We start from the raw sequence: 72,089 nt of genomic DNA, 5'->3' as shown, positions 1-72,089 counted from the left end.
CAGGGCTCTGGCTGCGCCATTCAAGAACAGTCACAGAGTTGTTGTGAAGCCACTCCTTCATTATTTTAGCTGTGTGCTTAGGGTCATTGTCTTGTTGGAAGGTAAACCTTCGGCCCAGTCTGAGGTCCTTAGCATTCTGGAGAAGGTTTTTGCCCAGGATATCCCTGTACTTGGCCGCATTCATCTTTCCCTCGATTGTAACCAGTCGCCCTGTCCCTGCAGCTGAAAAACACCCCCACAGCATGATGCTGCCACCGCCATGCTTCACTGTGGGGACTGTATTGGACAAGTGATGAGCAGTGCTCTGTCTATATATATATATATATATATATATATATATATATATATATATATATATATATATATATATATATATATATATATATATATATATATATATATATATATATATATAGTGAGCATGGGTCACACTGAATGCAGTTATTTGGTAAATAACAAAGTAAGTGAAGTGTTGGAAAAAACGATTCTGATTGCTTTCTGTCATTAACTCAGTGTGTGACCCTGTGCAATATAAAAGGAAACAAAAAATGATTTGTAACTTTCTTTAGATGAACATGTCCTCTATGTAAATTAGCGTAAATCTGTAGGAGAGCACATTTTCTTCTAAATAAATTGCAAAAATATTTCTTTTCAGTTCAGCCATGATGCTTGACAAGCTGACTCAACAATTTGGTCGCCCCACGTTATCATTGACTGGCTGGGTGATCAAAAAATATCTAGAAAGAAAGAACAAGATTCTAGAGGAGAATGCAGTAAATCTTGCATGGATTCAGTCTAATGGTGTTGTCCTGGAATTGGGCTTTGGACCCGGTTTAGGGCTCCAAGAAGCTGTTCATCATCTAACAGACTCAAAGGGCAAGCTGTACGGGCTTGACTAGTCTGAATACATGCACAAGGTGGCCACAAGGCGGGTCCATGAGCAGATTACCTCTGGAAAAGCACAGCTTCTACTAGGCAGTGTGGAGAAGATCCCACTACCAGACTCCAGTGTGGACAGAGTGTTTCATTGCAATTGTTATTACTATTGGCCAGACCTCAAGAAGTGTTCTGCAGAACTGCACAGAGTGATGAAATCAGGTAAGTTATCTTTACTTTTGTTAGCTATGATCAAGAGTCTCTCTGTCACACAGGTGCTTTTATAATTCATTCAATTTTTTGAGGCCTACTTATTCCAGTTGCATGTTGGAATGAGAGGGAGCTTAACATATTGGATATGCTTGGTTTCCGTTTGGTATTGGGACTCTGGTACTGATGTCTACATCAGCGTTTCTCAACCTTTAAGTATTTGCAACCCAAGTTTTCATAACAGTTTTAATGCCCCCCCCCCTCTGGCATTTTTTTGAAAGGAGCCCACTAATACCAATTTGTTCTTTTTTAATAAATGATATATCATAGATGCATATTTTATTATACCTACTTAACTTTTATCAACATTTATCTAACTCTATACTGTATTTATTTTTCTAGTATCAGAATGTAGCTTAAGTTCATTTGTTTTGGTTTCAACAGCTGTTTTTTTCATATTTTTGATTCTTGTTTTCTTTTTTTCACGCCCCCCTTTTTTTACTACTGCCCCTAGGGCCCCCCACAGGTTGAGAACCACTGACCTACCAGGTTTGCTCTGCTCGGGTGTATGTGTTTTTTCAATAGGAAAACCTCAAGCAATTTCAAATCATATGGATCCAAGGTTAATGAGAATATAAACAGGCTACAGTGCCTATAAAAAATATTCACCATATTGACCATTTTCACATTTTGCTGTTATACAGAATTGAATAACAGGGGATTTAATTTGGCTTTTTTTTGCACTGACCAATAGAAAAAGACACTTTCAGTTCCCGGCTTGATCGTTGTCTATTGAGTTTAGATGTTGTGTTCCAGTGGGCGGCACAGTGGTAACACTGCTGCCTCGCAGTAAGGAGACCTGGGTTCGCTTCCCTCCTGCATGGAAATTGTATGTTCTCCCCGTGTCTGCGTGGGTTTCCTCCTGGTGCTCTGGTTTCATCCCACAATCCAAAGACATGCAGGTTAGGTGCACTGGCGATCCTAAATGGTCCCTAGTGTGTGGTTGTGTGTGTGCCCTTCGGTGGGCTGGCGCCCTGCCCGGGGTTTGTTCCTGCATTGCACCCTGTGCTGGCAGGGATTGGCTCCAGCAGACCCCCGTGACCCTATGTTAGGATATATCGGGTTGGATAATGACTGACTGACTGTTGTGTTCCAGTTCTCTGAATGATGTGTCTTTCTCCTCACCTCCAAAGGTGTGCATGTTAGGAGGATTAGGCCCCATATAAGTATAACCACTCATTCATAATTGGTTTCTGCTTTGTAAGTGGTCCAGCTGAGATGGGCTTCATGTCATTGTCGCTTTACAGTGGGAACAGTGGATTCACACAATGGACTGATTCATTAAGCTTACATTCACATTTTAGAGTTTTTATTGCTATATTTGACTTTTTTTTCAATTCCTAACAGAAGGACTGATGGTGTGCACCATCAACTTGACTCTTGTCAAAAAGGTGGTCTCCCAAGGACTGCTGCGAGGCAAGATATGGCACTCTGAACACTATATGGATGCCCTTCTGGCCACTGGTTTCAAAGACATACACATGGAGGAAATGGAAAACAGAGACGTGAAATTTAATGCCATTTTTGCTACAGCATCCAAATAAAGCTGAAAGTTTGCCTTTGTCAGAGAGACACCTTTGCATGTTTAACATCAAATGATTCAGGATTTTTGCCCCTGTTTGTCAAATTTAGACTAATGTCATGATACATTTCATTGATTTGATTTGCATAATTTTGTAGCATAAACACATTTTACACTTTTCTTTGTTCACATGAATTGAGAAATGTATTGCAAAAACTGCACAAGTGGAACTGAAAAGATACGAGGGATGTTCAAAAAGTTTCCACACTTCTATATTTTCATTGGAAACGGTGAAGGCGGGAGTAGTAATTGGGCATTAAAAACTTGGTGCGATGCTGGGAAATCTGTATCACAAATGAAGGTGACTATGTACGAGGTGATGTAATTTTTTTTTTGAAATTCTTAATAAATAGAGTTAAAAAACAGTGCAGAAATGTTTTGAATGTCCCTCATAATTACCTGAATTTGTTTGGGGAAAAAAAGAAAATCTATGAAATGCATTGTATAATGAAGGCTCTATCTGTTCATTGTTGAACCTACATAATCCATACAATGGGCATTTGGTGTTTTTTTTTTAATATGCCCACGTGTTTATTCCTTGGCAGTATGGTAGAACAGTGGTTAATGAAGATTCTTACAAATCCTGAAGACTGGTCTTGGTAACTACCTCAGTGTGGGTTCAAAAATGGATGAATTAATGAATGCTTTTTTAAAAAAAATCATGACAATAAAAGAGTAAAAATGAAAACAAACAAAATAAAGTTCCTATATTGTGAGTTTAAAAATTGGGAGCACAGGTAAATCTTGAAAGAAAGACAACAAAGTCAATAATGGCCTTGAGCAAATCATGGGTATACTTTATTTAGTAGGAACCTACATTACAGAAAATATAGGATTTCATAAGTTACTTTGGGGGGAAAAAGGATAAGGGTCAGATTTGCTGCAGATTTTACATTTGGTTTTCTCCTGGGCGGCACGGTGGCACAGTGGGTAGCACTGTTGACTCGCAGTTAGGAGACCTGGGTTCGCTTCCCGGGTCCTCTTTGCGTGGAGTTTGCATGTTCTTCCCGTGTCTGTGTGGGTTTCCTCCCACAGGTTAGGTGCATCTGCGATTCTAAATTGTCCCTAGTGTGTGCTTGGTGTTGGCGTGTGTGCCCTGCCCAGGGTTTGTTCCCACCTTGCAACCTATGTTGGCTGGGATTTGCTCCAGCAGACCCCTGTGACCCTGTAGTTAGCATATAGCACATTGGATGATGGATGGATGGATTTTCTACTGCCTTGAGCTTAGTGCTGTTGGCCCTGCCTCGCCACTCTGACCTTGAACTGAATTAAGTGGGGTTAGTAATAGTGGCCAAATTGATTTATTAAACTCATGTTCTGTGTAATTATAAGACAACAGCAGTGCAAAAGACCTGGAGCCTTATTATAAATATTGCATAGACACAATAAGAGGCTCAAAATGTACAACGCAAATGTTGGGATTTATGTTTTAACCAGTAACGGCGCACTGCACGTTACACTTGACTTGAGCATTCCCAGTTGTCATCCTCTTTCTCAGTACGTTTAGCATTCATTTGCTCAGAGGCTGATGTGTTTGCTCCTTCCTGAGCAGCTCTTCTTTTCTCCACCTAGCAGTCCGCTTCTTCTCTTCTGTCGTCGGCATCTTTTCACGTTAAAACTGATTAAGTCAGTGTTTGTGTTGCAATTACTTAGTACGTTTTCTTTAATTTTTCACTTAAGATGGCCCTTAAGTCCTCAGTCTTTCTCAAGAATGATTTAAGATATGTAGAGGTAGAGGAAGTGATGGCGAAGGTGGTAGGGATGAGAATGGCGCCGTCGTGCTGGCCGCTGCCGAGAGTTGATTCTACAATAAAATAAAATAAAAATAAAAAGAGGAATAACCTTGGAGGTCAATCATCACCAGAAAGTGGATAGTAGACGTCACATAGCATATGTGTACCAAATTTCACGTCAATAGGTCAAACGGTTTGCGAGCTACAGGTGATTTAAAATACTGGACAGACAAATGGACAGCCATGGTAGCATATTATATAAGAAGACCAATGTGCCTATACTTATGGCAATCTTAACGCAGCGCACAGAACTTTTTGGAGAAACTTGGAAATGAGGACACCCTCGATCAAGTAGGGAAATGCAGCCAAACCAGATCAATGGCGATTTGCATGCACAATAAATCATTTTAACAACCCGTCATTATAATTGTGTTTACATGACAAACATATTACACCTCAAAAGTGATGAATATGAAGCACAGACTATATTTTAGATCCTTTTTAAGAGGGCCAATGCTACATATGTACAGCGAATAACTTTTTTTTTCGTTGCCAGCTGTTGTGATATCAGTGATATCTCAGTCAAGGTTCACTCCGTCATGCCTGCTGTACTGAAAACCATTAGCCGACCAGCAAGGCACTACATTCAGTTTCTGTATGGTCTGGTTGTGCATATATAAAACATAACATGTAAAAGGCAATTTGTAGTAGGGTTGATTCTTCTAATTGTAATTGGAGCAATTTACACTACTCATATTGCAATAGGGGAAACTAGCAAAAATGACGCTGCTTTTGTTAAACGTAAGTAGTTACGTTCTGTTAATGCACAAGTCATTTGTAATGCCAAGAGGTGGCTGAGAAACGTTGTGTCTCAGTAACCATGGTCAATCATTTATTTTGAGGCAAAGCAGTAGACAGAAGTGATGCTCTGTGTGATGGATGGCTTCTTGGTAAAGTAACTGCCTGAATCCTCAGTGTTTCACATGGCGTGTACTATAACATTGTAACTTAAAAGCAGCAGGCGATAGCGGCTACTTTACGCCTGTCCCTGATCCCCAAAAAATGGCGTACAATCGTTATAATGACTCGCGTGATTTTGCACTCTCAGTTGTGGAACGCAACTTAATATTGTTGAATGAAGATGGCGGGGTCTCGACATGTCAGAAGAGAGGCTACTCTACCAGACAATTAAATTCTGTGATATCTTCATTGCATATGTATGAGGTTGATTAGCATGCTCCATATATGGATGTCTCAGGGCGGCGTCAGACATGTGTTCCCTTACGCATATTTACCAGGCGATTGTGATTTATAGAGGGTACATTGCATAGAAATGTGCGTATGCCTGTTTTTTTTTTATAAAGGTCTGATCATTTTTATTTTTTTTATGGCATACGCATATTCCTGCTTTTTTCCACATATTTCCACGCACGAATACACACAAAGTTTTATAAATGCGGCCCCTGAAGAGGTGAGAGGTACTGGGGACTGGAATTGAACAATTCTTTCCGTGCTTCTCTCAGTAACTGTAGGTGCTTCACTGTATCTAAATCTTACATTGCTTATCACTAATAATAAAAACGCATTCTCCTTTGTCTATTTATTAATTCTGCCTTTATAAATGTAAAAAATCACATGCTCTCTTGACGTTTATCTCAACAGCCGGATCATCTTTTTACTAATTTGTTTGAATTCACAAATTTTCTACACAAGTGCCAGATAGCAGAATTTAAATCCCTTCATTCTCTGAATCATGTGAGCACTGGCATTGTTGGTGAAACTGCTTAAATACCTTTAATATTAAAAAATGAACATGCTAAATAAGATCAGGGACCTCGTGCATAAAACTTGCATGCTTAGAAACTTGTGTAAGCCAAAGGTCGGGATTTATAAAACACGCACTTGGCGTGAAAACTGGATGATTGAGAATCGACCACCTGTTAAGTAATACTCAGAGGTTTTTGGAAATGGCATTTTAGTAACACCGCAAGACAGGAGAATATAATGAACAGAAAATCGTTTTTCATTGGGCATTTTCGCTGTGGTGCTTGAGACTGTTGGCCTGGATGCGTGGCCGCCACTGAGTTTCGGATTTGATCCCTGAGCTTGAGTCAAGTCACACAGATCCAGATGTAAGTGTGGCATACGGGTTACTTCTGACCCCAAGTGAGCGGAGTGAGGCGGAGCCGGTGGTCTATTGATTCGTACTGCTTTGTCAAATTGCACTGCAATCGCACCAACCGACAGTTAGGTTTATCAATTCCTATTGATCTACATTACTAAACGAAGGTTGTATACATCTATGCAGCGGGATATCAATTTCGGTCAGACTTTCTCACAATTCACCGTCTCATGCTGAGGAGTTGTTATTAGTGACAGGCTGAAGTCCCGAAGTTTAAACGCAACTGGATTTGATTCTTAGCATATTAAATTTAAAAGTTGTATAGCAAAATATGGTAATTATAATGCCTGTAATAACGGTCTTTTATTTAGGCTTAATTAAAAGATTGCAAGAGACATTTTGAAAGCTGCTTCTACAACCCACTTATTTTCACCAAAAACTATGCCACTTCATTCAAACTACAGTAATACATAGTACGTGCTCTGATTGGGTAGCTTCTCAGCCATCCGTCAATAGTGTCCCTTGTATGAAATCAACTGGGCAAACTAACTCAGTTGTTTTCATCTGTACTACCGTCCACATGCACCCCTGAGCCACGTTGACTTTTCATTGTTCTTTTCGGTTCCGGCTGCTTTTCTATATATACAATCGACCAAGTTGCCCGACCATGGGGTATGCACGACAAAGTCCTGACCGCCCAACCTAACCCTCCTCTCGCGTCATGGGGAACGCACGACAGAGCCGCGTCCACCCTCGCGCCCGCCAACTCTAAGACCATGGGATAGGCTTGACAGAGCCCCGCCCACCAACTCTAACCCTCCTCCTGTGTCATGGGATACGCACAACAGAGCCCCACCCACCAACTGTAACCCTCCTCTTGCATTCACCATCGCTCTCGAGGCATGTGCACTGCCTGCTCATGTGTCCGCATGCAACAACTCACCAAACACAGCCTCAGTCGCTTTTGTCTGTGCTACAATCCACATGAGAGAGACACACACACAGGCGCGTGAGAGAGAGACACACACACAGGCGTGTGAGAGAAACACACACAGGCGTGCGAGAGAGAGACACATACACACAGGTGCGCGAGAGAGAGAGAGAGAGACACACACACGTGCATTGTTGCAATGTTACTTTTCTTGGTTGTTTATTAAATTATGGATTTTTCAAATGTTCATTTTTTTCCCTGTGCTTAAAACTCATTAAAAAAAAAGTGTTTCTAGCGAGTGGTTCATATTGCTATAGCGCGAACTCTTGCAGTGTTCGTTTTCTCTGTTGTTCAAGGTTTTCTCAGTGTTATTCAATGTTTTTACATTTACTTTACTTTACGCTGTGCATTCTATGGTATTATTAACTATATTTGTGCTTAAAAACTTAAATATATATACATTTACATACAGTTCGTATGGTCTGGAACGGATTAATTGTATTTACATACAATCCTACGGGGGAAATTACTTCGGTTTACGATCAGAGTTTTGGAATGAATTATGGTCGTGAACCGAGATTCCACTGTATATATAATCGACCAAGTCGCCCGACCATGGGGTACGCACGACAGAGCCCCGCCCACCCACTCAAACCCTCCTCCCACGTCATGGGGAACACACGACAGAGCCCCGCCCGCCAACTCTCACCCTTCCCCCGCATCCACACTTGCTCTCGAGGCACAAACACGTCACCAAACACATCCTCACTCGCTTTGGTCTGTGCTACAGTCCACATGCAGCTGTGAGCCACGTTGACTGTTCACTATGGTAATTATGCGCCGTATGCTGTGCTGCGGGTTGGCTAGTGTTATATAATTCTACTTTGATAATGCATTGTACTTTGCCATTTTATAGTGGATGGATCCCCGGACACTTGCTGTGGAGTAGTAGCAAGTTCAATAGTTCGGTACAAAGTCAAAATGGTACAAATCTCTATGCTTTTGTAAATTTTGCATTGCAGACAATCATATTTAAATGAGTTTTCATTAAATCGTTAAAATAAAATTTGAAAAAACTCACCTTAGAAAAAAGAAACGGACTGCAATAAGACTATAGTGCTAGTGGTGATACTGCGGCATGGAACCTTGACTCTAAAATGCTCAAGTCATGTGACACTATTTTGTCCAATGAAAGCTCAAATAGTAATTCACAATTTTGAGATACTAACTAGAAATTATGAGATTGTAAATCGTAATAATGAGAGCTCTAACTCAAAATTATGAGATAGTGAGTCATAATAATGAGATATGAAATTATGAGATACTAAATCATAATTACAAGATAGAAACTCGTAATAACGAGATATTAAATTGAAATTATGTGATACTAAGCCAAGAGGACAATGGGAAAAGGATCTCTCCCTCAAGATATCAGAAAAGGAGTGGAAGGTAGCAATGCAGAGAATTCACTCGAGCTCCAAATATGCAAAGCATACAATTATACAACTCAAAATTATATATCAATCACATCTGTCTCACTTAAAATTGTCTAAAATGTTTCCAGGGCAAAATACAACCTGCGAATGCTGCAGTCGAGCTTCAGCCTCACTAGGCCACATGTTTTGGGCCTGTGCCAAATTAACATCATTTTGGACCAAGATTTTTAAATGTCTTTCAGACAGCCACGTTGTCACAGTCCCTCCTAATCCACTAACTGTTGTGTTTGGTGTCCTTCCAGATGGGCTAAAAGTGGAGAAGGACAAACAAACTGTAATCGCCTTTACTACACTATTGGCACACGGACTTATTTTGCTCAACTGGAAGAATCCTAACTCTCCTCTTTGAGTCAGTGGGTAACTGCTGTTATATATTATTTGAAATTGGAAAAAATAAAATTCTCACTTAGAGGATCTGTGCAGAAATTTTTCAAAACCTGGCAGGATCTAATCAATAACATTTTAAAACAAGCTTTTAAACCACTGAGGAAGCGGATTCTCTCCCTATTCTCTTTTTTTCTATTTCTTTTCCCCATTTATCTATATTCACTTATTAATTTATCTATTTGCTTATTTTTACTAGATTTAAGTTTTATTCTGCTGCCCATGCTCTCTGTCTTAGGAGTGGGGGTTAATTTGTTTTTAATCCTATTCTTGTAAAATTGATCTATTTGTATGGAATGTTGTGTGATTTCAATAAAATCAATAAAAAAATGAAAAAAGAAACCAAAAAAACAAAAGAGATGCCCCTTTCTGTCTCAGCTTTTAAATTCTGGCTGAAGACTCACTACTTCAGTTTAGCACACCCTGACTAGAGCTGCTGATTAACTGTACAGACTGCATCTCTGTTGTTGGTCATTAGCACTAAAACATAAGTAACATGATAGTTATAATTTGATACTAACCCTCACCTATTCTGTTTCTCTTCTCTGGACTCAAATGTGGCACTCGGTGCCACGGCCCACCTGCCAGGTTGTTTTACCTGTCTAAGGTAAAGTCGTCCCTGATGGAGGATCGCAGGAATATTGGGGTAGAGGGGTCCTTACATCAGATTGGCTGGCCCAGGGCTGTTTCAGTCGTGGAATAGCCAATAGGGAGAGGCAGATTGATGGATGAGGTCTCCAGGACTCTAAACAAATCAAAATCATATTATGCTCTGTATTTGTAAATTTTTTATTTTTATACTGTATTGAGGATTTGTTCTCTTTTGTGTATTGTATTGCATTGACCCCCTTTTATTTGACACCCACTGCACACCCAACCTACCTGGAGCAGGGTCTCTCTTTGAATTGCCTTTCCCAAGGTTTCTTCCATGTATTCCCTACAAGGGTGTTTTTTGGAGTTTTTCTTTTTCTTCTTAGAGAGTCCTAGGCTGGGGGACTGTAAAGAAACAGGGCCTATTAAAGCCCATTGCGGCACTCCTTGTGTGAGTTTGGACTATGCAAAAATAAACTGTATTGTATTGTATTGTATACAGTAAGTCATAATAATGAGATACAAGGTTCAAATTAAGAGATAGTAAGTCATAGGTATGAGATGGTCAGTTGTAATAATGAGATAGTAAGTCATATTTTCAAGACAGTAAGTAGTAATTATGAAATATGAAATCGAAATTATGATATGCTAAGCCTTAACTTTTAGGTAGTAAGTCGTAATAATGAGATAGTAAGTCTTAATTATGATATAAATTATTAAGTCATTATTTTTGCCAGAATCTTCATTTTAGAACGATGGTGTCGATAAGGACTGCCATTAAGTTTGCAGATGACACCACCATTATTGATCTAATTACTAATTGCAACGAAATACATTAGGTGTTAGTTAGTTCACTAGAAATTAATGATTCTGCAGTCAAAATGGTGGAATCTTCGAAATTTTTGGGTACAACTATCACAGATACTATCATCTGGGACCTTAAAACCACCTACATCACTAAAAAGACATGGCAGCAAATTTTCATGAATAGATGGTAACAGACTTGTTAAATAACAATAAGTCATGATTTGAAAAGAACTCTTGCTACATTCACTGAAGCTTCATTGTCTGTATTCTCCCATGATTTTTTAGTAAAGACATCACTCAGGAACATGGCCAAATTTATATGGTGAGTAGGTCATTAATATTCAGAAAGAGTCTTCCTCTTCATCTTTTCCCATTTCTTTGTGCTGTTAATGTGGTTTTGTTTTTTACATCTATACATAGTTACTGGCAGGATGTGACCAGGAAGGGATATACCATATAGTTTTAAGTTGATTTGAAATTTCTAAAGGAGCTTGGTGTGGCACGTGGCATACATACAGTTTTATAAATCCAATTTTGTTGTGTGCGTGTGTGTGTGTTTGCTATTTTTGCCAGTTTTTGCTCAACGGATGGATCACATTTAATGCTGGGAAATTCACTGTACACTCTTAAAAATAAAGGTGCCAAAGTGGTCCTTCAGAGTGATGCCACAGGGGAGTCATTTTTGGTTTTGAATCCGAAAGAACCCTCATTTTAGGAATCATATGGTAATTATCCATGTACAGGTACAGACGGTAAAAGATCTGTGAAATACCAATGAGTCGTTACTTTAAAAGGACTCTTGCTGCATACAATATAATGGACAAAGTTCAGGCATACTAGATCTGTAAGTGTTCTGCTAGGTAGCCTACTATACTTTTTTTTTTTTTTTGCTGTACATATTAATTTGGTACTTTGAAAAACTTCCCAACATGCAAAAGATCCTCAACTGATTTAAAATGAGCTAGACAATTCTTGTTTAAGTGCCCAAAATAATGAAGTAAAATTCTACATTTATGTGAGAACACACTCTTAAAAATAAAGATGCCATATTGGTTCATGAGAGCAATACTGTAGGGAAAAAAAATGTAGTTTCCAAAAGACTGTGCCACATGAAGGTTTCAGAGGTTTTCCCAGGAGTTATTGCCATGAAGACTTATGTTACATTGGCACTTATAATTGTAAGGATTAAAAGGACAGATTAGAAATGGCTTGCTCTCTTTCTCAATTTGCCACCCCACATGAGGCTAGACCACACTTCGCAAACTCTCAGTCCTCTGACATACCTAGAGACAGAGAACGTCCAAAATGAACCCCCCAGCAGTGGCTTATAAGGATTAAAATAGAGATATATTGACAATACAGTTCAAATAGTATAAGCATAAAATTATAATCTTGAAGTGTCTTGAGAAAGTAAACCCAGGGAATGATGTTAAACAGTAGCCCTGGATAAGCATAGTAAGCTCTAATACAATAAACCAAGGGTATAAAATATACTCACATAATTGTAATTTAAGCATAAACAAAAAGTGGCCGAGAAGTAAATAGAATGTATAATTATGGTACCAGTATCATTGCAAGTTAATCAAACAGCCTGTAAGATCTTCTTTGCCATGCCAGCACAGAATGCGACCCACAATTGTATTTCAAAAAAGTGTTGGGATCAGTTTTTTTAGCTCTTTTTCTGCTTCCTCTGTAGAAGTAAAAATGTAGAGCTTGCTTTTAATGTCCCACTTTCAGTTTGGCAGGATACAAGAGGCTGTATCTGATCTCGGCTTTCTGTAAGCGCTCTTTAATGTTGTAAAATGCGCAATGTTAAGCAATTGTTGAGGGTGAGAAATTAGGGAAAATACAAATGGGGTTATTTTCAAATATAATCTCATGTTTCTGTCTGAGAAGTAACATAATATGTAATTTAAATTGTGATTTTTTAAAACGCACGATGATAGTCCTAGGTTTAGAGGTTTTTGATCCCTGTATGCGGTAAGCTGCTGCTATCTCGGTGTCTGATTTGAAGTACTCTCCAGTTATTTGAGAAAATAGTTCAGCTATGAATTTCACTGGGTTTGGACTTTCACAATTCTAAGGGAGACTTTCGATTCTAATTTTATTCCTTCTGCATCCCTCTTCCAGTGCAGCTGCTTTTCTGTCATCGGTAGATTCCAGTTGTTCAGCTTTTTCAATATGAGTCGTGAACATTTGCTTAACATCTTCCAACTGAGCGCCAAGTGCTCTAAGTTTATTCTCAAACTTAGATGCATTTTCCTGTATTTATGTCCTTTTTTTCTTTCTTTATATCATTTATTTCTTTCTTTAAATCATTCTTAAGCTCCTTTATGTCTTGAGTGGTGGCCTTTGCGGCCATAATTACCTTCAGCTCAGACAGATTGTTTTTGTCTTCTCTGTGCTCCGTGGATGAAGTGGCAAGCCCAGTTGCAGTCAATGTTTCCGGCTTGCGAGGAGTAGTTGACAACGTGGAAGATAAGGCCATTTACAGTTTCAATTAATCTTCTGGAATCGACAAGCTGTCCTGTTCTGATTTGCTTGTACAATTGTTACTACTTTCACTCTTGACTGGAGACGATGCAGCAGCGTCAGGTCCCAGGAAATCTGTGCTTTTGCCTATCTGTTCCAGGTCAGCCTCTGAAAGGCTGTACCTTGAGCTTGGTCTTGATGCCTGTCGAGAATTCAGTTTCAAGCTTGATTATTGTCAGTTTCAGCTCTCCTGGTGTCGTATCTTCCTCACTCATCAGAAAGATATGCACATTAGGCCCTTGTACGAGGTGTGGTGTACCCTAGCATCTCATTTTGGGTCAGCTGCTGCCTTGCACCTAGTCCAGTCAAGATCCATGTAATTGACAACTTATACTAGGAGTAGTGGGCTCACAATATGGAAAACTAACAAATTTTCTGTCTTCCATTTATTAACAGAAGGACTGATGGTAACTACTATCAGAATGAACATTACCAAAAAGGCAGTTTCCATTGGGCTCCCCCGAGGTAAGATATGGCAGCCTGAGATCTACATGGATGTTCTGCAGGCCAATGGATTCAAAGATTTACAAATGAAGGAAATGGAAGACCGGGGCCTCAAGCTTAATGCAATTTTCGCCACAGCATCCAAATAAGATTCCAACATGAATATGACCGCCAAGTCTCACCTGAAGTTTAACATATCTACTTTTTTGCTTAATTAAAGTAGTTTGCTTCTTTGCTTTTTGCAAGTAAGCAAGCTTTATAAAAGTGGCCCTGGGGAGACTGAGTTTGAGTCTTGTCTTAGTCACTTTCACTGAGTGGATTCAGCATTGGATGGTTTAAAATGAAAACTGGGAGCTGAGGTGAAACTTATAATAACTTAAGAACTAATTTATCATATATAAGACTGAGCAGACCAGGTGTAGAATAACTTTTGGGAAAACTTTATTACATCAGATATTATATATTTCACATCTTTTCCTGGAGAAATGGTTAAGGGTCATATTTGGAATCTGGATCTCTCTGACAAATCAGTTCAAGCCTTCTAAAATCTTAAACTTGTTTAATTGGGTTAGCTCATAAGTGTCCAGATGGATTTATTAGTGGATAAGTTCAATATAACAGGTGTTTTTTGGGAAATGTATTTACTTAAATCAAACTGATGAAATGAACTTGATGAATAGCTGGGCAATTAGACCTGGAAAGTTCGACACTGATGTGAAATTTAAACTTTTACTGTTCTTTTTGATTATGACAAGCCATAGTTATATTGTTTATGTAGTCAATTATAATAAAATATATATTCTTATTTGTCTGTGTCAGCCAAATGCTGCTCTGAAAAGCAATGCACTTTCATCTTTGCCTGACCTTTATCCTGATAGCTGGGTCATCTTTTATTAATTTGTTTGAAATTGTTAATTTTCTAAACAAGTTATAGATGTAAGAATTTCTGCCTGTGTATCTTCCGATTCTGTCTGCAAAACATTCTAATCTCCTAACAAACAAAAATACTCCATAACAGGATTCAGTGCTTTTTACATTTATTTGTTAAGCATAAATGTTTTCAGATTTAGGTGTCCATGGTGGCTTCCTTCCATCATTCCCTATTGCCTTTTTTATCCATCTGGCATTTCTTGATACTGGATGTCTCATGTTTGCTTGTTCATATCTAAGTTAAAGGACATGCTCCCTGGAGGTCATGGGAGAGAATTCAAACAAAACTCAGTGCCATTATGAACAATGCTGAACTCTCTCTCTGACACACCAACACTGGGGACTTTCAGCGAATTACGTAGCAGAAGTCTGTCAAGATGCACTACCGGGGCTCCTTTATACCAACAGCAATACGTTTGCATAATGCCTCACTGTGACTGTGACAGACAGGTCAAAGATTTCTTTCTTTTTAATTTTTTTGCTCTATCAGTTTTTAAAAGCATGAAGAACCAACTTCACAGAATGAAATGATGCTTTGTAAAGCAAAGGTTCTGGGTGGAATGACACAACCCAAGAAATAACCATAAAATACTATTAAGTGCTGTTATCATTTTTAAGAGTGGATTATGCAATTCATGTTGTGAATCCTGTTATTCATCCAAGTATTTTTTTTAACCTGCTTATCCAGGATTGGGTTGTGGGTCAATAAACGTTGTGCATATAGTTTCCAAACCATCTATATATATATTGTGACACCTGGCCCCGGCACAGACAGACGGACAGCATATTTTGCTCCACACACTGTTTATTGACACTATTTACAAGTTCTCACGTGCACTCACAACCCCAGCGCCCTTGGCACTGATTCCCCCAAAGTCCAGGGCCCACAGTCTCTGTGCCTTTGTCCTGGCCGCCTCCCGTCCTCGCTCTCCAGCTCCGTCTGCTTCCTCCCGACTTCCACCAATCACTGGAGGGAGGCGGCCCCTTAAATAATGCCCCGGATGAGCCCCAGGTGCTTCCGCCTCTAGCCGCCCAAGCGTGGCGGAAGTGTCGGCTGTCTTCCTGGCAGCTCTCCGGGTGCCACACAAAGTCTTCCCCCCGGCACTTCCTGGTGTGGCGGAAGTGCCGGGCTCCCGGGATAATTAGGCACCGGGCGCCGCCTGGCGGTGGCCACGGGTCCCTACAGGGCTGGGCTTCAAAGCCCTGTACCCGAGGCCCCCTGCCTAACCAGGACGGACGCCCCCACTCCGTCTGGAGGAGGCACTCGCCCTCCTCCGGTCCTCCAAGGCGTCCCGGCCGGGCTCCAGCCCCAACCGGCAACCGCACGGGATAAACCGGCATCGGGGCGCCGCCTGGCGGTGACCACGGGCCCCTACAGGAAGGGCTTCCATGCCCTCAACCCGTGGCCCCAACAGAACCAGGACGGACGCCTCGCGGTCTGGAGGAGGCACAAGCCCTCCTCACGTCCTCCTGGCGTCCGGCGGGCTCCAGCCCCGGCCGGGGGCCACAATATATATATATAATTCACTAAGGCAAGACACCCATGGAAAGCATGCCGGAAGGGGTGTGGATTCACTAAGCTGCCGATAAGTAAGATACACAGGGAGGAGCCACGCCCACCAACTCCAAGACCATTGGATACGACGACAAATCACAGAGCTACGCCTGCCAACTCGGGCGCAACGAAACAGAAAGAACTTCGTCATTTATATTCGTCTGTCGTAGAGGCCTCATGTACCTCCGAGCCACTTTGACTGTTCATAGAGGCATGTTTCTTGTGGAGGTGAGTCGCCATATGCAGCGTGTAAAACAGTTTGCGAGGGGTATCCCATGGGATCCTAAAAAACAATCCTTTACAACTGAGGTTAAAACTGAATGAAGTATGCAGTCTTTAAAAACCGAGTTTTCGGTTATGACGCACGACCGCGTGTACCATAGCAAACTGTTTTACACGCTACATACAGCAATTAGCATCCGGGACAAACATGCGTCTTCTTCACTCATGGACAATTATATGTTGCTCTCTCCAGAGTTCCATCTTTTCATTCACTTTTTGTTGTATCCTCGAACCCTCCCTTTTTAGACAACTGTGTCTTTCCAGAAGTGTTCAACCATCAATAAATAATTATGTGGCGTTTGTTATGCCGCGGGTTCACTATTGTGTTGTATTTTGCTCTCTCCAGAGTTCCATCTTTTCATTCACTTACTGTTGTATTCTCACACCAACCCGTTTTAGACAACCGTGTCTTTCCAGAAGTGTTTAGCATTCAATAAATAATTATGCATGAGACTGAGTGTGTGTCTACCCGGCTCAGAGAGGCATGGGTAAGCCGTTGAACCCCATTCGGGCTGCAAACCATGGATTTCCCACTAAGTGTGACTCATACGCTCTCACTGGTTGCGTCCCAACCCTTTGTGCACACCCCCCTCCCACCTCGCTACTACTGTGGTTTGGTGTCTTGGTGAAAAAGAAAAGCAGTCAACGACTCAAGTGACGAGTTGGAGGTGGGCACATGAGCGGGCAGTACATACTGAACGAGAAAATTCAGCAGACTAGCATGACGGAGGGAGCTGAATGAACATCTTTCTCCTCTCCTCCCGTTCCACACTCCGTGCCGTGCACCCCCATCTCTCCATCTGGCAAGAGAAGGCGCGATTGCGGTCCACCAGTTTTCAGCCACGGACGATTGTGTGTTTTGTTTTGTTCCGTGCATTGTTACAATGTTGCTTTTCTTGCTGATTTATTATATTACCGATTTTTCAAATGTTAATTTTTTCCCTCTGCTTAAAAATCATTAAAAAACCGGCCTGATTATGCGGCGTATGGTACGCCGCGGGTTGGCTAGTACATTTGTAATCCTCTATTTACTTTCTTTAGCATGCTTGGGAAGAACATTTGATTCCTTTGGTAACAAACTACAGCACATGATCTTGAGATGGAGATGCACTTTTTAGTGATTTTACTCTCTGGCGAATGTGTTTAAAACACGATGCTGTAAATTTGTTGTCTGCGCACAAAATTTGTTAGCAGGCGGAGCAGAAGTAGCATAGACAATGCTTAAGTATAAACCTGTTAACCGTAACCATAATGTTATAGTGTCACAAATATCTCTTGTGGCAGCAGCACAACCATCTTAAAAAGCTTTTCATGCATTTAGAGAAGTAAACCCAGCCAAACCAGGCAAGGTGCCAGTCCATTCCATGGTTATTGGCACAGTTTACTCTACAAATACTGCACCTACCAATGTAATAGCTAATAAAACAAACATAGCATTTGTTCATACAAAATAAATTAGTAAGAAGAGACAAAACACAAGATGAACTTCCTTTTCCATCTGCGTTTCCTGGAGAGAGTCAAGTGGCAACAAAAGAAAGCTTGAAATAACATCCCAACCCAGTTTACAGCAATGGTCTCTAGTATCTCCTGGCAATTGCCAAGTGTTACCTGAAACAGCCAAGTCATGGAAAATCCAGAATCTGACCTCAGGATCTTCTCCTAGAGGACATGCTTGGTATACCTCCAGAAAAGGTATCCAGGGGACATGGAGTACATTCCTTTAACTCCGCTCCTCTCAATTGGGAGATTTATTGGTAAGTTCATCATCTTTGCCAAATAATGACCAAGCAATACTACTAGGGGCCACACTCACAGTCTCAGTACTTGGTGCTTGTGACCATAATGTGAGAATAAGGATTTAAACTGGAAAAGCAAACATTTTATGTGAGAACTAAGCTCTCACGTCATCAATACACTCTGATGCAAAGTTCTAACAACTGACATTGCTGCTAGCACTTATGCTGTATTTTTTATTGTTAAAACTGCAAGTTGCCTTTTGTGACCAAATAATAGATATTCATTCAGCTATCATGTCCAGCCACAATCCCAAAATGAATGTATTTATCTGGAATGTAGAATACATGTCGTATATACTCACGGATAAGCTCTCCCACGGATAAGTTGAGAGTTGATTTTAAAAGTATAATTTCTGGTATTTTATAATGACAGTCATATAAGTCTGTAATATATGGCCGGCAGTTTATCCCGGCCAATACCCCCAAGCCGCCAGATGGAGCCCTCCCTGGAATACTTATGTACATGTGCTTTCTCAGTTTTTTTATTTTTAATAAATTTGCAAAAATCTCAAGTAAACTTTTTTCACGTTGTCATTATGGGGTGTTGTGTGTAGAATTTTGAGTAAAAAAATTAATTTAATCCATTTTGGAATAAGGCTGTAACATAACAAAATGTGGAAAAAGTGATGCGCTGTGAATACTTTCCGGATGCACTGTAAAAGTTGTTGAAGTAGCGAAAGAAATTGGTAACTGTGCTGCTGCAACAAACTTCAATACGCCCGAGAAAATGGTGCAAGATTGGAGGAGGAAAGAAGATATTAAAAAAACAAATTTAAGTGTTGCATTTTTGAATGGGCGTATAAGTTGGGATCTAATTTTAGGATCGATTTTTCGGGTTTCAAGACCCAGCTTATACGTGAGTGCATACGGTAATACATAGATCCGATAGGCAAATGGTTGAATAAACTATTGAAAATGGCGTAATTAAAAGAATTATTTATCAATCAGAAAGAAATGCCATATTCAATAACAATATAAATATTTATCTATATAAACATATGCTTTAAAAATCTGCAACCCCATAACAATAAAGGGAAGTTTCAGGAAACAAGTAAATGAACAAGTTTCAAATTTCTGTGTATCAACAGTTAATTAAATCTGAATCCTAAATTAGCAGATCTTTAAAGACCAAACCTAAACCAATCAGACATCACGCTGGTAATAAACTGTATGCAGAAGGATTATAAGATCAAACCTCATTAATATGCTCTGATTCTCAGTCTTCATTGTAAGTACTGCAGATTATAATTTGAAAATGAACACTGAATGTTCACCTTCAGCACAATTAAAAAGTAATAATTTAAGTTCTATTTTAATTTCCCACCACAAAGACTTCCTTTTGCAATATCACAATGTGAACCTGAATGAAATGAAAGGTTGGCTTGGCATGAATACTCCATGTATATACACACACACACACACATACTGTATATACAATGTATTTCAAAATCCAAAGAGATATACTGTAAGCAACTCACAAGTAGTAACTAATTGTGTTTAATTATGGTTAAATAACTATCACCTTTATGTTTTTTTTAAATTTTTTTTATTGATTTTATTTGAAGAAAGAATCATTCAATATCCCTTCTCTACCTTAAGCCCCTCTGTGAGCCCACCAGACACAGCTCTTTATGAGTTAGGAGTAACTGTGACACCAAGGCTGTCTGATAGGAATTCAAAGATTTTTGTCCAGAATGATGTTCATTTGGTGCAGGCCCAAAACATGTGTCTTAGTGAGGCTAGAGCAAGATTGCAACGTTCACAGATTGAATCTTGCCCTGGATACATTTTGGACAATTTTAAACGAGATAGATGTACTTGATAAAAGATTTTAAGTTTGATGATTGAATGCTTTGCACATATGGAGCTCAAGTGAATTCTATGCATGGCTGCCATCCACTCCATTTCTGAGATGTTAAGAGAAAGATCCTTTCTCCATCATACCCGGAGATCTTTGAAAAGACTAAAATGTTTTCATATATTATTGAGATGCTGATGGAGTCTTCAAGACTGAACAGTATTGCCTCTGAAATGAAATTGGGTGGAATTTGAGGAAAATTGGGCAGGTTCATTTTAGCGAAGTTTCTGATTTGAAAGTAGTGAAAAAAATTGCGTGGATGGAAAGTTACGTTTGAAGAGTTCATAAGACGTAAAGACATTATCTATATACAAATCTGTAAGTATTTTAATCCCAAATGTTTTCCAATCAATAAATACTGTGTAGGTTTGAGAGGATAGAAAAAAGTGATTACCTTTGTTACACACATGCACATGGGAGGAGACAGTTTATAGGCTCAAATGGTTTCTCAGCCGAAGCAGGGGTTGGTGCTGTCATCTGATCTATTAGTCTTTTGTCCATCAGCAGTCCAGCCGAAGGCAGTGCCTCTCAGTAACATCATTAGTGGTCAACCCACTGATGACATTAATTCCACCCCCATGTGATGACATCACTTCAGATATCCAGAATCCATCTACCTGCCACATCATTTTCTGTTCTGGCATCCCTGACTCCACCTTTTCCTGTCTTCCACCATATTTATTACCCTGTTTCATCATGTTAATCAGTTCTGTTTTGAAATCAGGTTTATGAAGTCGTTTTTTATTTAAGTGTACGGGGTGGCCATCCACATACCTTTTTCTGTCTACTGCCTGTTTTATTACACATGTAAAAGTGCAACAGATAAGAGCTTCTTTGCATTCAAGTGCTTCCTGCATTGTTTTTATATTCAGAGTTATTGATGGAGAATTGGATTATTAGTCTATTGACGATAATTTGTATTTACTAGGGCACAAAGCAGGGCATATAAAGAAGCACAGCACAGATTTTATTTCTATTGCAGACTAGGATTGCGTATATTCATCAATTTGAGTCAATAACCAGGTCTTTATAGCTTCTATATTTGTCACCCTGTAATTAAACTGAAAGTTAAGTAGTGCTATGAGTCCTTCTGTTTTAGGTCATTGTAGAGTCACCCTTTGAATTCATGGATGTTTAGAATTCCAAATTAATGAGGTTATAATTGAATCTTTTTTCTTGAAGATTAATTTAATAATGCATATGGGGATGCTCTGAAATAAAAGTAGAAGCTAGGGAAGAATGTTCGTCTTGACAGTATTAATTCTCAATGCTAATGCAAAATAGAGGTTGCTCACTTCTTGTTTAATTTTTTCTACACAGATAGCAACATTTTGTTAAAAAAGATCTTTACAGTGGGATGCAAAAGTTTGGGCAACCTTGTTAATAGTCATTATTTTCCTGTACAAATCGTTGGTTGTTACGATAATACACAAAAAGGAAATGAAATCAATATTTAGTAGATCCGCCTTTTGCAGAAATTACAGCCTCTAAACGCTTCCTGTAGGTTCCAATGAGAGTCTGGATTGTGGTTGAAGGTATTTTGGACCATTCCATCCATCCATCCATTTTCTAACCCGCTGAATCCGAACACAGGGTCACGGGGGTCTGCTGGAGCCAATCCCAGCCAACACAGGGCACAAGGCAGGAACCAATCCTGGGTAGGGTGCCAACCCACCGCAGGACACACACAAACACACCCACACACCAAGCACACACTAGGGCCAATTTAGAATCACCAATCCACCTAACCAGCATGTCTTTGGACTGTGGGAGGAAACCGGCGCGCCCGGAGGAAACCCACGCAGACACGGGGAGAACATGCAAACTCCACGCAGGGAGGACCCAGGAAGCGAACCTGGGTCTCCTAACTGCGAGGCATCAGCGCTACCACTGCGCCACCGTGCCGCCCGGACCATTCCTCTTTACAAAACATCTCTAGTTCATTCAGGTTTGATGGCTTCCGAGCATGGACAGCTCTCTTTAACTCACACCACAGATTTTCAATTATATTCAGGTCTGGGGACTGAGATGGCCATTTCAGAACGTTGTTCTTGTTCCTCTGCATGAATGCCTTAGTGGATTTTGAGCAGTGTTTCGGGTCGTTGTCTTGTTGAAAGATCCAGCCCGCGCAGCTTCAGCTTTGTCACTGATTCCTGGACATTGGTCTCCAGAATCTGCTGATACTGAGTGGAATCCATGCGTCCCTCAACTTTGACAAGATTCCCAGTCCCTGCACTGGCCACACAGCCCCACAGCATGATGGAACCACCACCATATTTTACTGTAGGTAGCAGGTGTTTTTCTTGGAATGCTGTGTTCTTTTTCCTCCATGCATAACGCCCCTTGTTATGCCCAAATAACTCAATTTTAGTTTCATCAGTCCACAGCACCTTATTCCAAAATGAAGCTGGCTTGTCCAAATGTGCTTGAGCAGACCTCAAACGGCTCTGTTTGTGCTGTGGCTTCCTCTGCATCACTCTCGCATACAGCATCTCCTTGTGTAAAGTGCGCTGAATGGTCGAACGATGCACAGTGACTCCATCTGCTGCAAGATGATGTTGTAGGTCTTTGGTGCTGGTCTGTGGGTTGACTCTGACTGTTCTCACCATTCGTCGCTTCTGTCTATCCGAAATCTTTCTTGGCCTGCCACTTCGAGCCTTAACTTGAACTGAGCCTGTGGTCTTCCATTTCCTCAATATGTTCCTAACTGTGGAAACAGACAGCTTAAATCTCTGGGACAGCTTTCTGTATCCTTCCCCTAAACCATGATGGTGAACAATCTTTGTCTTCAGGTCATTTGAGAGTTGTTTTGTGACCCCCATGTTGCTACTCTTCAGAGAAAATTAGAGGAGGAGGGAAACTTACAATTGACCCCCTTAAATACTCTTTCTCATTATAGGAGTCACCTGTGTATGTAGGTCAGGGGTCACTGAGCTTACCAAGCCAATTTGAGTTCCAATAATTAGTTCTAAAAGTTTTGCAATCAATAAAATGACAACGGTGCTTAAATTTATGCACCTGCCTGATTTTGTTTGAACAATTATTGCACACTTTCTGTAAATCCAATAAACTTCATTTCACTTCTCAAATATCACTGTGTGTGTCTCCTATATGATATATTTAACTGACATTTTTTATTGTAACAACCAACGATTTATACAGGAAAATAATGACTATTAACAAGGTTGCCCAAACTTTTGCATCCCACTGTAGATAGCTAGATAGATAGATAGATAGATAGATAGATAGATAGATAGATAGATAGATAGATAGATAGATAGATAGATAGATCTATATTTGTTCCAGGTTGGGGATTTGGCTTTTCACAGAAACCTTTTAAATAAATAAATCCTTAAATAGATAAGTAAATAAATAAATATACACACATCAGAATTACTACAAAGCAAGACAATTTTAAAGAAAGAAAACTTCTGACGTGACAGTCACAGTCCCAGTAACACTTTATGCAGACATTTTGTACTAATGAGATCCCATGACATTTATTGATACACAACTGCTAAATGATGTGCTGAAAGTCCTCAGTTTCGGTGTGTCCGATAGAGGATGTGCAGTATCATTCATATAGCAGGCAGTTTTGTTTTAATTCCCTCCTTTAATACAATCTCCAGGGTGTCCAGAGGGTGTCCTATGAGCCTACCCTTTTAATTACCTTGTTAATTCAGTGGTCCTCTCTTGAAGTGATGTTATCAGCCCAGACCACTACAGCATAGAAAATCGCAATGACCTTATCACAGTGTTGTAGAAGATGTTGTCACTTCTCATATTAAATGAACGTAGTCTCCTAAGGAAGAACAGCCTGTTCTGCCCTTTCTTCTCTAGTTCCTCTGTGTTCTGAGACCAGTCCAACCTGTAACTGTGAAGTCGTACTGGTGGGCCCCCAAGTACTTGTAGGAATGGACCACCCCTATATCCACTCCCTGAATTGTGACCGGACATAGAAGCTGTTTGTTGTGGCAAAAGTCAATAAGCAGTTCCTTGGTTTTGCTGATGTTAAGATGCAGACAATTCTCTTTGAACCAAGAAACACAGTTTTACATAAGACTCCTCTACCCTCTGTCTCATCCCCTTTATCAATACACTTCATACAGTAAGTGCAGAATCATATGAAAACTTCTGCAAGTGACCTGATGTCATATTTGTAGTCGGAAGTGTACAGAGTAAAGAGAAAGGAGACAGGACTATTTCTTGTGGTGCTCCCATGTTGCTTATATCTGTATCAGAAACACGGTCCTTGAGTTTCACAAACTGCAGTCTGACTGAAAATTAGTGTGTTATCCAGGACACCATAGGCTCATCCATATCTCTCAGTTTACCAATTAACAGGAATGGCTGGATGGCACTGAAGGCACTGGAGAAATTAAAAATCATAATCCTTACAGTGCTGCCAGCTTTGTCCAGGTGAAAATAAGACTTGTGGATCAGACAGATAATTGCATCCTACACTCAAATCGTTGACTGATAAGCAAACTCTAGTTGGTCTTCCACAAGATGACTCATATAGTCTCTCAAAGGTCTTTATAATCTCAAAGCGGGCATTGCCAATTCTTCTAGGTTTTCATGGCACACAAGACCTGTTAAGAAAGGAGATTTAACAGAGATGCAGGCATCTGGATGCACAGAACTCCATTTGCATTCCAAAGTAAGTAACAGAACTCCATCTTGTTCCAGGATCTGCCTGGACTTCATCTGATAACAAAGGTGCAGATCAGAGTTGCACTGACATCTCTCCAGAAGCCCCCTTATAGAGCACTTGAGCCATAAGGCACAAAATGGACTAAAGCAAGGACAAACACTTATAATTTAAGGGATGATAACTAAGATGGACAGAAAAACCCACCTATTAGAATACACTGATTTTATAACTGAATGTAACTTTAATCCAATCAGGAGAAGGTTCAACTCTGAGGCCTTTCTTATTTGGAATGGTGATGGACAGGTTGACAGATGAAATTAGACAAGAGTCCTGATGACATTGTGATCTGTAGCGAGAGTAGAGAGCAGGTCGAGGAGACCCTGGAGAGGTGGATATATGCTGAGGAATGAAGGTCAGTAGGAACAAGACAGAATACATGTGTGTAAATGAGTGGGAGGTCAGTAGAATGGTGAGGATGCAAGGAGTAGAGTTGGTGAAGGTGGATGAGTTTAAATACTTAGGATCAACAGTACATAGTAATGGGGAATGTGGAAGAAAGGTGAAAAAGAGAGTGTAGGCAGGATGGAATAGGTGGAGAAGAGTGTCTGGAGTGATTTGTTACAGACGGGTATCAGCAAGAGTGAAAGGGAAGGTCTACAGGACGGTAGTGGGACCAGCTATGTTATATGGGTTAGAGACGGTGGCACTGACCAGAAAGCAGGAGACAGAGCTGGAGGTGGCAGAGTTAAAGATGCTAAGATTTCCATTGTGTGTGACGAGGATGGACAGGATTAGAAATAAGGACATTAGAGGGTTAGCTCAAGTTGGACAGTTGGGAGATGAAGTCAGAGAGGCGAGATTGCGTTGGTTTGGACATGTGTAGAGGAGAGATGCTGAGTATATTGGGAGAAGGATGTTAAGGATAGAGCTGCCAGGGAAGAGGAACAGAGGAAGGCCTAAGAGAAGGTTTATGGATGTGGTGATAAAGGACATGCAAGTGATGGGTGTAACAGAGCCAGATGCTTTTCCTTATGTAAAAAGTAGAGACTCCCAGGTCTACTTGTAGCATCTTCTGGTGGCAGCCACGGTACCCAGCAGGGCTGTGAAGCTGAACTCCAGATCCCATGGTACCCTGCGGGAATCCGGGCACCACTATGCTGCAGGGAAGCCACCATTTAGCATCCCGGGGGAGGCAGTGTCCCAAAGCAGCTGCCTTCCTCCATCCTTCAATTCTTTGGGCGTCACAGCTAGATTCAGCTGCCAGACGTCCATCACATTGATGACAAAAGAATCCTCACTATGGTAAACAAAAAGCCTCAAATGCTTGTCCTAAAGATTAGAAAAAATCTTCAGAAGGTAGATGTGGATGTGTCAGAGATAACTATCCGAACAGAAATACAGAGGCCACACTAAAAGATGCAGACCACTAGTTAGCATCAAAAACAAGATGGACAGATTACAGTTTATGAAAAAGTATTTACAAGAGCCTGCAGAATTCTTGGAAAAAGGTCTTGTGGATGGACGAGACAAAGATGAACCTGCATCAGAGTGATGGCAAGAGCAAAGTGAGGCGATAAAAAGGAACTGCCCAAGATCCAAAGCAGGCCACCTCATCTGTTAAAAATGGTGCTGGGGGTGTAAGGTGTGGGTGTATATGGCTGCTACAGGTCCTGGTACACTTATCTTCACTGACGATGAAACTGCAGAAGGTAGTTGCACAATGAACACTGAGTTATAATGAAACATCTGATCTGCTGAAGTTCTAGTAAATGCCTCCAAACTCATTAGATTGTCTTACAATAAGATAATGACCCCAAACATATTGCTGAGGCAACACAGGAAAATGGAATGGCCAAGAAAGTCACCCATTGTAAATCCAATTTAGGAGGTCTTCCATTTGCTGAAGAGAAAAAAAATTGGTTAGGAGACCCCCCAAAACAAGCAGGACCTGAAGATGGCTGCATTAGAAGCTTGGCAGAGCATCACCAAAGAAGACCCTCCATTGCTGATGATGCCTAAGAATTGCAGATTTCAAACAGTCATTGCATGCAAGGGACATGAGACAAAGTCCTAAATATGATGGCTTTAAGAGACCTGCTATTGCTGTGTCTTAAACATTATGGTGCCCTGAAATGGGGGGAACCATGTAGAAATTTTGTAATTTTAAACTGTGGAGCTGGATTGTCAATCAAGGAAAAAACTTGTCTTTGTCCCACACATGATTGAGTCCACTACACATACCTGTTCTTTCTGCACCAGGATTCTTCATTTTTTAAAACTAGAGCATGATGGTGCTGGCTTACGTATTTTCTACAAAATGGATAGAGCACAGATTCCTGGTTGGCTTTTTAAAATTTAGCATAGTCCTTCTCGGTAGCTGAATAAAATGAAGTGTCTTGTGAATAATGCTGCTCATATTGATCTCCTTTATTTTTACTGGCAGGGAAGAGGAATAGAGAAAGGCCTAAGAGAAGGTTTATGGATGTAGTAAGAGAGAACATGCAGGTGATGGTGCAACAGAACAGGAAGCAGAGGACAGAAAGACATGGAAGAAGAAGATCCGCTGTGGTGAACCCTAACGGGAGTAGCCGAGAAAAAAAGAAGAAGGTTGTGACTACCTTTAAGAAACAATTGGCACTGGAGTTTTTGGGTCTTTGCTGGCACATACTGCATGGTCTTGACACCAGAAGTGCAAACACATAAAAAAAAAAGCAAAAGCAACATGTGTTCGTCATTTTAATTCAGGCAGTGATCTTCAGGTGTGTCCAGATGGCACATGTGGACATATGCACACAAACACTCAACAATAACTCTTGTGCTAAGATGGAAGAACGTTAATATATTTATTAAGTAATCAAAAGGAAAGATGTTGCCAAGTCAGAAAAGGGTTGAATACCAGAAGGTCAAAAGCACAGCAACCAAAATTAAAATACAAGAAAAGAATCAGGAGGTTTAGCCACAAAAGGCTGACAACAAAAGAGGACCAGTTTAGCAAAAAAAATTTTCAAAATAAAGATTTTAGGAATCTATTCACTCAGATAGCGAAATGAGCAAAAGGTATGCTTTTTATCCTCTCGTATCGTAAGCTACGTGTCAGGGACTGAAAGGACACAAAATAATTAATCACATAAGTATTCATCCATCCATCCATTTTCTATAAGCTTTTTATCCTGAGTAGGACTGTGGGAAATCTGGACCCTATCCCAGAAATTATAGGGGACAATGCAGGGACAATCCCTAGCCAGGTCACCAGTCCACAAATAATACATCTCTTCCTAGTAACCTTGACAGAGATATTAAGAAAAGGAAATATGGTGCTTAAGTAAGGATCTGCATGCTTTTAAATGCAACTTTCACATTCATATGCAGATACCTGAAGGAAGCCCATAGAACAGCATAATTGTCTCAGTTCTTCATTGGGATCTTTAAAAATAGTATATTCGTCCTCAGGAGAACTGGAGGCTTTTTCCTAGATGGGGTAGCAAAGTATGTTGTCATTCTGTCCAGAGATGAGCTTCAAAAACTATAAGGCTGTGCCACATATTTTATATCCATATACATTGGCTCCTTTCTACCCAAAGTAAGCATTCAAATGAGAATACACTTTCTGCTGACAATTACTACATTCTACTTGATTTTTCCATTAAACTCCATTAATCTAAGAGTACATTTTTTAATGTCTTGCAGGGTGCGATTAGCCGCACAAAATGCCCAGCTTTATTGATGGGTAATGCACTGTGGAACAGTAATAGTTCTTATAGTATTACACCAAGGGCACAGCATCAATAAAATTATTTTAAAAAATCCCAAAATAAATAAATCAATAATCATTCAGCAAAGCCATGCCAGACTCTTTTGGGAAAACCCCACTGGAATTCAGTAGCTACAGCAGTTAGGATGCTTTCTCTCTCTCTCTGATTATCTATTAGGTGAGATGCTCTTAGTGCTCTGGCCATTATCTTCTCTGGGTACCTTTAGAGCAGGAAGAGGTTTGGAGGCTGAAATATTATAAAGGGCCAAATTTAAAAAATTGTAGGGTGAGGTAGGTTGGCAGTTGTGCTGCTCCAGTTTGTTTAGGGTCCTGTTGTCTTGCAGAGTCTGACCTAACATATAAACAACTGGAGACAACAATGAGTGAATGTCACTTAAAAGTGGGTGGGAACAATTAGGTGGCTCACTGAGTGTCACGTTTCTAAACCAATCCAATGCCTCGTCAAGGTGGAGCTTGACTTTGAACTGTAAAGACCAGAGGTGCTCTTGTTAACCTGGTCCGACAGAGAGCAAGCTTCTGATTATGATAAAATGTCTACAGCTGAAAAGTCTCCTAAACAGACCTATATTAAATAAATTAATGTGTGTCACGTGTGTGGAGAGCACACTTCTTCTGTTGAAAATAAATGTAACCTTCTGCAAGGGAAGAATGTTTCTGTACAGTCAGATTACACATTGTCATTGAAAGACATCTATGAACTATCGGTAAAAGTGAATGATACCTTGTCGCTATTATTCTCAGTTATGCAGATAGTGTTGGATGAAAGGTTTAAAGAATTAGTGGCTACATTAATTAAAATATGAAATACAGAATATTAATTTCAAATAAACAGTGCATCATACCCCATCAAAAGGAGATAAAGACTGTTGTTAAGAGAACTCATAACAAAGAGCCACATGAGATTCAGATTTCAGGACTCAAAACACAAGAATCGGTACAAGAGCATGATGTCATTGACACAAATCCATCAGAACTATAGACGAGGCTGAACAGTGTTCATCTTCTGCTGACAGATTTAAATAAATAACTGAAGTAAGATAAAATTACTGTCTCTGGAAATATAAGCATGTCATACCAGAATACAGCCACAGCATTTTAACACATAGTATATACATTGACCGCAATGCTTACCTAAACACCATTTGCTTTTCTTATGCCAGATTGTGATACAATAGTCAAAATGGCAGAGATATTATAGCAGACAGAATTGCTTTTCTGGTGCTTGTAGCCAAGAACCTGCAGTGGTTTATGTGTGTGTGAATGTCTGTTTCTTTGATTGCCAAGTTCATTACAATTATCAAAATGAATCATTAAGCTTTAGCTACCTTGTGCTACTGAGCTCCAGAATTCATGCGAGCAACAGCTCTGAGGCTAAGGATCTGCGCTGGTATCCTGAAGGCTGCCGGTTTGAATCCCCATCACTGCCAAAAGAGATCCTACTCTGCTAGGCCCTTAACCTTCAATTGTTCCAGGGGCGCTGTACAATGGCTGACCCTGTGCTCTGACCCCAAGGGGTATACGAAAACTAACAAATTCCTATTATTACCTTTCGATTTTCTCTCAGCTTCAAATCTTCTATTCAGTTTCTTTTGCTCTCTCACAGTCTTTAAAGTGTTATTTTACAGTACATATTTTTCGAATGCTTGGGTAGAAATGGGACATTGCAACGCTGAACATTTAAAGAGCACAAACTGGAGGAAATATGGCGAGGGGGATTTTAGAACGCTCCTGTAGCTGGAGCTTTTTCAGCTTTGGATTTTGCCACTGTTTACTACAAACTTTTTCTTCTTTAACAATCATGTCTGGACCCCGCAACGTTAGAGATGCAGATCTTACTACTTTAAGATATTGTAATACTGTTTTGGTAAAGAAAACCAATCTGTGTTCAAATAGAAGGAGCCCCCACTCCCCTTTTGCTAGACAACTCTAGAAACACAGAACTTTGTCTGCATTTCTCCCAGCAGAGGATAAGAAATAGTTTTTTGAAAGGCATAACTGGAAGCAAAAGGAAGACTGTATAATATATAACATAACAAGAAAAAGAAAGCAATGCAATATAAGTAAAAGTATATATTGTATATGAAAGAATAATATTTCATAGCATATTATTTACACAAATGCAAAGCTTATCAAATACACAAACAATAGCAATTTATTGAATATTGATTGAACTTCATTGCTGCGTACACTAAACCTTGTATTAGCCTTCTTCAGCTCCTTCATTTACTGTACAATATTCTTAGTCTGTTGCAGTCTCCTGTTTTTTTTAATTCTTGAAAAGATCTTTCTCTTTGTGGCATCAGTTAGCGTGCCTTTACAGTATTTGTTGTTAAATTACAATTTTAAGTTGAACATACTTGCATTAAAAGAAATCAGGCACGCTTTGGCTATTATTTGTCTTTCTTCTGTAGCAAATTATTATTAGCACCACTCATTCCTCCACTTTTACCCTCACCAGAAATGTTTTGTATAATGAAATTACAAGCAAGCAGGAGCGAATGGGAAACATGGCAACTGAACTCTTTAAGCATTTATATTTTGCCTCATTTATCTTTAATAAGCAATTTTACTATTGATTTTGCAGTCGGTGCCATGGTGGCAATTATCTTAAATCTTGTGCCTTCAAACTCCAATAATTCTGAGTTGCTCCAGCACCTTTTAACTTTATCTGACTTAATAGAAAAATTTGTATGCAATTTCTCATTAGCCACATCACTGTCTATTCTGTTTTCTGTGACATACAACCCAAACTCATGACTGAACAAAATGCTTATAAGTGGACTTTCAAACTTAAGAAAAATGAGTTCGCCATCAATTTCATATTTTAGAAGCCCTCCTGATCCACATGGAGAGAAGGCTGTTTTAGCAAAGATGCAGAAGTCCTGAGTTCTTGGCCCGATGAGAGGAGGTGGAGGATGAACAACACAGCCCTTGGCACAGTAAGTCCTATGAACACAAATCATTGACAAGCTTTATTTAAAAAGTGAGCTTTACTACAGTGGTTACATAATTGTTAAAATTTGTTATCCTAACAACTATTTTTGTATTCTGAGAATTATAATAAACTGCATTATAGTGTAATATATTGTTTAAAAAATAGAGACTCATGACACATTATTTAAGTTCAAGTTTAAATTTATGAAAACTTACTCCGGTATAATGGAATATGCAATAAGTTAACTATAGAAAATGCTATCAGTTAGGATATTGTAGCTTATTTGGGCTTTTTATACATCTAATTTTAGTTTGATTTTGGGTTTTAATGTTAAGGATTCTATTTTTGTAGCTTTTGGTTTTCATTTTGATTTGAATGAAAACCTATTCTATTGTAATGTTGAAATCAGAAGAAATGATGCTAATCCCTTTATATTCATTAGTATTTGAAGAAATCTGTAGTTACTTTGTTTCATTTCAAGTAGGCCCTAGTGCTAGGTTTCTGAATTCCTTTTTATTTTCTTACCTCCATTTTTTGTCTTTACCGTTTGCTTTGGTGTCTTGATGTTTTTACCTACATGTTAACAAACTCGGCCTACTTTTCTGACCATGATTCTGGTGTGTATTGCATCTCCTGGTTATTTTTCACCACACTAGAGATTGTTTGTCTAATTAAATACTGTATATGCTAATCTTAAGCAGAGGTATCACACCGTACGTGGGTACACAATCTGCAGACCAAAGTATCACCATCTTGTTCTTCTGACCAGCATCACATAGTACAGCCCCATTTTATGACACATGCACACTTTAGCCTTTTTCCGAGGGTATTAGTTTCTCACGAGGAGGTGGAGTAAAGTAGCTGCTACCAGAGGACCTTTGTAATTTCTGGCCAGAATAAATTAATCAGTAACTTTTTATAGACTACGCATTCATGTCTCAGTAAAGATTATGGAGCTTTTCACCTTCTTTAATAAATAACTCCAGGTTAAACCAGACCTGTGTGAATCAACGCACCAGTAAAAATCTATCATTTCCTGAGAAAATGGCATTTCTATTGGAGTTTTAGAGGGTTTTGGTGGGAAGAATCAAGGTAGTTGAAAAACTTGTCCATGTTGTGTTCGACCCTCATCAAACCATCTCAAACTGGTTCATACCGTGTTACTTAATTTGGCGAATTTGTGGACAATAACGCTCCAAAAAAGAATTCTTTGCCGGAGCCTTCTACATCTAGATAATTTTTAACTACAAGACCCATTGTTATTTTGTTTAACTCTATCAATAAGAAATTCATTAATTAATTTGCATCAACAAATTTATTTTCTCTATTTTTAACTATTCTCTCTTAATAATAAAATTTTATTGCTGCTTTTATGAGATTGTTAGCGAAATACACCATCAAAGAAGTTAAAACATCTGCTTGTAATGAAAACTAGCTATTAGTGATTATAATAAGTATAAGAAGGTATTAACACAAATAATGATAATCAAGCAATATATTGAATCAAATGTCAATATAATAACACAAGAACAATATATTGTACAACAAGAAGCAAACACAAAAAAGATTTGGGGCATATCCATTACCCCACATAATGAAAATAAACAAATAAACAAATCTTTTTACAAAGATAACAATGACATCTTTTCAGACGGGAGTCCAATACGGAACTGACTCAAGCATGGCCGAACATCTGGTCATTGTATTTTAGGCAGGGAGAGATGGGTCCGTGAGACTGGACAATATAAAATAAATTAACATTGTGACAGATAGCTGGAACCCTTGCCTGGCTGGGACGTCCCTGTATCAGAAGGACCAGAGGAGAGACTGTGTTCTGGGCATTACCTTCCCCCTGACACTAGAGGGCAGTCACTCTGGCTTACTGTACGACCATGGGTTTGGAGGTTGGAAGCTGCTGGGGCCCATGACAAATGCCAGAGGGCACTTGGACCTTCTTGGAGCCCTGTGTTGCAGTATATCCACCACACCCGGGAGCTGGTAAATGAGCACCTGGAGCACTTCTGGGTGCCTTATAAAAGGAGTCAACAGCCACTACTCCAGAGGCCAGAGTTGGGTGGAAGAGGACGAAGCTTGCTAGAGAAAGTGGTGAAGAAAGAAGAGTACCTGTTGTTAGCTAGTGAAGAACTGTGCTGTAAGGATGGGAAGCATGGGGAAGCTGTTCCCACATGAATAAATAAGGTGTGTTGCACCTGAACTTGTGTCCTTGCCTATCTGTGTCAGGTAGAGTGGCATGCACCCTGGTGGTCCACAACATGAACACCATTTCTTGGTATTCAAAGATTCACACCCACCATGTTGTAGATTCAGATAATGAACTGCAAATATCCATTGCTAATCTGAATTCAAATCTAAATTAAAATTCTTTATTTCTTCAAAGGGATGAATTTGTGATTCATCATGCATATAAGGTACTATGTATCCAGAACAAAACTTTGTATATTACTAACATTGACATTGAATCTGCACTTATATGATTGTTGAATATACTCCTGCCATTAAAAATAAATGAAGTTCCCACATTACCAGACCTCAGCAGATTAATAACTGCTGAGTTCTATTCTGAGCTTTTTCTTAAAACCTCCAAATCAACTTCTGAAAAATATTCTGTTTTTTTGGAAAATTTCTTTCATTCTAAATTCCCTCCTGAGGATGCAGCCATGGCAGATTCCCAGATTTCTTCATCTGAGTTGAAAGAGGTTTTTAATTCAAAGAATTCAGTTAATGTGATTCAAACATTGTATTCTTCACCCATGGCTATTATTTTCACAAATTCAAGCATACAGATTTTCAAAGGTGCCAGACTGGGTACTTCCCTCCTCTTCTTTTTCATCTGTCTCGGCACCCTCTAGCCACTGCCCCTCATTCCCACAAAATAATTAAATTTACTTTTTTGGCTAATGTTGTTATCCAAGCCAACTGATTACATTTCTTTTTTTCTTTTTTTTTTTTAAATTTCAGTACAGGTAGGTCACATGACTTGCTTGTGGTCACACAGTATCAGTAGCAGGATTTGAATCCACAACCTCTGGGTCTGAAGTCCAAATCCATGACCACTATACCACACTGCCTATGTGTAATTACTCCAATTACTACATCTCATGAAACATCATTACATGCAGATAACATCCTTTTATTGCTAGTGCTCCTTCCAAACAGCTCCATAAGGTATTTCAACCTTTGAGTTTATATCCTCAACAGACTTTGAATTAGTTAAAATCTAACCTTCACCCACTTCTGTAGTCAGTGCATCAGTTCTTGGGAGTAACTCTCTGGACCAGGCAGACTATGTGAATGCCTCTCTTAGTTCAGGCCCAGCCAGTACTTGGATGGGACACCATCTAGGAAAAGCTTAAGTTGCTGCTGGAAGAAGTAGTGGAGAGGCCAACAGTGGGTGCTTACTCTGTGCTCTGTCTGTGGATCCCAGTGTAGTGATGAGGACATGAAATCATTTTTATAGTAAGTCCTTCAATTGTCCTGACTCTTTGTTGTTAATAAAGATTCCTAGACATCTTTTGTAAAGAGTAGGATATATCCCATTGTCCAGGATAAATTGCCACCCATGGCCTAGTGAGTCTGGCCTGCTAATCATCCCCTATCTCTAACTGGCTAATGATCTCTCATTCCTTAACCACCTTACAACTCATGTGTGGTGAGTGTACTGGTGTAAAAATGTCTGCCATTGCATTTTCCAGGTGGATGTGACACATTGCTGGTGGTTGAAGTGTCTCACAACTCTCTATGTAAAAAGCTTTGAGTAGTGAGAAAAGCACTATATAAATATAAGGAATTATTATTATTATTTTTTATTATTATTATTATTAATAGTGTAATACAGCTGTGCCCAATACTTCACTACAAAGTTCACATGTTCAAACTCTGAACACAGCCCCATGTCAGTCCAGACCTGCACATACAAAAGCCTTGATTGCCATTAAATCATATGCTTTAACTCCCAATATCATAAAAACTTTCAGGAGTTAATTAAGAAGGAGCTTTATCAATTTGCTTACAAAACAAACTGGGGTGGAGTGGGGAATTAGGTAAAGCGCATCCCAGAGACGTCTGATGTATGAGCACTTGAAATTCAATGAAAGGTCACTCTTTGTTGATTCTTAATCTGCTCTAAATACAATCCACCCTTGAATTTTAATTGAGAAGCTGATTGATAAATTTCATTTGGACTTTGGATTTGGATTTTTTAGCTAACATAATACAATGAGTTATATTGAGTGTTAATGGCTGTTTCGCTGATAAGCCAAAAGAAAAATGAAAGTAATCTCAGGGCCATCTGTCTCTCTTTTTATCTATTTTGTAAACAAATAATTACAAGAGTTCATGAAACAATGACCATATTTTGAATTTTTGCCAAAGCATGTCATTGTGCGGATTGTTTTTCTTTTCTTTTAAATAAGACAAGAAGAGCGTTAGTAATAGGGTGAACTATGTGAAAAAAGAATTTAAGAAACACAGATAGCTAATCTTTCTAACTGTTGTTTTGAAATAGGCAAGGCTATAATGACAACAATGTCAAGATTAGTAACAAAATTACTGGTCTGCAATTCTCCTTTCTCAGTTATTTGTATGACATTCAGGTTTGTAAAATAGCTGACTCAGCTCTGCCTGAAAGTTGCCATCTTCTGTTTCCTAAGTAAGTCATCAGGCAGCTGATTTAGGACCACTACACAAATATGCTTTCATTTTAAAAAAATTCAGATATTTGTCTCCATTTTTTTCCTTTTGTCTACTCTATCCTCAGCATTTTCACACCCAAAAGCTGAAATGTCTGAAATACAGAGCAGTAAACTTCTGAAAACGCATTCTTGTACTGCAGTGTAGATGGGCAAAGATACAGTTTTTGAAAACACAGACTATAATGTCTTGTTCTGATTTGTCTGTACTTATTATGGGACTCTTTCCAGATTGGACCCTGCTCATTCCCTAATTCTCTTCCTTTCATCCCCAAAATCCTCAATGATTGCTGGCTTTTGGGTAAGACTCACACATGCCTAGTGCATTTGGACAACTATGTGTCATGTGTTTTCAGTTGTTATGTTGTGGACGTTGATATTTTTGAAAAAAATGTGAAAAGGCAAGTATAGACAGACCATTTTTGTTTAAAAATGCCATTTTTAAATTAAAATGTACTGTAATAGTATGGACATAGACTTAGATTCCCACAATTAAAAAGCAATTGATTTAAGACCATTTTAATTTCTATGTTATAAAAATTTTGAATTCCAGTAATTGTAATGATCTTGATGAACTTTTTTTTTGATGAGCCTTTCTATTATTGTGTACTGTTGGATATCAATATTTCTATTATATAAATCCTAGGAGTATATGTACTGATTATAATAATACAGTGTATTTGCTTTTTGAACATATTTAATTAAATGTTTGTGGCAATGTCCTATGTTGTACTTTTCTGCTGCAGATAAATTTCTCCATAGGATAATAAAAGTCTAAATTGTCCACTGACAGCCAATGCTTAGTGAGCTGTTAAATAGATTTCTTTTATTATTAATGTAATGTACATTTACTAATTGGTATACTTACTCAGGTTTAGATAGTGTAAAGGAAGATTCATTTCTGATTTCAATCGCCACACAACATTGTCGTTCGAGATCACTCACAGCCTTTTGAAAGCTAGATTCCATTTTTCTAAACAAATGAGAAAATGAAAAAAAGTAATCACTCACAGCAAAACTACTTTCTCTTTTAGAAAATATCTTCTTCTTCTTCTTTCGGCTGCTCCTGTTAGGGGTCGCCACAACGGATCATCTTCTTCCATATCTTTCTGTCCTCTGCATCTTGTTCTGTTACACTCATCACCTGCATGTCCTCTCTCATCACATCCATAGACCTTCTCTTAGGCCTTCTTCTTTTTCTCTTGCCTGGCAGCTCTATCCTTAGCATCCTTCTCCCAATATACCCATCATCTCTCCTCTGCACAGGTCCAAACCAATGCAATCTCACCTCTCTAACTTTGTTTCCCAACCGTCCAACTTGAGTTGACCCTCTAATGTACTTATTTCTAATCCTGTCCATCCTCATCACCCCCAATGCAAATCTTAGCATCTTCAACTCTGCCACCTCCAGCTCTGTCTCCTGCTTTCTGGTCAGTGCCACCTCACCACAGTCACACTACCCTCGTACATATCCTGAATGACACTTACATATTTCTCTGCCGCTCCCGACTTCCTCATACAATACCACAGCTCCTCTCAAGACACCCTGTCATATACTTTCTCCAGGTCCACAAAGATGCAATGCAGCTCCCTCTGGCCTTCTCTATACTTCTCCATCAACACCCTCAGAGCAAACATTGCATCTGTGGTGCTCTATCTTGGCATGAAACCATACTGCTCTCACTAACCATCACCTCAGTTCTTAACCTAGCTTCCACTACTCTTTCCCATAACTTCATACTGTGGCTCATCAATTTTTTCCCCCTGTAGTTACTACAGTCCTGCATATCCCCCTTATTCTTAAATATCGGCATCAGTACACTTCTTCTCCATTCCTCGGGCATCCTCTCACTTTCCAAGATTCCATTAAACAATCTGGTTAAAAAACTCCACTGCTATCTCTCCTAAACACCTCCATGTTTCCACAGGTATGTCAACTGGACCAACGGCTTTTCCATTCTTCATCCTCTCCATAGCTGTCCTTACTTCCACCTTTGTAATCCGATGCACTTACTGATTCACTATTTCCACATCATCCAACCTTTTCTCTCTCTCGTTCTCTTCATTCATAAGCCTTTCAAAGTACTTTTTCCATCTGCTCAACACACTCTTCTTGCCTGTGAGTACGTTTCCATCTTTATCCTTTATCACCCTAACCTGCTGCACATCTTTCTCAGCTCGGTCCCTCTGTCTAGCCCACCGGTCCTTTTCTCCCTCTTTAGTGTCCAACCTCTCATACAACTCATCAAACGTTTTTTCTTTAGCCTTCGCCACCTCTCTCTTCACCTTGCGCCTTATCTCTTGGTACTCTTGTCTAGTTTCTGTATCTCTCTGACTATCCCACTTCTTCTTTGCCATCCTCTTCCTCTGTATACTCTCCTGTATTTCCTCATTCCACCACCAGGTTTCCTTTTCCTCCTTCCATTGTCCAGATGTCACACCAAGCATGCTTCTTGCTGTCACCCTTACTACATCTGCTGAGGTTTCCCAACTGTCTGGTCTCACCTTCTCCCTAAACTCAACCTTGCAGTCTTCCTTTTTCAACTTCTACCATTTGATCTTTGGCTCTGCCCCCACTCTCTTCCTCTTCTTGATCTCCAGCGTCATCCTACAGACCGCCATCCTATGCTGCTTAACTACACTTTCCCCTGCCACCACTTTGCAGTCTTCAGTCTACCAGTGTGCATTTTCTTCCACTCTTGTACATAACCCTATGTTCCTCCGTCTTCTTAAAATATGTATTCACCACAGCCATGTCCATCCTTTTGTCAAAATCCACTATCCTCTGACCTTCTTCATTCCTCTCCTTGACACCATACCTACCCATCACCTCCTCGTCTCCACTGTTCCCTTCACCAACATGCCCATTGAAATCTGCTCCAAATCACCATTTTCTGTCCCTTGGGTACACTGTTCATCACTTCATCCAACTCACTCCAAAAATCTTCTTTCTCACCCATTGCACACCCAACTTGCGGTGCATATGCACTAACAATATTCATCATCACACCTCCAATTTCCAGCTTCATAATCATCACTTTGTCTGACACTCTTTTCACCTCCAAAACACTCTTGACATACTGTTCCTTCAAAATAACTCCTACCCCATTTCTCCTCCCATCCACACCGTGATAGAATAATTTGAATCCACCTCCGATCCACCTGGCCTTACTCCTCTTCCATTTAGTATCTTGCATGTACAATATATCAGCCTTCCTTCTCTCCATCATATCGGCTAAATCTCATCACTTACCAGTCATACTGCCAATATTCAAAGTTCCTACCCTTAGTTCCACTCTCTTTACCTTCCTCCTCTCCTCCTGCCTCCAAACACGTCTCACCCCTCTTCTTCTCCTTCTTCTTCTTCAGCCAACAGTAGCCCAATTTCCACAAGCACCCTGTTGGCTAACAGTACCAGTGGCGGTCATTGTTAACCCAGGGCTCAACTGATCCAATATAGAAATTTGTATTGTTGTCCGCACATTGATTTGGCAAATTTTACACTGGATGCCCTTCCTGATGTAACTCTCCCCATTTATCCGGGCTTGAGACAGGCACGAAGAAACACACTGGTTTGTGCATCCCCTGTGGCTGGGTTCTCTATTAGAAAAAATCCATCCATCCATTATCCAACCCACTATATCCTAACTACAGGGTCACGGGGGTCTGCTGGAGTCAATCCCAGCCAACACAGGGCGCAAGGCAGGAAACAAACCCTGGGCAGGGCGCCAGCCCACTGCAGGGTCACGCGCACAAACACACAAAGCACACACAAGGTACAATTTAGGATCCCCAATGCACCTAACCTGCATGTCTTTGGACTGTGGGAGGAAACCTATTAGAAAATATAATTGCATTAATTAGTCATTTGGAACTGCAAGGAGGCAGTACTAATCATTGAGTCAGTAAGCATCTTCAGAGTTCAGATTTCAAATACCAACATAGAAGACTACTTGTGTGGAGTTCTGCAGTGTTTTTCTCACTACTCAAAGCGCTTTCATAGACAGTAAGGGAACCACTTCAACCACCACTAATGTTTAGCACCCACCTGGATAATGTTACAGCAGCCATTAATGTACATCCATTTATCCATTATCCAGCCCTCTATATCCTAACTACAGGGTCACGAGGGTCTGCTGGTGCCAATCCCAGCCAACACAGGGTGCAAGGCGGGAAACAAACCCTGGGCAGGGCACCAGCCTACCGCAGCATTAATGTACACTCATGACAAATTAATTATTAGATGGTGAAGGGGTGAGAAACAGCTGATTAGAGATAGTGGATGATTAGGGGGTCAGAATGGATGAGGCTGTGATGGGCAGTTTAACCAGGACATAGGGATACACCCTACACTTTACGAAAAATACCCAGAGATCTTTAATGATCATAGAGAGTCAGGACCTCGGTTTTATGCCTCATTTGAAAGAGAATAGCCATTTTAACAACACAGTGATCCCATCACTGAACTGGGGAATTGGGATCCACACACAGACAAAAGGTTAAGTGACCCCTGCTGGCCTCTCTAACACCTCTTCCAACAATAACCCTAGCTTTTCCTAAATGGTCTCCCATCCAGGTACTGGTCGGGCCTCAAGAAACTTAGCTTCAAGTGGATGCCCTGTTCTGAACCACAGGTGCTATGGCTACTGACAGACCGGCAACCTTACATTCTAACTGTGAGGTTTTGTTTCAACTACAGGCTTTCTTCTTCTTCTTCTGCTCCCATTAGGGGTCACCACAGTGGCTCATCTTTTTACATATCTTTCTGTCCTCTGCATCATGCTTTGTTTCACCCACCACCTTCATATCTTCTCTCACCACATCCATAAACCTCCCTCTTTTCCTCTTACCTGGCAGCTATATCTTTAACATCCTTCTCCCAATATACCCATCATCTCTCCTTTGCACATGTCCAAACTAATGCAATCTTGTCTCTCTGGGGATGTTATAACCTAGCTGCAAGGGATGTAGAAACCAGTGTGTTCCTTCTTGTCGGTCCCAAGCCCGGATAAATGGGTATGGTTACGTCAGGAAGGGAATCCGAAATAAAATTTTATGAGATCAATATGTGGACAACTATAGACTTAATAATAATCATGATATTAATGTATTTTATTTCAATAGAACCTTTCAGAACATTGGATTCAAACTAATATGAAACATAAAATGAAATACAAAGTTCTGAACTTGAATAAGAAACAACTAGCAGGAATAAAAGTATATATATACTGCTCAAAAGAATTAAAGGAACACTTTTTAATCAGAGTATAGCATAAAGTCAATGAAACTTATGGGATATTAATCTGGTCAGTTAAGTAGCAGAGGGGTTGTTAATCAGTTTCAGCTGCTGTGGTGTTAATGAAATTAACAACAGATGCACTAGAGGGGCAACAATGAGATGACCCCAAAACAGGAATGGTTTAACAGGTGGAGGCCACTGACATTTTTCCCTCCTCATCTTTTCTGACTGTTTCTTCACTAGTTTTGCATTTGGCTACAGTCAGTGTCACTACTGGTAGCATGAGGCGATACCTGGACCCTACAGAGGTTGCACAGGTAGTCCAACTTCTCCAGGATGGCACATCAATACGTGTCATTGCCAGAAGGTTTGCTGTGTCTCCCTGCCCAGTCTCAAGGGCATGGAGGAGATTCTAGGAGACAAGCAGTTACTCTAGGAGAGCTGGAGAGGGCCATAGAAGGTCCATAACCCATCAGCAGGACCAGTATCTGCTCCTTTGGGCAAGGAGGAACAGGATGAGCACTGCCAGAGCCCTACAAAATGACCTCCAGCAGGCCACTGGTGTGAATGTCTCTGACCAAACAACCAGAAAGACTTCATGAGGGTGACCCAAGGGCCCCATGTCCTCTAATGGGCCCTGAGCTCACTGCCCAGCAGCATGCAGCTCGATTGGCATTCGCCATAGAATACCAGAATTGGCAGATGCACCACTGGTGCCCTGTGCTTTTACAGATGAGAGCAGGTTCACCCTGAGCACGTGACAGAAGTGAAAGGGTCTGGAGAAGCCATGGAGAACATTATGCTGCCTGTAACATCATTCAGCATGAGCAGTTTGGTGGTGGGTTAATGATTGTCTGGGGAGGCATATCCATGGAGGGTCACACAGACCGCTACAGGCTTGACAAAGGCACCTTGGCTGCCATTAGGTATCAGGATGAAATCCTTGGACCCATTGTCAGACCATATGCTGGTACAGTGGCTCCTGGTGCACGACAATTCCTGGCCTCATGTGGTTAGAGTATGCAGGCAGTTCCTGGAGGATGAAGGAATTGATACCATTGACTGGCCACCACACTTTCCTGACCTAAATCCAATAGAACACCTCTGGGACATTATGTTTTGGTCCATCCAATGCCACCAGGTTGCACCTCAGACTGTCTAGGAGCTCAGTGATGCCCTGGTCCAGATCTGGGAGGAGATCCCCCACAACACCATCTGTCATCTCATTAGAAGCATGCACCGATGTTGTCAGGCATGTATACAAGAACACAGGGGCCATACAAAGTGCTGCGTACAATTTTGAGTTGCTGTAATTAAATTTTGGCAAAATGGACTAGCCTGCCACATCATTTTTTCACTCTGATTTTTGGGGCGTCTTTGAATTCAGGGCTCTGTAGGTTGATCATTTTCATTTCCATCAAACGATGTGGCATCCTTTCGTTCCTAACACATTACCCAGTCTATATCAGTATAGATATCCAGGAGGATTTCTTTTTCCCATTGAGATCTGATGTGTTTTCAAAGTGTTCCTTTAATTTTTTGAGCAATTTATATGAAACACTGAGGGTTCTACCAGTTACCTTAACATTAAGCCAGCCATCATGTACAGCACCATCAGCAAGTCAGTTAATCAATGGCCTCAAAATAAATGAATAATGGATTCATCCAGGCCACCAAGCCATGACATTTGTCAGTATTATCTTGGCATTACAGATGACTTGTACATTAATGTAATATCAAACACAGTGTCATTCTTGCTAGATGCCCTTATTGCAATATGATTGCTACAAACTGCTGCAGTTACATTTGGCAAACTAGACAGCTGCAAACAGGTTGGCCTGTACACCAACAGCATACGAAAACTGAACGTAGTTCCTCATCAGTCTTTTATGGCTTGCTGCACAGCAGGCATGATGGAGCTGAAGCTTGGCCATGATATTCCTCAGTCAGTTCCCTCTGGTAGATGTCTGTTACCAGAAAGCCAACTGTTGTTAAAACCTGCATATTAATAGCTGCAGCCTGATTTCAACTGTCTATCTTTTTAATGATGGGGCCAATGCAGCACATAGCTCCAAGAAAATGGCTCTTGAAAGTCTAAATTGACTCATAAGCCAGTCATCATCATGGGCAAAAAAATCTGACCAGTCCAAAAAAATTAATTCCCTTTGTACATGTCCATTTTCATACTCTTCAAGTCGTGCAGAACAAGTCATTTTGTGTCAAACCATTAGGCTATAAATAATCTGTAGCACATGCTATTTATAACCTTATGTAAACAGGGAGTCAATCAAGCCTGTGTTTTTACTGAGCTTTGGTTTCTAATCCTTAGAAGTGAAAACATGTACAGTAGCTGATACAAACTGACGATAAAAACAAAAAGTTCCTTGGTGTAAATACACAGCATTGGTCATCTTTAAAGGGAAGTAAAATAGAGTCTACACAATATATTCATCACTTTTGAGGTTTAATAATAAACTGAATAACAGTTTCTACACTGTTGCTATTAGGACACTGAATTGCCACTTATTCACCTCCAATACAGCACTGCAATAGATGACATCTTGTGCAATAGTGTTCATGTGCAATTACGGTCTTATGTTGAATGTTTGTGTTCTGCCTTGTTTCTTCTTGTCCTTTGTTGTCCTTATTTAATTGTATTTGTTGATGTTTTGACACTGAAGGGACTGCATCTAGTTTTGTTGTGTTTGTTGCAATGACAATGGGAATATTCTGGATATTCTGGGTATTCTGGTGTCACAACAATACACATTACAATAAAGGTTTAGTGATATGAATTATCATACATTTTGTCATTTAGTCATCATTTAGCCAGTATGGCTGCATTTACCTAGTCTGATAAAGGGTATTATCATTTCCAACTTTCTTCAAAATATTGCATACAGATTAGCCTAGTAGACCAGATGTATAATATATATGTCTGGAGACAACCATCAGTGAATATTGCACAAACATGAGTGGAAACAATTGAGTATCACATTTGTAAACCATTCCAACATCTCAAGAAGGTGACATTCAAAGTAGGGGAGGTGATTCTGAACTGCAAAGATCAAAGGTGTACTTTTTAACCTGATCTGACAGAGAATAAGCTTCCGACTACGATAAACTGTCTACAGCTGAAATGTCTACTAAAAAGAGCCCTATTAACCTATAAATGCGTGTTGTGTGTATAGAGTGGACATTGTACATGTTAAAAATACACATAAACTGTTGCAAGAAAAATACATTATATAAAATAAGATTCTAAAAAAACAATGTTGTAAAATCAGATTCTACACTGAAATTCAAAGACAGCAATGGACTAGTGATAAAAATAAATGATACTTCATCTCAGGTGCTGTGTGTGCTCTTTGTTGCTCACAGTTACGTCGATAGTGAAGCAGTCAATGTTAAGTTTAAATTAATGGGCAGCTATGCTCATGAAAATATGAATGGCAAAAGTTGCCTTTAGTGAGAAGTCAAGCAAAATGACACCTTTTATTAACTAACTAAAATGATTACAATATGCTAGCTTTCGAGGCAACTCATGACCCTTCTACATCTGGATTTGTTTCTATTTACTACAGACTTTTTAAGCAGTTGCCCCTAGATGTGTATTCTCATTTGACAATCATCTCTGGACCTGTTATCGACAGAAGGGCTAAATTTGCTATAAATATTTACAGGCTTTCCTTTTGAGTTTTGTTTTATAAATTCCATATTTTGTGTGGAACACTGCATACACACATTTTGAGCTTCTTTCTGTGTGTACATAAGTTTTACAAATCTGACCCCAGAAATCAGTCTCACACCAATTATACTGGGTGAAACAAAACCAGACAGAATTTTGAAGCCCATCTTTTCATCAGGGCTTGTCTTGATGTGACAGATTATATATATATATATATATAGTGGTCTGTGGCCAGCTAGTCATTCCGGCCAATACCCCCAGGCCACAAGGTGGAGCCCTCTCTGCAGCATTAAGGTGCCCCAAATGCCAGCACGGAATTATGGATGTTGAAGTTTTCCTTTACAGCCCTGCTGGATACCACAGGGGCCGCTAGAAGGCGCTGCAGGGAGGAGCAGCGAGTATTTTCCCTACAACCTGCAAGTATGTCTGAGTCACATGGACAAAGGGAATGACGTGCTTCCAGGTTGAAGAAGAGGAGCTTTGATCTGACCCAGAAGTGCTAAGAAGTCACATGGACAGGGGTTCAGGAGCACTTCAGGGTCATGGACTATATAAAGGACTGTGGGAGATCCCAGAGTTGAGCTCAGCTGGGATGAAGGGTGGCAACGCGTCTGGGAGTGGTGGAGTTTATTATTGATTACTGTATTGTGGATTTATTTATGAGTATTGTGGAGAGGAGGGTGCTTTGGGTACTGTTTATTAATAATAAAGTCAACTTGTGGACTTTTACCTGGTGTCTGGAGTATAGTCTGAGGGTTCAAGAGGACGATAGTGCCCTCTATCTGTCACTATACCTTCAGGCCAATGCCGATGCCCTCTCTCGCATCCACGACCTCTCGGTTAGGTCCGCCCGACCTGACAGTCTTGGGCTGAGGGGGGGGTCGTGTCACGCACGCGCGAGTAGGAGACCGCGAACGGACCTTAAACAGCTTTGAAAGACGTTCGCCGGCAGGGAGTGGCATGGTACTAACCTTTCTCCTTTAATGTCTTCCAGGAAAAGAGACGCTCCTCCATCATAAGCCTTCCCGCGGTACGTCTACTTCCGCCCTTCCTCCGTCATCTTTCCTGACGTCAGCAGTCCCATCCTCCCTCACGGTTCTTTCCCAGCATTCCTCCACTTCCGGCTCCTCCCCTATAAAATCCTCAGAATGGCGTCGCGCATATGAACTGTTTTGTTTATATTTGACCCGATTTTTGATTTATTGAATTGTGGATTGTCTGCAATATACGGGGCCGGAAAACCCCAAACCTTTATGCTGTTTGTTGTTACATCTTTTACAGTGGCGTAGTCGGCAGGATACCAGTCCAAGAGAGATGATGCTGTATTAAGGAATTGTTCTGTTCTGTGTATTGTATTGTATTGACCCCCTACTTTTGACACCCACTGCATGCCCCACCTACCTGGAAAGGGGTCTCTCTTTGAACTGCCTTTCCCGAGGTTTCTTCCATTTTTCCCTACAAGGTTTTTATTGGGAGTTTTTCCTTTTCTTCTCAGAGAGTCAAGGCTGGGGGGCTGTCAAAAGGCAGGGCCTGTTAAAGCCCATTGCGGCACTTCCTGTGTGATTTTGGGCTATACAAAAATAAACTGTATTGTATTGTATTGTATTGTATGATTGAAGGACAAGACCTCAACACAGTGCTGCAGGGAATGAACGCCCAGTTCCTGGCCCTGCAGCAAGCGTAAGCCGCTACCACCCGCGAGTTGGAGGAAACAAAGGCCAGGTTGGCAGAAGCCCGAAGAGTAAGACCCGATCCGCCTCATCCAACGCCCCCGCCTCTGGTACCCATGGTACCCAGAGGCGGATGACATCGAGTCTTACCTGGGCATATTCGAACGGACGGCCACCCGGAACGAGTGGCAGCGGTCTGAGTGGGCGTCCATTCTGGCGCCCTACCTGAAGGGACCCGTGCAGCAGGCTTATTACGACCTCCCCGAGGAGGAGGCCGCGAGTTATGACCTCCTAAAGCAGGAGATCCTGGCACGCTACGGCATCACGCCGGGCAAGCAGGCGACCGAATGGCGGAGCTGGCAGTTTGACCCAGAGAAGCCGGCCCGTGCACAGGCGTTCGACTTCTGGGGGAAGATGGGACGCTGGTTATGGCCCGAAGGTCCCCAAGCCCGGAAGGTCGTGGAGCAGGTGGCCTGTGAGGGCCTGGTGAACGCCTCACCAAGCTCCCTCGCCCAGCAGGTCCGGCGCCAACCCTTATAGGGATATGCCAGGCCTCAGCTCGCGGTCTACCAAGCCGGGGGGTCAGAAAGGTACGCTCGTGGGAACTGACAGGGACGGGTGGCCACCCCCGAACCCTCTCGATGTGCTCCGGAAGCACCGCAAAGGCCCAAAGAAAAGCTGGCCTCCCAGCGCTGTTTCAAGTGCGGTGAGACCGGCCATCTACTGCCGACCTGTCCCCTCAACACCCCCTCGGAGCCAATGGACTGCACCTGGGCCACCGCGGAAAGGTACTGTACTCCGTCGCACCCGCTGGCAAGTCCAAAGACGGGAGTGGTGTTATTGAACGGGCACTCAGTGGTGGCTTTATTTGACTCTGGCAGCAACATTACCATTGTTGCTCGCCGTTACGTATTACCACGACAGTGGCTTACGCAGCATTTGCAAGTCACTTGTGTGCATGGGGAGACCAAGTCTTACCGTTCCGCCCGCTGTTACATCACATGGAAGGGGCAGGTATCCAACGTGACGGTCGCGGTGTTGTCTGAACCCCCCTATCGAGTAATTTTGGGACAAGACTGGTCGCACAGAAAATGCAGTAAGACGAACACCGCTCCCGGGGCCTCACTAGTTCTAGTGATGAGGGAGCGAGGCACCCCTCCTACGGTCTCCACGCAGTGCTCTGGGGCAGGCCCTAGTGACACAGGCCCATCGGGGAACGTTTCTCAGGCGACGGACCCTGACCCGGAAGTATCCACCGGGGAAGGGACAAGCCAGGGAACCCTTCCGCCAACCCGCTCACAATACCCCCTGAGCAATTTGGACCATCAATTTCGGTCCATGCCTGCCTCATTTAAAATGGACCAGTGGAATGTCGATTCCCTGCAGTTTGCCCGGAATGAGATTGTTCTTCCAGGCAGCTCACAAGCTGACGGTTCCATGCCACGCGAGCCCTTCTTTGTGCTGGAGAATGATCTGTTGTATCGGGTGGCAACCCACAAGGGTGAGGTGCGGAAATTGCTGCTAGTGCTGCGTACCTTCCAGCGGGAGGTATGTGAACTAGCTGACGCTCACCTCCTAGGCACCCACCTCGGGGCCGAAAAAACATTGGAGAGAATCAAGCTCCGCTTTTACTGGACCGGGATCAACAAGGAGGTCCGGCGCTTCTGTCAATCCATCCGGAATGTCAGATTCGCCAGATTCCTAGGAGGGACCGCGCTCCTCTCGTCCCAATACCCCTGATAGAAATCCCATTTGACAGAATAGGGGTGGATTTAGTAGGACCCCTGGAACACTCTAAACGTGGCCATAAATACATATTGGTCATGGTGGATTACGCTACCCGATGCCCAGAGGCGGTTCCCCTGCACTCCGCTAATACCAAGAATATTGCACAGGAATTAGTCAACTTATTTTCCAGAGTGGGTATCCCCAAAGAAGTCCTCATGGACCAGGGTACTCCCTTCACCTCAGATACATTCAGGGAGGTTGCCAGATTACTGTGAATAAAGCACCTGAAGACGTCTGTCTACCACCCCCAAACAGACGGGTTGGTAGAGTGTTTTAATCAGACGCTTAAATAGATGCTCCGCAAGGTAGTCAATGCCGATGGCAGGAACTGGGACCAGCTCCTACCGCTCGTGCTTTTTGCTTACCGGGAAGTGCTCCAGGCCTCTACGGGCTTCTCCCCTTTTGAATTATTGTACGGGCAACAACCCCAGGGACTTTTAGACATACTAAAAGAGGGCTGGGAGGCTGAGGCCCCTCCCTCCTCCAATATATTGGAGTATGTGGCGCAACTGCGCGACAGGCTCGCTAAAATCAGGCCACTCCTAAAGGACCACGTGACTCGTGCGCAGGCAGCACAGGCCCGGTGTTACAACCGCAACTCCGTCCTCCGAGAGTTCCGCCCGGGGGATCGAGTGATGGTGCTCGTTCCTACCTCCCACTCCAAGTTTCTAGCTCACTGGCAGGGGCCATACGAGTTTAAGGAAAGAAAGGGGCTCTTCGACTATTTAGTTAAGCAAACTAATCGTCGACCAAGCGAGAGGATCTACCATGTCAATGTGTTGAAACCTTGGAAGGACAGGGAGGAGTCTCCCGACACTCGTAGATCCCTCTCCCTATTTGCTAGCACGTCTGCCCTTAACCTCGGTGACGAGCTGACACCCTTACAGCGGCGAGAGATAACCCAGGGTATCCACGCCATCCCCGAAGTAGTGGCGAGTCACCTGGCCGGACCTCGCTGATTGCACACGATATAGTCACGGACCCCGGAGTAATAGTCCGGGAGAGGCCCTATAGACTCCCGGAGGCAAAACGCGCCGAAGTGGAACTGGAGGTGCAACGAATGTTGGATATGGACATTATTGAGGAAAGCCATAGCCCTTGGTCCAGTCCAATCGTCCTCGTTTCCAAGCCAGATGGCTCCTGGAGGTTCTGCAAAGACTTTAGACGTCTGAACCAGGTCTCCAAGTTCGACGCCTACCCAATGCCCCACATCGACGACCTACTTGAGCGGCTGGGTGCGGCTCGATACTTGACTACCCTTGACATGACAAAAGGGTATTGGCAAATTCCCTTAACGGCATCTGCAAAAGAAAAAACGGCCTTTAGCACCCCTAGTGGACATTGGCAATACAAGGTCCTCCCATTTGGGCTGCACGGGGCCCCAGCGACCTTTCAACGTCTGGTGGATAGACTGCTGAATCCCCACCAGTCCTATAGTGCCGCCTACCTGGATGACGTCGTCATCTATTCCAGCACCTGCAGGCTTTCTTGGGGCTAGTGGGGTACTACCGCCGGTTCGTACCCTGCTTCTCTGAAAGGGCAGCACCCTTGACCAATTTAACAAAGAAGGGCGCCCCCTTATACGTGGTATGGAACGACAAAGCGGAACATGCATTCAGTGACCTTAAAAAAGGCCCTAACGTCGGAACCTGTATTAAGGACGCCTGATTTTGAGCTGCCTTTTATCCTCCAGACCGACGCTTCGGACACAGGCTTGGGTGCCGTGTTGAGCCAAAGCGTCGATGGTGTCGAACACCCTGTGATGTACCTAAGCCGGAAACTGCTGGACCGAGAGACCAGATATGCGGCAGTGGGGAGGGAAGCCCTGGCCATAAGTGGGCGGTAACTTATCTCCGGTACTACCTGTTGGGTCGCGAATTCACTCTAGTGACTGATCACGCTACGCTTCAGTGGATGTCCCTACACAAAGAGTCGAATCCGCGGGTCACCAGGTGGTTTCTGGACTTGCAGCCCTATAAGTTCACGATCACTTATCGTCGCGGCGGCCTTCAGGCCGATGCCCTCTCTCACATCCACGACCTCTCGGTTAGGTCCGCCCGACCTGACGGTCTTGGGCTGAGGGATGGGTCGTGTCACGCACGCGCGAGTAGGAGACCGCGGACGGACCTTAAACCGCTTCGAAAGACGTTTGCCGGCAGGGAGTGGCGGGGTACTAACCTTTCTCCTTTAATGTCTTCCAGGAAAAGAGATGCTCCGCCATCATAAGCCTTCCTGCAGTATGTCTACTTCCGCCCTTCCTCCGCCATCTTTCCTGACGTCAGCAGTCCCATCCTCCCTCATGGTTCCTTCCCAGCATTCCTCCACTTCCTGCTCCTCCCCTATAAAATGGCCGCCGACGCTTCAGAATGGCGTTGCGCATATGAACTGTTTTGTTTATATTTGACCCGATTTTTGATTTATTGAATTGTGGATTGTCTGCAATATACGGGGCCGGAAAACCCCAAACCTTTATGCTGTTTGTTGTTACATCTTTTACAATATATATATATATATATATATATATATATACTTGTAAAATACCAGCGCCATGGCGAAGTACAGCCTTAAAATTTTTATTAAGAAGAAAATTAAACCTTTTTAAACTGAGGGAAAATATACCAATAATTATTTATTAAGGATCTCTTTCTTTACCACATTGTGAGTTCGGCCCTCCGGTTGTAATATGACCAAGCTGTGCGCTGAGCTTACTCTTGAGCATGCAACGTACAGTTGGCCATGTGAACAGTAATCTTGTTTCAAATCTCACAGCTTGGATTGCTGCTGTCATAATCGGTTTGAGTTTCATGGTTTGTTTCAATTACGACAGTATTTGTAGGACTTGTGTTGAAGAGACATTCAGCATCTGTCAAGCATTGTAAGTATGCAACCGATTTCATTGATAACTTCACATCCAGCTTTTGAGAGTTTAAACATTCATGAACATCAAAGTGACCACTACTGAAATTGTCACCTGTGAATCTAAGATGTTTAAAAGGCATTGGCGGTTGTCGAAAGGTGTAAAATATTTGGCCATTTTGGTACACTTGAAAGTGACAACCAAACAATTCAGCGGCAGCCATCAACTCACATGCAGATGCATAGGTGAAGGGCTTAAGCATTTCACTCTTCTAGTGCTCCTGTGTAGTATAATTATCTCCTGTACCGTCATCAGTCCACACCTTGAACCTGTCCCAGTCATTCAATACATAAGACACAATGTTTCTCCAGATATCAAGAGTGAGCCTGATATGGCCGTGCAATATGTAACAAAGAGAATGGAAAAGGTAGGAGGTATCTCTGGGCATCGAAACCACTCGGTAAGTGGCAGTTCTTTGATCGATGGTGATCACCTCTATAGACATGTTAATGGGGGTACGGTTGGAATGATAAAGGAAATGGGTACCTGAACAATGTAAAGTAAGTCTAAAATACCTACACAATAACTATAATCGTAATAAATGAACAATAAAACAGCGGAGAAGCCATGGATTAAATAAAAAGGCTGTAGTTATCAGCAGAGAGACGTGAATCCCGTGGCAAAGCAAGGAAGGGAATGTAGAGACTGGAGCGACGGACGGCCTTATATAGGCAGGCAGCCAACAACATGGGAGGTGTTGGGATGGGGGACCCAACGCCGCCTCACATGGTGACCGAGCTGCAGGCTATGGATGTATACAGTATATGTACGTAAGTAGGATTCAGTTAGCGTTAGGAAACCGCATACCAAATTTCTTGAAGATGGGCCGATAAGTAACAAAGAACGTTGAAAAGTTCAATATGGCGGCTGACAGTGGCATCATACCATCGAAATAAGTACCAAATTTCAGCCTTCTATCTACATGGGAAGTTGGAGAATTAGTGACGTTGGAAAGTTCAATATGGCGGCCGACAGTGGCGTCATACCACCAAAATAAGAACGTACATCGGTTTTGGTTAGTGCAGGGAAGCCACCTACCAAATTTCGTGAAGATGGGGTCAGCCTTCTACCTACACGAGAAGTTGAAGAATTAGTGAAGTTGGAAAGTTCAATATGGCAGCTGACAGTGGCGTCATACCACGGAAATAAGTATGTACATTGGTTTCGGTTAGCGCAGGGAAGCCGCCTACCAAATTTCGTGAAGATGGGGCCATGAATAAGAAAGTTCAACATGGCGGATGTTGTTGACCATTATGACCGTTACGCGTAGAATTTTCGAAATTAAACCTGCTTAACTTTTGTAAGTAAGCTGTAAGGTATGAACCTGCCAAATTTCAGCCTTCTACTTACACGGGAAGTTGGAGAATTAGTGACGTTGGAAAGTTTAATATGTCGGCCGACAGTGGCGTCATACCATCGAAATAAGTACGTACATTGGTTTTGGTTAGCGCAGGGAAGCCGCCTAACAAATTTCATGAAGATGGGGCCATAAATAAGAAAGTTCAACATGGCAGACGTTGTCGACCGTTATCGACCGTTATGACCGTTACGTGTAGAATTTCGAAATGAAATCTGGCCAACTTTTGTAAGTAAGCTGTAAGGAATGAGCCTGCCAAATTTCAAATTTCAGCCTTCTACCTACACGGGAAGTTGGAGAATTAGTGATGAGTGAGTGTGTGAGTGAGTGAGGGCTTTGCCTTTTATTAGTATATATATATATATATATATATATATATATATATATATATATATATATATATATATATATATATATATATATATATATATACACACACATGAGAACCCAAAAGTGTCACAATTACGGGTGGTCCAATGCCTTTGAATCCTTTACAATGCCATCTGAACATCACAGTGTATCCAATTTGTTACATATGGAAGTGTGCCAGATTTTCCAGTCCTTTTCACCCAAGTACCCACATTGGGCCAGGCAAAACTTAACTGAAACTTAACAAAGTCATCTGTTGGTTTTTTTAACAAAACTGTGACCATTGGGTTGACCCAATGCTGTTTAATCCATTATAGTGACCTTTAAATTTCACAGTAAATCTCATTCATTAAATATAGGAATGTGCCAACTTTGCCAGGCCTTTTATCCCAGGTGCCCATGTTGAGCCAGACAAAACTCAATTGAAACATAACAAAGGCATTTTGTCTTTTTACAAAACTGTGACATTTGGGGTGGCCCAACACTTTTCATCCCTTTACAGCGCCCTTTAAACATCATAATGCATCCCATTCCTAAAGCATACATTTTTATCATGTTTTGAGATACATGTCTGAGCATAAAATATAGAAGATAAAATGCAAAGCAACACCACACATAATAGTTCAATGTTTCTTCCCATGTCAGGTCACTTATTTAAAGTTGCTGTACTCAAGGAATATAACAAAAGTGGAGAAGCAGTTGAGTTTGCTTTTTTTTCTGTGAACTGTGTAATGTATATTATGGAACACACTTTGAAACCTCAAACAAAAGTTTGAGACACCGGTGAACAAATATCATAGCATGCAGCTGTCCAAGTAAAGTCTAAATTAACCACTAACACCATGGAGCTTTTTTTTTTTTAAATAATCTGAATTATTCCAGAAAGCAGAAATAACCATCTTAGTCTTAGATGGAGCCTCACTGACACAACTGAGAAAATTTCTTCCAATTTAAAAAGATTAAAAACACAATTTTTAATTAAATAAGTTGAAACTAAGTAATTGACACACACCATTCTTTATTGCACAGGGAATGATTAAAGACAACATATTACTTTAAAAAATAAAACAAACCAAAATGGCAAGGTCAAAATTATTGGGACCCCATTGAAGCTGAAAGACATAATTGGACTGTAGGGATTTCTCAAGCAGACTAAATACTATAATTGGTATCATTGGTGTCTTTAATTTTATTTATAATCAATCAGTCTACCTATATGAATGGCGCAACGACATAGAACCCAGCTATGTTTTGTCAATGTGTGCATCACACTGAATATGTTCATTTTTAGAGTTTTTCCATGGGTTCCCTTGCTTGTGAGGCATTATTTCTGTTTTGAACTTTAAATACTTAGTTTCTCTATTTCTAAGACTGGTCAGGCTACAGCTTACTGTTAACAGTTGGAGTTACTGTCACTGGAGTACTGTAGCAGGGGTTCCCAATGCGTCGATCGCGATCGACCGGTAGATCGCAAAGGTAGTTCAGGTAGACCGCGTTGCGTTCAAAAAAAAAATTTTTTAAACGTTAGTCTATCATATATCCTCCCTATGGCATTTGCCACTTGATTGACATACAGGGCGGCCAGTATAAGATCTCTTTTCCTATACTGGTCATCTTGCACTCACAATCAAACGTGCGAGCTACTGCAAAACTCCGGCTATGATCTAGTTAAATTCCCAATTTAAATCGACGAAAGAAGGAAAAAAAAAATGTTTGGGGAGGGTATGGGCTGGATGTGGAATTGGAAGAGGATTTTTTTTTCTCACAATGGAAGTGCGTTTGTCTGATCTGTCAATGTATCATTGCTATTCTAAAGAAGGAAAATGTGGAAAGGCACTTTCAAACTGTTCATAAAAACTACGAAACTGACTTTGAGTCTGCGAGTCAGCTTTTTCCAACATGAAGGTTATTAAATCCAAACAGTGACCATAAATGTATTGAATTGTTATTGTGCCATAAAGGTCATTCAGTTATGCAAGGTATAACAACATATATTTTATGTATAAAGTATACTCGGTATATATATATATATATATATATATATATATATATATATATATATATATATATATATATATATATATATATATATATATATATATATATTTGCGTGATTTCCTCCGGGCGCTCCGGTTTCCTCCCACAATCCAAAGACATGCAGGTTAGGTGGATTGGCGATTCTAAATTGGCCCTAGTGTGTGCTTGGTGTGTGGGTGTGTTTGTGTGTGTCCTGCGGTGGGTTGGCACCCTGCCCAGGATTGGTTCCTGCCTTGTGCCCTGTGTTGGCTGGGATTGGCTCCAGCAGACCCCCGTGACCCTGTATTCGGATTCAGCGGGTTAGAAAATGGATGGATGGATATATATAATTTTTAATGTAGGTAGATCATTTCGACCTGGTTATTTTAAAAGTAGCTCGCAAGCCGAAAAAGTGTGGGCACCCCTGCATTAAGGCATATTTGTGCCAGTTTACCCAAACATGTTGGAGGCACTCACTTTTGCGCTTGTACTACACATCCGTCTTTCTTTGCAATAACCAGCAATAGTCGCACATCATGCTCGAAATGGATTTTCCCCGATATCAGTTTTCCATCACCTTTATATATCGATGAAATCTTTCCCTATACTCATCGCTGACATCGCCCAGATTTGGTGTGAAAAAGTCGAAATGAGAATGTAAAAAATGCATCTTCAGTGACATTCTGGCTCACATAAGCTGATACTCTTTCAGCATGTTCTCCACAACCTCAGCGTTATTCTCTGCTCTGTGGTTGCCAAGAAAAGTCTGGACAACCCGCACGAATGCTTGCCATTCAGTGGGCTTCAGTTCCCTTTTGAACTCATCGTTAAGCATCAGTTCACGGATTTCAGGAACAACAAAAACACCTTCCTTAATTTTGGCTTTACTTTTATCAAGACAAAAAATATTTCTTAAATGCTGAAAAGCATCGCCGTTACTGTCCATCGCCTTGACAAAATTTTCAAACTAATGGTGAATCTAACGAAAAAAACGTCCTGAAATGCAATGTTATGTTTAACAGTAAATCCGACTACCTACTGCACCGTCATGTCTGAGTTGTGTCATTATGCTTTAGAGTCATATAAGACCTGGTAATCAATAAGAAATATTTTTTCTGCTAATTAAAAATCAATAAGCTTTAAATAAAATTAATAATGACAAGGTAAATAATTCCCAGCTTTTAGTAACTTGTGGAGAATTCGTTTAACTTAACGGCATCCCCAGTTGAATTACCGGTATTTATCAAAATTGTTATCCGCCTTTACTGCTCAGTCACCCTGGAACATCATAACTAAAAAACGGGACGTGCGGGACGAAAACGGTTTTCAGATTTGGAGTCAGCAAGTGAAACCTGTTAAAGTAAAGGTGAAAGACTTTCAGTAGCAAAATGCTTGTTGACCAGTGAATATGTCGTTGTAAAGATGTACACCTCGCGCTTGGCAATGTGTTACTGCAGATTAAAAAAATACAGCTGAAACAAAGATATTTACTAAACAACTACGATATAAGGTTAAAAAAATGGTAATATATTTGAACTTACCCTAACTACTTAATGGAATGTTGCGCCCACTTGCTATAGGACAGAGACGGATTCCGAGTTTCTTGAGTTGGAAAGTGTCATTTGTATGAGGCACCCAAAAACACTGGAGAGGATAATCGTTAAATCCCGCATGCGATTCATTGACGTCACGCGCTTGTGTCCTGCCCACAAGTTCAAGTAGGAACTGCATGTATTGGGCAGAGATTGCACGAACCGCTGATGGTACAAACTTCTTTTCTACGCTATAAACGTTTTGCCTGTTAAGTTTCTAATTATTCTGGTAATGATTCATTATTACTTATATGTTTTGTTCTTGTTTAAAAATACACGCAAGATGCAGGAGCTTATCTAATTAGTGTGGATTCGGGTTAGTCGTTTGACATGTTCCAAACTGCAACCAGCCCAGAAAATAAAACACAGCAGCCGCATAATGTTCGTAAAACACCCGTTCGGTTTTATTAAAAATGCAAACGTACATGCGTAAATTAAACATGTGTAACAGGTGTATAAGATAAAAAGTTTAGTTGTTTGGAGCTTCACCTGATAACATTCATTGTGTTGTATGTTTTCCTGTTGTGGTCCTGTTATATTTCCCTACTCTCCACATGTTTTTTTTGTAAAAAGGAGGAATCACAGAGCTTGAGTTGTCACTTTTATGTTCTCTGTTTAATATTTCAGGTATGTTATTTTTTTATTTGTATATTCAGCTATGCATGGTTATGCATGTCGTGGCAATTTAGATTGGCCAGTATTCGTTGTGTTACAGTGAGAGGAGATGGAATCACAGAGCCTGACTTGTCGCTTTTTATGTTCTCTGTTTAATATTTCAAACCATTAATAAAAAAAGAGAATACATCAAGAACTAAAGGGTGTTTGTCTTATTCTTTCGTGGCGGTTTGTACGGCACGTTGCATATATATATATATATCACAACGCAGAAGCTTTGAGGGTTAACCGAAACCAAAGGCCAGAACGCAGTAGTACGGCGCGTGCGGTGGAGACCGGTTACATTGGTGCCGTGACACTTTTTATCTACAGAACGATGCCAGTTCGTTTGCCGTGGGACGCTACGACTTAAGCCCGTAATTGCAAGGTACATTGTCACGGACTGGAAAAATGTTTTTTTTTTACAACTTGCCTTTTACGATTTAATTTATGTAAATTATTCTGTTTCTGACCAGCGGTGGGCTGGCGCCCTGCCCGGGGTTTGTTTCCTGCCTTGCGCCCTGTGTTGGCTGGGGTTGGCTCCAGCAGACCCCCGTGACCATGTAGTTAGGATATAGCGGTATAGATAATGGATGGATGGATATTCTGTTCCTTACCAATGTGTAATAACATTCTGAATTAGTTTAGTTTAGTTAGTTTAATTGTTGTATTGTTACTGTTTTATCGGTATTATAATGGCTGAAGGTGGAGAGGGAAATGACCAAAATATAAATAACCCATCTAAAGAAGATTCTTATGAAAATCACTTTAGTTTTGGGAGGGTTTTTTTATTTAAGACTTTAGATGAAACACCACAGAGGAGAGCTGGATTAATTAGTACACCACCAGTTGATTCCACACATTTATATATATAATCGAACAAGTCGCCCGACTATGGGGTACGCACGACGGAGCCCCGCCCACCAACTCTAACCCTCCTCCACCCTCGCTCTCGAGGCATGCGCACTGCCTGCTCATGTGGTCTTTGGTCTTTGCTACAGTCCACATGCACCTCTGAGCCATGTTGACTTTTCATTGTTCTTTTCGGTTCCAGCTGCTTTGCTTTGCTAACAGGCCTCTCTCATTGCTGCCATCTTTGTTTGTCCCTGCAAGCTTCTTTTCTCCCTGTTGTTTCTGTGCCCCTTCTTTTTTCCTTTGTTAGACCGACACCAAACCCGGAGTGATGGCCACTGCCCTATCGCGATGCTGAATAGGGGATTGCTGAACTGTGTCTTTCAGGAAGTGTTCACCCATCAAAGAATAATTATGCAGTGTATGTTACGCCACAGGTCGGCTAGTTGCAATGAATTCTCCACATCACCTTTGGACTCACACTGTTCAGAATTAGGCACACTTGTCACAAAACTAGCTGAGCAACAGTGCTAAAACAAGCTGTAACCCTTCTTCCTAGGCATGAATACTTGGTATGGGGGAAACTCCCTGCTAAGTCCCCCATTTCTCCAGGCAGTACTGTAATAGTAGAGGCCACTGCATCCAATGCTAGACCACGCAAAATTTTAGTGGGCAGAATCATCACTCCAATGTGGGGTGATAGGTGGATTCCGGTGAAGCTTCTTAATCCTTCAGATGAGTCCATTACTTTGAAATGGAATACTAAAATAGCTGATGTGTCACCATGTTAAGCTGCGGAGGATCAAGAAGTTTTTCAAGGTATTTTTATGAAGACAGATGACAAAAATTGAGACTCGTCCCACAAGTGTCATAGCTTCTATTCTGGTACTACTCCTACTCTTGCTGAGTTTGGGTTCAGTGATATTAAGGTTGAAGACTGCCAGATCAGTAGCTCTGCGAAAGAAAAGCTTGTACGACTACTGATAGAGTACAAAGAAATCTTTTCGAAACATCCTTTGGACTGTGGAGAAGCTAAGGGCTTTGTGCATCGTATCCGTTTAACCGATGAGCATCCATTTTGTCTTCCATACCGTAGGGTGCCTCCTGCACATTATCAGAAGTTGAGGCAGTTTTAACTAAAATGGAAGAAAAAGGCATAATCAGGAAGTCAGTGAGCGAGTTTGCATCACCTTTGGTGATGGTGTGGAAGTAGGATGGTAATGTGCGAATTTGCACTGATTTTCTTTGGCTGAATGCAAGAACTTTGAAAGATGCCCACCCCTTGCCACATCCAGCAGACTGCTTGGATGCTTTAGGAGGCAGTTCTTTTTTTAGCATCAACGGACCTTACTTCTGGATATTACAACATTCCCATGCATGAAGAGGATAGAAAATACACAGCCTTCATATCAGCTCTTAGTTTACATGAATACAACAGAATGCCTCAAGGGCTGTGTAATAGTCCTGCCTCTTTTATGAGGATGATGCTCAGTATTTTTGGTGATCTGAATTTCACTAAGCTGCTATGCTCCTTGGATGATCTCTTAATTTTTTCTCCTTCTGAAGAAGATGCCCTTTGTATTCTTCAGGTTGTGTTCCAAAGGTTACGGGAGAAAAATCTTAAATTAATAATAATAATAATAATACATTTTATTTATACAAGGCGCCTTTCAGAGAACTCAAGGACACCGAACAAACAAATAAATAAATAAATAAATACAAAACACAATTATAAACAACTTAAAACATCAGAAAATCTAAAAATTAAAACCAAACAAAACCACTATAATTAGGAAGAAGAAGAAAAAGCCATTTTAAACAAATGTGTTTTTAAGTTTACATTTGAAAGATGAATATGATTTGATATTTCGGAGATCCGCAGGTAATGAGTTCCAGTGCTTGGGAGCAGAACGGCTGAAAGCTCTGCTCATCATGGTGGTTAGATGGGAGGGAGGAACGGTCAGATGGGTGGAGGAAGAGGATCTAAGGTTACGGGATGGAATGGCAACATGTAGAAGGTCAGACAGATATGGATGTGCGAGGTTATGGATGGCCTTAAAAGTTAGTAGCAGAATCTTAAAATCAATACGAAACTTGATCGGGAGCCAATGAAGCTGCTGCAAGACCGGAGTAATATGGTGAAAAGATGGGATTCCAGTGATGATACGTGCTGCAGAATTCTGGACTAACTGAAGCTTGTGAAGAGATTTATTAGAGAGACCAAAGAGGAGTGAATTGCAGTAGTCCAGCCGAGAAGTGACAAGACTATGAACAAGAATGGCAGCAGTATGAGGAGTGAGGGAGGGACGAATGCGATTAATATTACGTAAGTGGAAGTAAGCAGACCGGGTGATGTTATTAATGTGACATTGGAAAGATAGAGTACTGTCGAGGATGACACCCAGACTCTTGACTTGAGATGATGGGGAAACAACAGAGTTATCAATAATAAAAGAAAGATTATTGGTTTTGGATAATGATGATTTTGAACCAATGAGGAGAACCTCAGTTTTGTCACTGTTTAATTTAAGAAAATTTGAAGAGAACCAGGATTTAATTTCAGAAATGCAATCAATAAGTGAGGGTGGTGGAAAAGAGGAGGTGGGTTTACCAGCAAGGTAGAGCTGGGTGTCATCAGCATAACAGTGAAAATTAATGTTATATTTGCGAAAAATATTGCCAAGGGGAAGAAGGTAAAAAATAAAAAGAAGAGGCCCCAGGACAGAGCCTTGTGGCACACCAGAAGTAACAGCGGTGGGTTTGGATGTGAAAGTTTTAAGCTGTATGAACTGAGTGCGGCCTGAAAGGTAAGATCTAAATCAATCAAGTGGAGTGTGAGTAATGCCAATCAAAGATAATCTATTAAGGAGAGTGGTATGACAAATAGTATCAAAGGCCGGACTCAGATCAAGAAGGATGAGAATAATGATTAGACCAGAATCAGCAGCCATAAGGAGGTCATTAGTAATTTTAACAAGTGCTGTTTCTGTACTATGAAGGGGGCAAAACCAGACTGGAACTTCTCATATAGATTATTGTGAGACAAGTGGGTGTGAAGTTGGATAGCTACTATTTTTTCAAGAATTTTGGAGATAAAGGGCAAGTTAGAAATGGGGCGAAAATTATTGAAATTAGTAGGATCACAACCAGTTTTTTAATATTAATATTAATATTAATTAGCCCCTAAGAAGTGTCACTTTGTGAAATTTCTTGTTCATATTATTGACAGCACTGGTGTTTCAGTTGATCCGTCTAAGGTAGAAGCTACTGCTAATCTAACAACATTAGATGTAATGGAAGGTGATGGCTGCACTCCCTCTGTGCACAGAATTAAATAATTTTTAGGGAATGGTATGTTACTATGAACACTTTATTCCTAAGTGCTCTACCATAGCGAAGCCTTTCTTTGCACTGACAGCGGGTCAGAAGCGATGAGGAAAATTTGCCAAGGACCAGAAAAGACAGCATGTTATTCATTCACTCATACCATCTGATTGGACATCAGAATGTAATGCTGCTTTTCATTCACTGAAGACAGAACCTCTTGAATCAGTCGTGCTGGTTCATCCCTACTTCAACAAACCATTCATTCTTTCTGTAGATGCATCCCTTAACGGGCTTGTTGCTGTCCTTACCTTGTTCCTGGTGAAGGGAAAGCTAGACCAATCGCTTTTGCAAGTAAGACCTTAAGTGCAGCCCAAAGATGGTATCCAGCATATAAGCAGGAATTCCTGGCTTTGAAATGGAGCATCTGTGAAAAATTCAGTCATTGGTTGAAGGGTCATAACTTTACAGTATGGACTGATAATAACCCGCTTACATATCTCTTAACTAAGCCTAAATCTGATGCATGTAAGCAGCGTTGGGTGTCCAAATTGGCATTTTTTACTTTTGACCTTAAACATATCTCTGGCAAACAAAACATTGTGGCACATGCACTAAGCCGAGACCTCTTTACAAAGTCAATCAGTAGCCGACTTTAAAAGGAACCATACTGTCAGTTATTATGTGAATCTGAGAAGGTAGCAGAAGGGACACTGCAGGATGTGTGGCGAATGACTTGCCAGCCACAACTACTTGGAAAGACGAGTTCACATCCTCAGCTAGACACTCAAATTAAGTTTTTCTACGACTGCAGTGAGATTCATTGTGTCAGTCCTCACACACTTGGGAAACAGGTGCAGAGTTTAGAGCTATTAGTCTTGCTCAGCATGTCCATCAACTTTCTACTGGCCAGGAGTTTTTTCCTGCATTTACAGAGGAACAACTTCAACTTGCACAACAAAATGACCCTGTCATTTCCAAGGTGCTACGTTTCGTGATCCGAAAAAGACGACCTTCACGAAGGGAACGACATGGTGCACATTCAAAGGTTCTTAGGTTGTTGAAACAATGGGAAAGGTTAGAATTTTTAAACGACATCTTGTACAGAGTAATTGAAGACCCTGTGCAGGGTAAGAAGAAAGTTGAGTATGTTCTTCCTTATTCGTTGATGGAGAAAGCACTATCTGGCATTCATGATCTGGCAGGACATCAGGAACAGGCTTGAACACTGTATCTGGCCAGACTGTCTTTTTTCTGGCCTGATATGGAAAATGACATCAAAGCCTACGTGAAATGCTGTCAGAGATGTGTTTTTGCCAAGTCTCCTGAGCCTGCTGCACGAGCAACATTAGAGAGTATCAAGACTTCTCCTCCCATGGAGTTTGTTTGCCTTGATTTCTGGTCGGCAGAAGATCACAAGCAAAGATCTGTGGATGTCCTATTGGTTACAGACCATTACACAAAACTGGTTCATGCCTTTCCCTGTGCTAACCAAACATCAAAGCAAATTGCTAAAAAAACTTTGGGATAATGTATTTTGTGTTTATGGGTTTCCTGAAAGGATACACACTGACCAGGGTGCAATTTTGAGAGTGACTTAATAACTAAATTGCTTCATTTGTCAGGAGTATCTAAGTTGCACATAACTGCATACCACCCCACTCTGAGGCTAGGGATCTGCACTGGCAATCGGAAGGTTGCCAGTTCAAATCCCGTAAATGCCAATAGCGACTCTGCTCTGTTGGGCCCTTGAGCAAGGCCCTTAACCTGCAATTGCTGAGCACTTTGAGTAGTGAGAAAAGTGCTATATACATGCAAACAATTATTATTATTATTAATTATGGGGAATGGAGGGACAAAACGGTTCAATCTCACACTGGGAAACATGCTTTGTACCCTCCCTTTAAGAGAAAAACACTTATGGCCTCAGCAGATTCAGACATTAACTTTCGCCTACAATACTACAGTGCATGAAACAACAGGATGTGCTCCATTTTTCCGTTTGTTTGGTCGTGTTCTGAGACTACCTGTGGATGTTATGTTCAAACAAGTTTTGCAGGACCCTGTTGTAGTTGATTATAGTAAATATGCAAAGACTTTACTCTCTGATTTGCAAAGTGCAATGAGTATTGCTCAGCAGCGTTCCTTAAGTGAGCAGCATCATCAGGCACAGCAATACAACAAAAAGATCAAAGGCACCCATCTCAGACCTGGTGATCATGTGCTTGTGGCCAAGAAGAATGATCGAGGCAAAAGAAAATTAGCCGACAAATGGGAAAGCACAGTGTTTACTGTTGTGGATGGAAATCCTCAAAATCATGTTTATAAGATCAAGGATGAACTGAGACGTGAGAGAGTGGTACATAGGAACTTCCTACTAGATGTTCGTTTTTTGCCATTGAACCTCTCAGATGTGGGCCCTGAAGAGATTCATACAGACTCTACATCTTTTTGTACCTATTTTGGAGATTGTACATGCAATTCTTTTGCAAATGAAGAAGAAACTAACTTAACTCCTGTTGATGGTAAACAGGATCATATCAGCTATGCAGGTACGGGAGAAGTTATCCAAATACCCGTGTCCAGGATTTTAGTTTCACATTCGCCTGCTGTCACAGATAGTGACAGTTGCCAGACTTTCTGCTCTCCAACTCTGCCCTCTTATCTGGCAAAACGTGAGAAAGAATGTCAAGACAACACTATGTAGAGATCTAATCAATCCTCCGACGCTCTGTAGTCCCACATTTACCCTCAGGTATAGTGTCACATTCACATACTACTCAACCCGTACATAAATTCAGCTAGTTCTTTTAGAAAAAAACTGGCAGGGTGGTTACATCTGTCAATAGGCTCATTGAAACTATGGTTCAGAAACCTTTTCTTAAGAGTGATTCCAGTTCAGTTACTAGTCATTCGTGATCTCTTTTTGCTCTGTTTAAACATTACATTTCTTTTCCTGCTGGGATGCATACATGAATAAGATGCAGATATCTATATTATATGTTTCTGATACATCCTTTATATTGGCAAAGTGTTATGTGGCGTACCAGGCATCACATTATTCTAAGGGGTTATGAAGCCTGATCAACTTCATGTACCACTTACTTCAACTTTCACGTTGAACCAAATGACTCAGTTGTCATTCATACTTGTGCCACATAAAAGCAAACCATGTTGTTTGGTGACTAATCGGAAAGACTATCAGGATGTTGGTGATTTGCAAGAGGGGTAAATGTAACAGGTGTATAAAATAAAAAGTTTAGTTGTTTGGAGCTTCACCAGATCCTGATAACATTCATTGTGTTGTATGTTTTCCTGTTGTGGTCTGTTTGTTATGTTATGTGATGTCATCAGTGTGAGCCTCAACCAGTATTCGTTGTGTTACTGTGAGAGGAGGTAAGCACGCTGTTATTCTCTGTGTGGTCAAATTAATTAAATTATTTTTCTATATGACAGTAATTTTAATATGATTTTTGTTGTATACAGTTGTTGTTTTGAAATCTTTTCTATTAATTTTGGTTATGTGTTAATGTGAGCTTTTAAAAGCCTTTCCACATGTTTTTTTTGTTTGTTAATAGGAGGAATCACAGAGCTTGAGTTGTCTCTTTGTATATTTTCTGTTTAATATTTCAGACCATTAATAAAAAAAGAGAAAACATCAAAAACTAAAGGGTGTTTGCATTATTCTTTTGCGGCAGTTTGTACGGCACGTTGCATATATATCACAATGCAGAAATTTTGAGGGTTAACCGAATCCAAAGGCCAGGATGTGGCAATGCGGCGCATGTGGTGGAGACCAATTACACCTACACATCAATAAAGAAAAACGCATAGCCGGTATAAATCGGCTGGTACCAATGCAGAAAGTGGTAGTTTCTGGGCAAAAGGAGCGAGAAAAAAGAAAGTAGTTGTTTCATAATCTACAGTAGAACAGCTCTCCAGAAAATCAATTACAGAAAGTAAAGCTTTCAACTGGATTTTTCTCGGGTTCTTCAAAACATTATTAGAAAATTGTCATCTGATTAGAGAGATCCATTGAGTTGCAAAGACTCGGGTAAACCATTATCCAGCATCTGCTAATATTTTTTATATAGTTAACATGAACTCACTACTGTTAAATTTGATTCTAGGGCCCCTTACAATTCTGAAAGACTGTTGGAATATTAAAGAATATCAACTAGACTGGTGATCAGGAGAGTAGAGAATGTAATTTGTGAGAAAATGAAATAAATAAAAAGGTAACTATGAAATAAACAATCAAATTTTAGAGTACAATGATATAAATAAATGAGTTAATTTTTGAGAAACTTAGACGATGCACATAAAATAGATTTTTTGATCAATAGACAACAAAACCAGCATGAAAAGAGACCTTTTGAAATAATTAGTATTTTGAAAAAGTCCCACTATTAAATATGAATAGCTTTTAAAAATGATATATTTTAAATAAATTGTGCAAAAGTCAAATTAAAAGCAAATGATTAAAACTGAATAAAATGCTGATGAGGCATTTCACAATAACAAGTAGTATTAGGCATTATCAAATTTTGTATTTTGTTTAACAGGGCGGCACGGTGGTGCAGTGGTAGCGTTGCTGCCTCGCAGTTAGGAGACCTGGGTCCTCCCTGCGTGGAGTTTGCATGTTCTCCCCGTGTCTGCGTCGGTTTCCTCCCACAATCCAAAGACATGCAGGTTAGGTGGATTGGCGATTCTACATTGGCCCTAGTGGGTGTGTTTGTGTGTGTCCTGCGGTGGGTTGGCACCCTGCCCAGGATTGGTTCCTGCCTTGTGCCCTGTGTTGGCTGGGATTGGCTCCAGCAGACCCCCGTGACCCTGTGTTCGGATTCAGCGGGTTGGAAAATGGATGGATGGTTTAACAGTTATTTTATAAGATATATTTATTTATTTAAATGAAAACACCAGCTACATTTTTCTTTAAACTTAACACTAATTTGAGACTGATTTTCAGAATTAGAATGAGAGACAAAGCTATGCACAATAAATGTCACTGTTTCAATAGGTCTATCTTGTATCTCCATCCATCCATTTTCTAACCCGCTGAATCTGAATACAGGGTCATGGAGGTCTACTGGAGCCAATCCCAGGAACCAATCCTGAGCAGGGTGCCAACCCACCACAGGACACACACAAACACAGGCCAATTTAGAATCGCCAATCCACTTAACCTGCATGTCTTTGGATTGTGGGAGGAAACCCACGCAGACACGGGGAGAACATGCAAACTCCACGCAGGGAGGACCAGGGAAGTGAACCCGGGTCTCCTAACTGCAAGGCAGCAGCGCTACCACTGCGCCACCGTGCCACCATCTTGTATCTCTGTGTATTTTAACTTTTAGTCCTTAGACAATGGAATACATAACATATACTGAAAAAGAAATAAAGTTAGCTAATTAAAAAATAAAGTCCAGTTTTTTGGATAAAAGACCCACTCCCAAGGTGAGATCCATTGAAACAATTAAGCTTTTTTCTCACACAGCTTAGACTGAAATGAATTTCAATGCGTTCATCTTTAATTTCCACTGATATGTTGCTTCAAAAATATTTGACAAAACACTGTAATATATATTTGTCTGACAGTCAATGTTGCCAATTAACAAATAATTAAAAATGCAGTGAAGTCATCTATGTTTAGCCTTGCTTAAGACAGACATCAATTTGACAAAAGGGAAGATGGATATGTTTTGGATAAAACTTTAAAGGTAGCATACAACAATAACCATTAAGGTATGGAATTTTTTATGTGATAAATACTTACACAGCAAAATCTTCAGTGTAGTTTAGTGTTGTTTTTTCAGTGTGAACTTTTTTAATTCTGGTGTTGATTTGAGGTGTTACAGAGTGTTTAGACTGAGTGTTATTTTGGGGAGTAGGTGTACATTACACCAGCAAAGAGTGGATTTGATTTCCGGCGCTAGCTGGAACAGCACTACCTTTTTCTTTAATGTCGGCCGTTACTGATTGCACTGCCAGATGATAGATAAATTAAGGTGAGTATGATACTTATTTTTAACAAATTAACAACTGAAAAAGCAATTGAATTTCAATCAGTACATTTTTACAATAGTAAGTATATTGCCATTTTACGCTTATACAGTGAGATTTATAATGTTAGAGTTTCATGCTAATATTACTACGTTAAACCCTTTGATAAATGGAAATAGACTACTTGTTATTTTAGCAAATCAATGATTGAGTAGATTATGTAGGGATATTTCAGTCCAAATACTTCTTAAACTCAAAGCGGCCCAGTGTCAGGACGACAAAGGTTCAAAAAATGTTTTAAAACACATTTCACCGCATCATGCAGACGAACTGCACCACATACCAACACAAACAACCTCATTTCAAAGCCACGGGTCTGTACTACACACTTGGAAAAAATACATTAAATTCCTAGTTGGATTAAAAACGTGAAAAGTTTCTAACTGAAGGTAAGTTTGAATTTAATTAAGCATTAGCTAATGTTTCTTCTGATTTGAAAAATTAATTTTATTGCCATTTATTATCAAATTTCTCCTTTGATGAGACAGATACTAATGTGGAGGAAGATATTTTTCAAGAGTTGATTCAGAGCAACCCGCAGATATGCTTCACAGTAAGATGTCCTCCACAAGGACTTTTTGCTGACCTGGATGTTTCTGATGGTGTATAATTTAAATTCAGAAATGTTCAAATGTCTTCATGAAATATTTGAAAATTAATCAATATTGATCTTCTCTTTTTGAAAAAACAATTTTCACCCCCTGCTACCTTAACACCAAGCACATGCACTGATGTGCTTTCAAACTCCAGTGATGTAGAAGGGTTGGGGAGAACACGGCCGGACCGGACCTGTCTGCAAGCTCAAACTCGAGTGATGCCTGAGAAGTTGGGAGGTTTGGTAAGTACAAACATTCTCTTCTGTTTATTTCTAGTTTAAGGAATTAAGTGTGATTGAGACATGACGGCTTTGTGTTGTTTTTCTGTATGCAATTTCATTAGGTGATTCAAGACTTTATTGTGCTGTTCAATACTGAAACATCTGCAAGATTGCTTGAGCAGTAGGAGACAGCATTTAAGCAGAAAGTCATCAAAGAAGCAAAGTCTCTCACTTTGACAGCAGAAGTTCAAAGTTATATCAGTGCAACAGAGAAACAACAGTGTGACAATGGTAAGTAGTATTTTGAAATTTTAAATGACAGGCGAGGCTCTCTGTTCTACATACTAATGAATATTTCTGAGCATTGACCCCTTCTCATTTTCCATCAGACTGTAACAGCGACATTTCCTCTTTCTTGCTGCTGTTCTATTTGTTACCACCTTCTGCAGGGAGGAACGAGGCTACAATCAGTCGAACTGATGCTGTTGACAGGCTTGTACATTTACAGAAGATAAATTTACTAATGCAAGATCAATGTCTTTTCAATGTGTTGTACAGTCATAGATTTTTTTTTGGTTGATTGGTACTGAAGGAAGTTGTTCTCTTGCTTTTCACCCAAGACCAATATGTAATGTTTAATATTTTAGTCTTATTGGTGACATGTAAATTTAATATCAATTTTAACCATATTGCAGTGGTCTCTACTTGTCTCTGCTTTCTAGCATATTATCTTCTTCCCTTTGAACATGACATGAATTACAAACACTTGTAAGTTGTAATTGCTGACAACCTCCATACTTACTGTGTTAACTTTTAGGTGTAGCACTTTCATATTTTCAACCTGATAGAATGTTATTCATTGTTTGAAGTGTTTAATGTATTAAATTATTCTGTTCTGTTTTGAAATTGCTGTGTATTTATTAAATGCATCATGTGTCATATATTTATAGTCCTGTACCAGCATTTAAGAACATTTCAGCAGGAGAGAAGGTCACCAACCATACCTACTTACAGTAGGACAAACCAATTTTTATGTGGTTGTGGACAAGCAGATCATCCCTGGTGCAGGAACCACCTCCCTGAGTGCCACTGATGAACTTTCAAAGTTCATTACGTTTTTAATGTCTCATATGAAGAATCTCTGGCAAATGTCTAGAGCGTTTTATTGAATGCTATCCTTCTTAAAATGATCAACACTAGCACTTATTTATTTTTTACACAATTGCCATGCATGTTGATGAGCTCAGTGTTACAGAGCAGTGTTTGCACAAAAGGATTAATAGCAGCTGTCACCTATATGTAAATTAACCCATGTATCCTCTATACATTGCCATTGAGACGGGGCTTTTTATTTACTAAAATGCCTTTGGTTGGGAAACCTGATTTTTTTTTTGTTTGTTTTATTGGTTTTTAAATATTTTGTGAACAGTTTTGTTTAATAAAACAAACATTTTGAAAAGTCTTAATTCTTGTTTTTTAAAATCTGGTGTATAATGTGTATACATGAAACTGTTATTGATGTGACATTAGCTTCTAAATAAAATGAGGTGCAGTAACTTAACATTGCATCTAAAATAATACAATGCCAGATATACTGTACTAACACTCACTATTAACATTTTGACACTCCACACTTTCTCAGGTGTTAAAATCAACACCATACGAGTTATTTTTTTAACACCAGCAGAGTGTTTCGGAATTTAGTTTACGTCAACTGTATGTTCAAAACACTACTACTGTTAAAAAATTAACTCTTACGGTGTTGATTTCAACACCTGACAAGTGTGGAAAATGTAACACTACACAAAGTGTAACTTTAACTCGATTTGGTGTGGACCTATATAAACTCTGAAGAAGAGTTAAAATTAACACTGTAGGTGTGAAATTAACACTTTGGATTTTGCTGCGTAGTGAACAAATTTCAACAAATTTAAAATTCAGGGTCGCTGAACTGGAGGAGAAGTTGGCTGGCCTATGTTGTAGTAGAGAATTGGCGGACCTGGCCCAGGTGTCCTTTAGAGAGATAGTGTCCACCTCAAAGGTGGCATGGGACAAGAATCCAAACCAGACATGTAGTGATTATTGGGTCACAGTCATAATCCATTGCCTTCTGGGTGCACACATGGAAGACCCTCCTAGAAGAGTGGATAAGCCAGAGTTGGGGCTGATTCCAGCTGTCATTGTCCATGTTGGATCAAATGAGATGCATAAGAGTAGTCAGTGAGTTCTGAAATTCAAATTTAAGGAGTTAGGTGCCAGGCTGACGAGCAGAACTGACAAGGTAGTCTTTTCTGAAGTTCTGCCTGTTCCACACACCAGTACAAGTAAGACTGTGAAGATTAGAAGGCTTAACGTGTGGCTTAAATCTTGGTGTTGGGTAGAAGGGTATAGGTTTACGGGGCATTGAGACTTCATTTTTTAACAGATGGGACCTGTTCCACCACAATGAGTAACATCTGAACCAGAGGGGCACTAATGTGTTGAGAAGGTGTATGAGTAGGTTAATCAAGGATTGTTTAAACTAAGGAATAGGGGGCAGGTAGTTTAGGACAGGCCAGGTTTAGAGCTGTGCATGGAGGAACAAACAATAATGTAGAAATTAAAATGCATAGTATTTTAGTAGTATTAACCCAACATTAAAATGGAAAAGTAAAAGGAGTAACATGCTAAAAATACCTTGCCTTAATGTTAGAAGTATCAACAATAAAACAAGTGAGGTGGAGTTGTATGTAGAGGATCATAACTATGATATAAGATGGATGGGGGTGAGTATAACATACTGGGATACATATTTTTTAGGAAGGGTAGAAAGAACAGAAAAGGAGGTTGGGTTGCTGTTTATGTCGAACAGAATTTAAACTAAAGTCCTCATCAATTGGACGATGATCCCATCTTAGTGATGACATGTGGCTTTGCCTGGAAAGCATTAGGGAAAGAAGTCTTATTTTAGGATTGTGTTATAAACCACCCAATGCAGATGTTTAGGAGTGTTAAATATAGGTGCCGTAGTCAGGGCCACTTTCAAGTCACAGAATGCATGCTCCATTGTCTCATCCCACACCACATGGACAGGGGCCCGCTTCTTTGTCATATTTGTCAAGGACGCAGCTCTCTCAGAAAAATGGGGTACAAACCGGTGGTAGTAGCTCGCTAATCCCAGGAAACCCTGCATCTGCCGCTTGGTTATCAGATGGGTCCAGTCCAGAATGGCTTTGATTTTGGAGCACTGTGGTTTAATCGTTCCTCTTCCCACCAGGTAGCCTAAATATCTAGCATCATTTAACCTCAACAAAACATTTCTTGTTATTAATGTGCAGTCCAGCTCTCGCTAGCGTCAAGAGGATGGTGTAAACCTGCAGTACATGTTCCTCCAAGGTGCTGGAAAAAATGACCACGTCATTCAGGTAGGTGGCATAGTAGGCATTGTTGGACTTGAGCACTCTATCGATCAGACGTTGGAAGGTTGCAGGTGCACCATGCAATC

At 40.7% G+C, this 72,089-nt stretch overlaps 1 long non-coding RNA gene across 1 annotated transcript; it reads right to left on the bottom strand.

Annotated features, from left to right (window-relative positions):
• Nucleotides 1-30,773: 30,773 nt before the first annotated feature.
• On the bottom strand, nucleotides 30,774-56,931 carry LOC120526914. Its single transcript, XR_005633234.1, has 3 exons — nucleotides 56,845-56,931; nucleotides 37,128-37,232; nucleotides 30,774-31,561 (listed from the first exon to the last, which is right to left on the bottom strand). It is a non-coding gene; the product is annotated as an uncharacterized LOC120526914 (long non-coding RNA).
• Nucleotides 56,932-72,089: the final 15,158 nt, after the last annotated feature.

Source organism: Polypterus senegalus, chromosome 3, assembly GCF_016835505.1.
Source record: "Polypterus senegalus isolate Bchr_013 chromosome 3, ASM1683550v1, whole genome shotgun sequence".
NCBI lineage: Eukaryota > Metazoa > Chordata > Cladistia > Polypteriformes > Polypteridae > Polypterus > Polypterus senegalus.
Note: the sequence above shows the minus strand (reverse complement) of the source record. Positions and strands in the feature narration are given on the sequence as shown.